The sequence below is a fragment of the Marmota monax genome, unplaced genomic scaffold, assembly GCF_021218885.2.
Source record: "Marmota monax isolate L192 unplaced genomic scaffold, Marmota_monax_Labrador192_F-V1.1 WCK01_AAM20220418_F8-fsc00123, whole genome shotgun sequence".
NCBI classification, from domain to species: Eukaryota; Metazoa; Chordata; class Mammalia; order Rodentia; family Sciuridae; genus Marmota; species Marmota monax.
Genome location: NW_026692159.1, coordinates 3936324 through 4008412, shown reverse-complemented (window position 1 = coordinate 4008412; position 72089 = coordinate 3936324).

Sequence of the window (72089 nt, the reverse complement as noted above, 5' to 3'; positions counted from 1 at the left end):
TAAATTTTCCAGTAGTACTATAGAAAGAGGTTCCAGGGGATTAGGCTCCACAGGTGTAGATTGGGCTATGCTGTCTTTAAATTTAGATTCTCGTCCCATGCTAAAACTAAATATTCAAGGACATGAATTTAATGGACTACTGGATACAGGTGCAGACCTTAGCATCATCTCTCGTCAAGAATGGCCAAAACATTGGCCGTTACAACAAGCCACTCAAACGCTTCGAGGCCTAGGAGTGGCAACTAATCCCCATAGAAGTGCAATGGTATTAGATTGGAAGGATCCTGAAGGATATGAAGGAACTATACAGCCATATGTATTGGATCATCTTCCTATAAATTTATGGGGACGAGATGTCCTAGATCAATTAGGTTTGACATTAACAAATAACATCAATCCAAATGCGCCCACTATTAGGGCTAAACAAGGTTTCAGGAAAGAAAAAAGATTAGGAGAACAAGGCATAGCAGCACCAATTCAAATAGATCAGGGAATAAATAGACATGGACTGGGTTTTCAGAAGGGGTCACTGAGGCAATAAAAATTACTTGGAAATCAGATAGACCAGTATGGGTTCCTCAGTGGCACCTGACTAAAGAAAAGATACAAGCAGCCCATGACCTGGTCAAACAACAATTAGCGGAGGGACATATACAACCTTCCGTATCTCCTTACAATACTCCCATTTTTGTCATTAAAAAGAAATCTGGTAAATGGAGATTATTGCAAGATTTAAGAGCCATTAATAATGAGATGGTTATTATGGGACCTGCTCAATCAGGGATTCCTCAATTGTCTGCTTTGCCAAAAACCTGGTACGTTTTAGCTATAGATATTAAAGATTGTTTTTTTTTCAATTCCAATTCATCCTGAGGATAGTCCACATTTTGCATTTACTATCCCTGCACTGAATCATGAAGGTCCTGATCAGAGATATGAATGGAAAGTACTCCCTCAAGGGATGGCTAACAGCCCAACTATGTGTCAAATTTATGTTAACAAAGCAATCCAGCCACTTAGAAATCAAAATCCTAAACTACAAATATTTCACTATATGGATGATGTATTGTTAGCACACAAAGATAAAAACACATTGCTAGAATGTTATGCCACACTTACAAATTTATTAAAAAATTATAATCTAGAGATAGCAATAGATAAAGTACAATTACATTTTCCAATTAATTATTTAGGAGTTCTATTATCCTCAACCATGGTCCGTCCACCAAAAATTCAAATACGAGTAGATCAACTCAAATCACTTAACGACTTTCAAAAGTTATTAGGAGACATAAATTGGATAAGGCCTTATCTAGGCATACCAACAGGAGAGTTGGGACCTTTATTTGATATCCTAAAAGGTCCATCAGATCCAAATTCAACCCGCATGTTAACGCCTGAAGCAAGAAAGGCATTAAAAATTATTGAAACATATATGGAAAATATGCATTTGGATAGAATTGATATAACTTTGCCTTTATTATTTATTGTAATACCAACAAAAAATATTCCTACAGGAGTATTTTGGCAAGAAGGTCCATTATTGTGGATACATTTATCTTATTCTCCTAACACTATTCTTACTAGGTATCCTGAGGCTGTAGGACAATTAATACTCAAAGGAATAAAAGCAGCAAAGGGAGTGTTTGGAATTTCTCCCAATAAAATTATTACTCTATATACTATGGATCAAATTGATGAGTTAGCTAATGAGTTAAATACTTGGGCAATAATCATGTGTAAATCTAATGTTTCATTTGATAATCACTTACCATCTAATCCTTTGTTGTCTTTTTGGTCTTCGCATCCTGTAGTTTTTCCAAAAATGACAAGAAAAACCCCTATCATGAATGCTCCAAATGTATTCACTGATGGGTCAAATAATGGTACAGCAGCAGTAGTTACCCTGATCAAACTTTTACATTTTTAGTACCCAAACAATCAGCTCAAAAGGTAGAGCTTAATGCAGTTTTACAAGGTTTTGTGATTCTGTATTTAATTTATTCTCTGATAGTCAGTATGTAGTTAATGCTATAATATCCCTTGAAGATGCTGGCAGGATTTCCCCTTCCTCTACTGTTTTCTCTTTGTTTTCTGCTATACAAAGTCTAATCTGGGACAGAAAAGATCCATTCTTTATAGGACATATCAGAGCACATACAGGATTGCCTGGAGCCCTTAGTTTGGGCAACGATTTAGCAGATAAAACTACACATGACATACATATTTTCTCTACACTAGAAGAAGCTACACATTTTCATAAAAGGTTCCATGTCAATGCTAATACTTTACAAAAGCGTTTTAAAATAACTAAGGAACAAGCTAGACAAATAATAAAACAATGTCAAAATTGTGTGACCTTTTTACCACAAGTTAATCTTGGAGTCAATCCTAGAGGACTGATACCTAACCATATTTGGCAGATGGACTTCACACACTTGCCACAATTTGGAAAATTAAAATATTTGCATGTTACAGTTGATACTTCTTCCGGATTTTTGATGGGCTCCCTTCATTCCGGAGAAAAAACTAAAGATGTTATAGCTCATTGCTTACAAAATTTTGCCACTGTGGGCGTTCCAAAAGAGTTAAAAACAGATAATGGTCCTGGTTATATTTCTACCTCTTTTAAACAATTTTGCTCATCATTTGGCATTACTCATATAACAGGAATTCCATACAATCCACAGGGACAAGGCATAGTTGAAAGAGCTCATCAAACTATTAAAATGTACTTACTAAAGCAAAAAGAGGGAATTGGAAAGGGGTATATGTCACCCAAAGATAAACTTAAAATAACCCTTTTTACTCTAAACTTTTTAAATTTGGATTCCTCAGGGCTTAGGGCTGCGGAAAGGCATATGTGTCCAAAAAATGTACATAAGCCTAAGGTACTTTGGAAGGATATTCTAACAGGACAATGGAAAGGTCCTGACCCAGTGATTGTCTGGAGTCGGGGTTCTGTTTGTGTTTTTCCACAGGGAGAACAGCAGCCGATTTGGATTCCAGAGAGATTAACTAAAACAATTTCTACAGGCCAAAAGGAAGATGATTTGACTCAAATCCATAACAGCTGATATCCAGAACTCCAGTTTGGCTATTCTTACATCTGCGACAGTGATTAACCAGGATGCTTTTTTCAATATTTATTTTATTATTTGCCTTTTCCCACATCATAAAGTTCTATTTTATTTTTGAGCTCATACAGACCTAGGTTAATGTTTTTCTGATCAGTTTTATTTTTTGACTGTGGAGTTTTTAAGCATTGCAATGGAGATTTCACCTAGGTAAAGCTACAAGGCCTTTACTATTGTCTTATGTGTTGTATCTTATGTGTGCACACTTCTGTTTTGTGTTGTATGTCTGTATCTGCGTATGTCCATATATCATATATGAGGAGCGCTCATGAATAAATGGATCCGAATTTTTTTATTCACGTGATTTTAATGGTTTAATTTAGATTGGGTAAACAGCTGTTGAAAATTGTTTTAATATGTGAACAAATAAGGAGGTTAACAGATCTGTTTGTTTACTTTCACCTTTCCTTCTCATTATATTTAATAATTCTGTTCAGGATAATGTAAATTGTTCAAAAAATTGTTTTCTTAGTGCCTGTTGGAATGTTACATAATTTTTTTCTTAGCATCATTGCCAGAATTCCTATCTTCATCCCAGTGCCGGTGAAGACAAAGATAAAACCAAACTACAGCTTCTTCGATAGTTATCACAACAAACTGTAAAAACTGATGCATCAATGAATAATAACTCAACAAGTAATGCTCAATTAAGGAGTTGATTTACTTTGGGAGGAAATGGACATATTGACAGATTCCTCTGCTTTGAATTGCTTGCAGACCTTGCCTGGACTATGTATCCCTTGTATGCATTGTGAACTATCTGTTGGTACAGCGAATTGTGGTACTGCTGGAGTATTTTTGCTGATGGTGTCACCGGTGGTACAATTTTTCAAAGGAGCCCTCAATTGGCTTAGTGTCATGGCATTTTGCATCCTCCTCCCTTCTACTAGTGATGGTCTAAAATTTGGGGGCCAACAGAGGTGACGCAAAGAACCTCACCCCCCCACTGGTGCAAAGGCCTATCCACAAGTATGGCTGTATGCTGGACCGGTAGTCACTGACGGGTATGATCCAATTGCAGTGGTACCAACCTAAGACAGGAGGCTGACGCCTAGAGGTCAGTTCATCTGATGACGGGTAAGGACCATATGTTGAATTGGACTGCCTAACAGGCACGGTCCCTAAGCCACATTGCTTGTTGTTTAATTAAACAAAAAGGGGGAGATGCTGAGAGCCACGGCCGAGTCTGTATGGCCCCTGGCATTTTGCCAACAGTATTGATTGACAGGCGAGGCATTACTATCCGCCTCTGCCGCAACTTTTGAGTTCTCGCACTATTTTGGAGTTCTCATGGGGATTTCCGGGGATTCCCCGAGAGTTCCCATTGGTTGGGGAAGTGCAGGAGGAGGGATTTCCGGGAGAGATATTTCCGGCTGGGGGTTCCTGGACAAGCCTCGTGGCGTTCGGGAGGTTTCCCCGGGAGCTGTGTGAAGTGTTTTCCTGCAGTTTAAAAATAAAGTTTGTTCCTGCTTCAGTGGCTCGTGATTTGTGCCCAGCCAGACTGCGGCAAAATACAGTTTCCAAAATGACTCTACCTACTAATGAACATTTAGGGTAAAGAAATAGAAGTACAGAAATCTATTTGTCACTTGGCTTAAAATTTGTATGCCTTATAATTCATGTAAGCAAAATAATCCACATATATAGTTCAAAGTAGCCATTGTGTGGCCAGGGTATTTGAATTAAAATAGATTTTATCAACAAAACATAATATTTTATATAGTTAGATTTCTCATTTTACTAGAAGCAGGGAGCATATTTTTGTTTAAGATCTCCCAATTACTTAGCACAGTTCAGCACAATACACTTTTATTCAATAGAACAATCTCTTTATTTTTAAGGATAATTTTCTTTTTTTGCTTTTAAAATTTAAAGGTCATCCTAATGAGAAAAAAAAATATATATATATATAATGGCATGGAAAAGACATTAAATTTCATATCTTCTTCTGATTATTTTGTTGAATTAATCTATTTATTAATCAAACACATATGAGTGGAAACTGTGTTATTATATGCCAGATATTATTGAAGAATTGGCTCAGATATGAATAAAACCCAGGAATTCTCAAAATACTGTCAGGTTAGTGGAGAAGGCACATCATTGAAGTATAGTCCATACAAATAACTAATGCATAATCAATACCACCTATTTCTCTGGGTATAAAATCAATCAAATCCTTTCTTCTAAGTATCTACTTTCCTATGGTACCAGAAATTCCATAATATCTCCTTTGATCTCCACTCATCCCCGAACCCCAATTTTAATACCCAAAAATCCAGTAGTAGTTGTTAATGCTAAAGAGATTATTTTTGCTTTCCAATATCAGAAAGAAGGAGAACTGAGAAACACCTTTTTAAATATACCAAGATTTTAGCTTTTGTTTTTGCCACATGATGTGAATTTACACAATGGATTTATACATGTTTACTTTCAAAGGTCCTAGGGTTTTGTTTTATTTTTAATTCTTAGATCTTGAGCTCCTACTACAGAAATGTTGTCTTGGAGATCCTTCCTATGCCCCATACTGTACCATTGATCTTGTGTGAGCTTGGTTATTAGCCTAGATGACTTCAAATCTTATGGTGAAGTACAATTTAGCAGTTTTTGCATTCTTCATTCCAGTGAATCTTCTTCCAGTAAATACTAGTGTAATAAATTAGAGCCCTTGTACTACGGAACCTCAAAAAGTAAGGAGTAATAAATAGTTCTATCTCTTTTTCCTTAAATGTAAATTGATTCCTAGGAAAATTAGTCAATCTTTTTATTAGATTATTTTTGTTTTTCAAAGGGTATTAGGATATTAAGAGGGGCCACAAATAGTATGCCTTTCTCCTAAAGCATCAAGTACCTATAAAAGTTTTATTTCTAAATATGGTTTTTCTTAAGATGGTGAAGGGGATATAGGAAGCAACTCACAACCAAATATAAATATCATTGCTATAGAATAAGACATTGAAATAAAAACTAAAGGAATACAAAAAATTTTCAATGAAATAGTGTCAATTTTTTCAAAACTCATGAATGAGGTGAGAATTTAAATATAGGGGGCAATAAGAAATGTGAGTAGACATGATCAAAAATGTGTCTCAAAGACACATTTAACAGGGCTGGGGTTGTGGTTCAGCAGTAGAGCGCTCGCCTAGCATGTGTTAGGCCCTGGGTTTGATCCTCAGCACCACATAAAATAAATAAACATTTAAAAAGACACATTTAACTAAAACATGTAATATAAAGAACAAAACTAGAATTTTAAAAGCCTCAAGAGAAAAACAGTAGGTCACATTTAGAGGTAATCACTCTATTCTGATTTCTCAGCTCAGATCCTAAAAGCCAGGAAAATAAGTTATACCCTACACTGAAAGATAATAGGTGCCAACAAAGATTTCTATATCCATCAAAATTATTCTTCATAATTAAAGATGAAATACAAATTCCATGATAAACTGAAAAACTGAAGGAAATCATAAACACTATGAAACATACTCCATGAAATATTTTATGTAGAATATATTAAAAAGAAAAAGAAAAACTAGCATAGGAATAAATCATAGAAGAAGAATAGTCAATTAAATAGAATCAAATGTGAATTAAACAATAGAAATAATCTAGAATGGCCAAAAATATAAGTCATCTTCCAATGATAACACTGAATACAAAAGGTATAAACTCTTCAATCAAAAGACATAGATTGGCAGATAGGATTAAAAAATAAATCCATGTATTGTTTACAAAAGACCTCTAGAGGCATCCACAGAGTAAAAGGAATGGATGGGAAAATATAAACCATGCAATAGAGACTGAAAGCAAGAAGAAGAGACTCTGATATCTGACAAAAGATATCTGATATCTACAAGAAGACATGATTGTAAATATTGATGCAACAAATATTAGTGCAGTTGTATACATAAAAAAAAACGCTTCTCAGTATAAGCAATCAAATAGACCCTGATACAATAACACTGAATAATTTCAACACACCTCTTTGCCAACAGATAGGTCATCAAGCCATAAACTAAGTAAATAATATTTAGAAACTAAAAAATACTATAATTGGACCTAAAATACATGTATAGACTATTTCATTCATCAACAACATTCATTTTTTTTCTCAGCAGCACATGGAAATTTCTCTAAAATAGATTATATTTTAGGAAATAAAGCAAGTCTTAGAAAATAAGAAAAAAAATAGCGATATTTCATTGCATTCTATCAGACTACAATGAAATGGAATTAGAATGTAAATATCAATAAAAATATAAGAAAGAAAACATTTTATCATTTGTAGATTGCATAATACACTTTAGCATGATAAATTGGTCACAGAAATCAGGAAAGAAATAAAAAAATTCTTAGAACCAAATTAAAACAGAGATAATACATCAAAATTTTGGGATACTATAAAGCAAGTTATAAGAGGGACGTTTACAGTAGTGAGTACTTACATTAAAAAAGAAAAACAGCCTGTAATCACAGCATCTTGGGAGGCTGAAGCAAGAAGATTGAAAGTTCAAAGTCAGTCTCAGCAATTTGGTGAGGCCCTAAGCAAATTAGTGAGCACTTGTCTCAAAGAATAAAACGGGCTAAGGATATGGCTCAGTGTTTAAACACTTCTGGGTTCCAGCCTTGGTAGAAAAAAAGAAAGTGTCCAAATAAATAATTTAATGTCATACCTCAAGGTCCTAGAAGAGCAAGAACAAACTAATTCCAAAATCAATAGAAGATGAGAAATAATTAAGATCAGAGATGAAATCAATGAAATCGAAAATAAATAACCACAAAATTAATACAGAAAAGTTTTGTTTCTTTGAAAAGATAAACAAGATTGTTAAGCTCTTAGCCAAACTAAAGAAAGAAAGAGAACACACAAATCAACAAGATTAAAGATGAAATAAGAAATATCACCATTGGCATTTCAGAAAACCACAGGATCATTAAGAACTATTTTGAAAATTGGTACTCAAAAGACTGAAAAATATAGAAGATATTGAAAAATTTCTGGATACATGTGACCTACCATAAATTGAACCAGGAAGATATAAGAAACCTAAACATATCACTATTAAGCAATGAAATAGATACAACATTTAAAAGTCTTCTGAAATACAAAGAGTTAATTACAGATGGATTCTCATCCAGGTTCCACCAGACCTTTAAATAAGAACTAAAGCCATTTTTCCTGAAATTATTTCATGAAATAGAATGGAGGCAACACTTTCAAACTCATCTTATGGAGCCAATATCTTTCTCATACCAAAATCAAAGAAATATTATGAAAAGACAGAAAAATCCTTAATACAACATTAGAAAATCACGTAGAAAAACACATTAAGAAGATTGTAAACAATGATCAAATGGGTTTAATCCCAAGGATTCAAGTTATTTCAAAATATGCAAATAAACAAATGCAATTCACCACATAAATAAAATTTAGGAGACAAATCATATGATTATCTTGATAGATGCAGAAAAGACCTTTGACAAAATCCACCCCCAATCATGTTTAAAACACTGGAGAAACTAAGGAGAGAAGACACTTACCTTAAGGCTATATATGAAAATCCCAAAGAAAATATCATTTTTGAACTGAGAAAAACTGAAAGCATTTTTTCTAAAATCAGGAACAAGCAAAGTATTCCCACTGTCACAACTCTTACTCAATATAGTTCTTGAAACTTTAATCAGAGCAGACAGGGAAGAGAAGGAAATTAAAGGGATGCAGACAGGAAAAAAGTCAAATTATCTGTGTGCTGACCACATTTACTGTATCTAGAAGATCCGAAAATGTCTACCAGAAGTCTTCTGGAACTGATAAATAAAATCCAGTAAAGTATAAGTGTATAAGATCAATTGCTTTCCTATATCCCAATAATAAATTTGCTGACAAAAAAATAGGAAAACTATACTGTTTTAGTGAGCTTTTCCACTGCTGTGACCAAAAGACAGGAACAATTTCAGAGGAGGAAAAGTTTATTTGAGCCTCATGGTTTCAAAGGTCTTGGTAGAGAGATGGCCAGCTGTATTCATTGGGGCCTGTGGCATGGTGGGGCATCAGAGCAGAAGTATACTAGGGAAGAAAGCAGCTGGGAACAAAGTACCAGGAAATAGAGAGAGCTGTCCTCACCACTACAAATGTGAACCCCAAAGGAATGCCCCTAATTATACACCTCTTCCAGCTACACACTACCTTTCAGTTACATCAGTTAATCCTTATCAGGGGATTAATTCACTAATTAGGTTTAGGATCTCATATCCCAATCTTTTCCCTACTAAACCTTGATAAATCATCTCACACATGAGTTTTTGAAGGATAGCACATATCTAAACCATGATTTTATCCACAATACCATTAAAAATAAAATATTTGGGAATAAATATAACAAAGGAAGTGTAAGGCAAGACCTCTACAGTGAAAATTATAGAACACTAATGAGAGAAATTGAAGAAAAACTTAGAAGATGGAAAGATCTCCCAAGTTCTTTGAAATGCAGAATTAATATTGTTAAAATGGCCATACCACTAAAAGTATTAAGTAGATTCAATGTAATTCTCATCAAAGTACCAATGATATTATTTCTATTCATAGAGGTAGAAATATATGTTGTGAAATTCATTTGAAAAAATATAAGATGCAGAATAGTAAAGAAATCTTGAGCAAAAAGAGTGATGCTGGAGGCATCACAATACTACATCAAAATTATACTACAGAGAAAGAAAAACAGGATTGTATTGGCATAAAAGCAAACATGAAGACCAATAAAATAGAATGGAAGACAGAGAAATATGCCCACCTGGATATAGTAATCTTATACCTTACAAAGTTGCCAAAAACATTCATTGGAGGAAAGATAGCCTTTTAAAAAATGATGCTGTAATAATGGGATATTCATATGTAGAAAATTAAAATATATCCCATTTTCTCATCCTGTACAAAAGTCAACTCACAGTGGATGAAAGACATATGATTTAGACAAGAAACTAGGCAACACTTACAAGAAAATATTGGTTCAACAGTCCAACATATTGGAACAAGCACCAACTTCCTTAACATGACTCTTAAAGCACAAAAAATAAAACCAAGGATCAACAAGTAGAATAGCATCAAATTATAAAATTTTTGCACTGCAAAAGAAACTAAGAGCATGACGAGAGAGTCTACAGAATGTGAGAAGATCTGTGTCACAGATTAGGTTAAGGCTCTCATATCACAATTTTTTTCCCTTCTAAACCTTGTTAAGCATTCTCGCCCCTAAAATAGGGGATTAATATCTAGAACATACAAAGAACTCAAAAAACTTAACACCAAAAAAATAATAACTCAATGAATAAACAGGCTAAAGAACTGAACACTTTACAGAAGAAAAAATACAATTGATCAACAAACATATGAAAAAATGTTCATCATCTCTAGTAATTAGAGAAATGCAAATAAAAACTACACTGAGATTTCATTTCACTCCATTCAGAATGGCAATTATGAAGAATTAATCAATTAACAAGCAATAATAAGTGTTGGTGAGGATGTGGAGATAAAGGTACATTCGTACATTGATGGTGGCACTGTAAATTGTTGCAACCATTATGGAAAGCTGTATGGAGATAACTCAGAAAGCTTGGAATGCATCCACCATTTGACTCAGCTATCCCACTCATTGGTTTATACCCAAAGGAATTAAAATCAGCATATTACAGTGGTGCAGCTACATCAATGATTTAAGAAGCTCAATTCACAATAGCTAAACTATGGAACTAACCTAGATGCCCTGCAACTGATGAATGGATAAAGATAATATGATACATACACACAATGGAATATTAGTCAGCCTTAAAGAAGAATGAAATTATGGCATTTTCAGGTAAACAGATGGAACCAGAGAATATCATGTTAGGTGAAATAAGCCAATCCCCCAAAACCTCAAGCCAAATGTTTTCTCTGATAAATGGATGCTGTATCCATCCATAGCGGGGCGGGGGAATAGGGAAGAATGAAGTAACTTTAGCTTGTGTAGAGGGGTAAAATAAATAAAATGTTATATATGTACACAATAGATTTTGCTCATTCAAAAACAAGAATGAAATTATTTCATTTGCCAGTAAATGAACAAAATTGGATAACATTATGCTAAGTGAAATCAGGCAGACTAGGAAATTCAAGGATCAAATGTTTTCTTTCATATGAAGAAGCTAGAGCAAAGTAAGGGAACATGTTTTAAGCAGCGTTTTTTTTCACTTCTGTGACTAAAGCACCCAACCAGAACAGCTGTAAAGGAGAAAAAGTTTATTTGGGGGCTCATGGTTTCAGAAGTCTCAGTCCATTGATAACTGGCTGCATTCCTTGGGGCTCAAGGTGAGGCTGAAAGTCATGGCAGAAAAATGTGGCAGAGGGATCTAGCTCACATGGTGTTAAGGAAGCATAGAGAATCTACTATCCAGGTACAAAATATAGACCCCATAGCCACGCCTCCAATGCCCATCTCTTTCAGCCACACCCTACCACTTCGGTTACTACCCATTTAATCCCATCAGGGACTAATTCACTGATTAGGTGAAGGTATGACATAATCATTTCTCCTCCAAACCTTCTTGCATTGTCTCACATGTGAATTTTCTGGGACACCACATTTAAACCATAACAGAACACAAGGGAGGGGAATCAGATATCATAAAGATATAGGGATGACCAGTGGAGCAGAAGAAGGAGACTTACAGGGATGGACGAGAGATGAGAAAAGGGGGGAAATCCACAATTAATTTGACAAAATTTTGCTATGTGCTTGTATAAATTTACCACAGTTAATTCCACATTAATGTATAGTTTTAAAGAACTGAATAAAGGAGCAATAAATAAATAGAAGGAAAACCAGTAGAGTAGGAGGAAGGAGTGGAGGAAAAGTTGAAGTACTAGGAATTGAAGTAGAGCAGATTATATTCAATGCATGTATGAATATATCAAATAAACACCACTGTTATGTATAACTACAATGCAATAATATAAACATAGCAAAACATTTATATCTATAAAAATAATTGGGGGCTCAAGGTCCCCTCGTCAACAAAATCTGCATATGGATAACTTGTCTTCACCCCTAAATACAAAATAGCCTCATTTATCCTTATCTCTTATTTTTATTCCTGCCACATAAAATCTTATTTTGTACGATTACAGGAGTCAATCTGGAGATATTGAGGACATCCTTTTGTTTTAACTAAGATGACCTTGGATAACACATTAGTTTACCCCCAAAATATGTATAGAGTGTCTACTGCTTTCCACTTTGGGGATAAGATGCTGAATGAGAGGTATCAGCTCTTGTGGATCACATAGTCTTGTGTACACATATATAACATTTAAAAAAAAAATAAATACATACCAAAAGGTAATAAGTGTTCTGAAAAAAATAATTAAGATATAGAAACAGAAACTGAGAGTGGAAGTTGGCTATTTTGCGTAGAATATTTTATTGTTATAAATATTGAGTATACATTTCAATGGGATTCAGTGTGATATTTCTATACATGCAAGAACATTTCTGCTTCTTCTTTATAATTGTTGTTAATATACTGAATTAATATCTTTGATGATAATTTTCTTGCAATATAATATTTTCTTAGGAATAAAGTTTAGAGAACATTTTCTATCTCCTACTTATAGGTCAGTGGGTATATTAATGATCGCCACTTGTAGAGAATTTCACAATTCACAAGGACTTCTTCCAAAATTGATCATCTGACTCTTTTTGGTTTACAGTAAGTGAAGATCAGAGGTAGGTTTCCAGAATGCAAGCTTTTTGATTCATGAATAATTAATTGCTCAGCTTTTCGATTATCAGATGGTAAAATTTCTATTGCTTTCTATTTTTAACACTTAAAAGGAACAGAACTGAATAAAATACATATATCAATTTATACACTTACTTCCCTTTTAAACATTTTAAAACAGGCCTTCTTTCATTGAAGAATGCACAGAAGCTCCTGCAGCTTACTCTACACAGGGTTTTCCTGTGTAAAGCAGAAGCAGCAGCCCAACTTGGCAAGGGCTCCCTCCAGATTCACTACTACTATCAGCAGGTTTGGTTTTCCCAGTGAATTGTATATTTATGTTCATGATTTTACCTCTGAATTCATATTTGTCCTATTTTCTGTCCTGTATGACAGACCTTTGAGAGTTCTTGTCCTTCTTTAGCAAAGGATGACATATGAAAAATCTGAGTGACTGCAACACTCAGCAGCTCATTATAAACCAAGCCCAAGTTTCCTTGCTAACAAAGTTTGGTGGAGATAATAAACAGTTCAGTTTTTGAGTCTGATTTGATGAGAGAACCACGGATATAAGAAAACTTCTTAAAAGGATAATACTTGAGTCAAGATTATCAGGTGCAGGGATGGAGTTGGCTCAGTGGTAGAGAAATTGCCTAGCATGTGTGAGGCATGGGGTTCCATTATCAGCACCATATATAAATAAGTAAAATAAAGTTCCATTGACAACTAAAAATATTTTAAAAAATTATCAGGTTCCAGGTTTTGTTGTCTCAAGGGTAGCAAAACACAAAAAGTAGTGCTGGGGCATCATGAAAATAATTTATCACTAAAGATATAGAGAGCTGGAAAGACAGGTCATATAGTGCTGAAGCACCCAATTTGTAGTTAAAAGCATGTCTGTAGGCATCAAGTAAATTAGAAAACCAGAAGAATATCTAAGCAGAGCCTAGATGTTTTGACAGAACAAATAAGTAAGCTTTCAATTGTCAAACAGTATCTAAGTGCTCACCTGTAAAAGTAATTTGAGGTTACTATCCCACAGTTAATTGATGTACTCCATGCCTAGGTCTCATTTGCTCTAGAGCTTGAACAAGTTTAAACATAGGAGACACAACCATTTTTTGTTGTTGTTGTTGTTGTTTTTGACAGATGCTTTTAAAACGGAACCACGTGATCATCTTAATTTACACTTATCTGTTGAGTACAGTTCCCAGATCTAGGATATACAATTAAACTTGAATTTCCGAAAAACAGCGATTTTTGTATGAATATGTCCTTGTAATGCCTGAGACATACTTTTCATTGAAAAAGTATTCATGATTTATTTGAGATTCAAATTTAATTGAGCATTATGTCTTTGTATTTGTTAAATTGGGCAACAATAATTATAAGTGACATTGAATATGTCTTTTTTTAATGTGTATTTGTATATATTTTCTAAGAACTGTCTATCCATGTCCTTTGATGATTTTTCAATCAGGTTATGTTTGCTTTAATACATATTACTAAGAAGATCATCCTCTGTCTCCATGAATTATAACTTTTTTTTCTAATTTTGACTTTGCATATGGAATTTTTGTCATAAAGTTTTAAATTTTTATTTATAAGACATATCAATATTTTCTTAAATGATTGTTTGATTGTTTGCTTGTTTTTTAATAGTGTTTAGGATTGAACACATTCCCCAGCACATGCTAGGCAAGCACTGTAATACTTAGCTACACCTAGGCCCCAGCTTGGTTTTTATAATGCTAAAAAAGGTCTTTCCAGTGTGTGTGTGTGTGTGTGTATGTGTGTGTATGCCTGCATGTGTGAAAGAGAGAGAAAGAGATGTAAATCCTTTCTTAAAGAGGTCCCTATGCAAATCCCCAGACCCTGTGGATGTTAGGATTCATGGAAAAAGGGAATTAAAGTTGCAGAGGCAATTAAATGTGCTAATCAGTTGATTGCTACAGTAGGCAGATTATCTTGCTTTATTATAGGGCTCCCAAAATTAAAGGATTTCATTGTACAAGTATAATAGGAAGAGTTTACATAAGGAGATCCAACTATACAAGAAGAATGGGACAGATGATGCAACATTGCTGACTTGTAACATTACTATTGAACAACTGAATGCTGGCAGACTCCAGATGCTAGACAAAACAAGGAAACACATTCTAATGTTTAAATACCTCTACTTGCTCCCACCTTATCTATATGTACCCACTTACTGTGCCCTCTACATAGAAAGTTCTTAGCACAGCAAACATCATGTTTTTCTCCTTACTTTATGTTTAGCCCCAAATGCCATCTTGCAGAGAGGTTTTTCCTGATCACTCTATTGGATATCATCATGAGGTGATGTTTTTTCTCTTTTATGGAGACATTATAATTATATACAACAGCAGATGGATTATGTCAAGTTTTTACATACACATAATTTGATCAATCTTATTCCCTTTACCTTCCTTTTCTCTCCCCTTCTCCTTTCTCCTCACCTCCTTCTGCTCTACTGCTCTATCATCATCATCATCATCATCATCATCATCATTTTAGTTAGTGCCTTATAATTATATACAGAAGTAGAATTCATCATGATATATTTATATACATGTAACACATTCTTAATGTTTGTCTCCATTAGTGATTTATCCTTCCCAGAACAATGGAAATATGTTTATTAGATAAAGGAAATCTGGTGCTTTTAAAAATGTACATCAATAAAATGCTGATGTTGAAATTAGCCTTATTTTTTAATATGCTACTATCATACTGCTATATTTCTATTACAATAAAATACTATGGAATATCTAGAAATGGCATCCTATTTTTTAACAGTCAGATAATTAGCATTGTTTACTTTTCAGGTTTTCTCTGATATTGTCCTATGTATTTGGGAAAAAACACAGAGATTAATTTAAAAAGTCACATACATGTTTTTGCTACCTGAATTTTTGGCAACATCAATATAGACTAAGAAATAAAAAACATCATATTGAACTCATATTGATTTCATTTCTCTTAGTGTCTAAAGATTCACTAAGAGCAATAAGATTTTTAAGAAAGTATTAACTATTTCAAGTCAAAGTAGAGTTTTCATGGGAACTGACAGATGCACTTAAACCCTGAGATGCCTGTATTAGACTGCTGTTTTGTTGTTTCTTCAGTAAATATTTAGAGTGCTTACTATGATGGCAGATATTGTTGCCAGCACTGGGAATAATGTGTATAAAAAGAAAAGACATGCTCCATGCTCACATAAAGCATACATCCTAGAATAAGAAACTGGAGATAAATAAGCCAATAAACAACAACAATAAAAAAAGATAATTTGAGGTAGTAATGTTTCAAATAAAACATACCTGAAGATGATCTAGTAATAGTGAGTAGGTGATAGCTTAAATGTGAATAAAAGCATAAAACCTGAAGACTTGCTAAAGTAATTTGGAAATGTATTCTTACAAAGAAGCATACTGATAGAATTAACATGCTAATATTCTACTTTGTTGGTAAATGAATTTTAAGATTTAAATTAGACTTTATTCTATATCTGTCTAACTAAAGATGAAATGTTCTTGGTATTGGAAAAAAATTAATGAAGCTGAAGTAATTTCAATGGTGGCAACATAAATTAATGTAAGTCTTCTGGATATCAAATTGTTATATAATTTGAGCCATAAATTGTGTGCTTATTGACCCAATAATTATATTACTAGAAATGTAAACCCAGAACAAAAATGAAATGTTTGCTTTGTGCTGTGGTACATACCTGTAATCCCAGTTACTCAGGAGGCTAAGGCAGGAGGATTGCAAGTTCAAGGAAAATCTCAGAAATTTAGCGAGGCCCTATGCAATTTATTGAGGTCCTGTCTCAAAAAAAAAATTAAAAAGGTTGGGAATGTGGCTCGGTGGTTATATGCCCCTGGGTTCAATTCCCAGTATCGAGAGAGAGAGAAAGAGAGAGATGTTTTTTGTTCATCTGTATTTATTTGCAATATTATTTGTAGAGTTAAGAAAGAAAAAAAAAGCATATGCAATTGAAATGTTCAACCTGAGGAAAATGGGTAAGAAAAATTTGAGGCATCTAAGGAACTAAGGCTGGGGGTACAGTTCAGTGGTAGATCTCTTGCCTAGCATGTATGAGGCCCTGGATTCAGTCTTCAGTACTGAAAAAAAAATACACCTATGTAGAATGTCATACCATTATTAAGTTACACTTAATTTAATTACAAATAATAGTTCAGAACTCTTATACAGTGCTATTTTAATGCCATTCAATAATTTCCACAATGCGACATACAAATTATATTCTCCCTCACCCCCATTTAGACAACATTATTGTTCCTCCATTCATTATAACTTCTAAAGGTACTATTGTTCTTTCAGTCATTGAAGCTAGAAACATGAGAATTATTTTCATCTTATATATTTTAATATTCAGTCAACTACACTTTCTGAAAGACATTTCTTCATTATGCCTACTTTCAATTGAAAGAAGCTGTAAATCTCCCCATTATTTGACCCAAATGCAAGGGGAATGTGAGTTCTGTCAGCTTTCACGAGCCTGTTATGAGCCCCTCTTTCCAATTACATGTTTAGTGACATATGTTAGTAGCTTGAAATTGGCCATGGTGAAAAAATTTATACCAAAGACAAATGGCAAAATATACAAATGAGTGCTTTCTCAGTATCTGGCTGTTCATTTACCAGCATAACATTGACCCAAACTATTTTCCTAAGTTGATCTCTCATTTTACTCTTCCAAAGAAATCTTCATTTATTCATTCCATTCTATTCATTAATGAAACATTCCATATTCTTGGCTCTGCTCATCTGTTCATTTAGTCAGACATTCTTTATGAAAATCTACTTTTCCTCCAGACCCAATTCAAATCTTCATCCTGTGAATATTAAAAGATAGCCCTCCTCAAACACCAAGCTAAAATTTATCTCTCCTATATTGGAATGAAAAAAGCATGACTCATAATGTTATCATCATGGAAATACTAAAAAATCTCCTAAATGACTAAATGACAAAGGGAAAACAAACAAACAAACAAAATCCTTCATTGAAATATATATTGATCATTTTCCAGCCTTGGACTTGAACCACATATTCCTCTATCATCCATGATATATGAGATAAAATATTTTCCATGAAATTACTAATCAATTCTTTATATCACAAAATATTTTTTCAGAGTCGGCATTCATCCAGGCTAATTAATTATTTTTTGCTTCATTCCATTTGACTTTTTGTTGAGATCTGCATGATATTCATAAAATTTAGACTTACCATTATTCATTCTATTCAATATCTTTGTCCATTCATCAATTAGTATGTCTTACTTTCATGGAAGTGACAGCTTTAGAACTATGAAAAAATTGATTTATAAATAACCTCCTGAGCTTTTGAACTTTGGCTTTAGCTGCTCTATTTACTTGGGAATATGGGCATGCAATATTTAAAGGAATATAATTTTAATTACATTTTTATAATTGCAAAATCAATGTATTCTCATTATCTAAAAGCACAAAATAAAGCTAAGCAAAAAGAAACAATGAAAATGAACTACCATGCCGTCTACCTAGAAGTAAATATAATTGTTGTGAATCCTTTCCTTTTTTTGATATATTTACTCATTCATTTAATCACTAATTTAATCAGATATCAACATTTATGTGCCAAGAACATTTCTAGGTCATAGAAATATTTGAAAAACAAAACACAAAGCAACTGTAATAATAATAGAATTTAAACTTTAGTGATGTATATCCATGATGAATAAATGATACATATATGTATATATACTAGATAGCTTACTAGAGATATGAAGAACACTAATGTAAGTAAAGGAATAGAAGGCAATGTGACAGGTGTTATATTAGGGTGGTCAAAGAATGCTTTGTCTGAGAAAATAACATCATAGGAGAGGTCTGAAAAAAGGGAGGATGACACGTGTATACCTGTGTGAAGGACAGTGCAAGATGAGAGAATAACATGTAAATTCACTAAGGTAGAAATGAACTCATTACATTTAAGGAACACTAAAAAGATCAAATGTGTTTTGAGTACAGTGGGTAAAGAGATAAGTCATAAGAAATCAAGTATGGATTAAAGTTTGGTCCCAAAAGATATAGTATCTTTTTATTTGTCAGAGTCCCCCAGAGAAACAGAACCAATAGTACATATAGTTGGATGGATGGATATACAGACACATAGAAATAACAATAGAAAAGTATATTTAGGATCAGGGTATAGCTCACTGATAGAATACATGCTTAGCATTCACAAAATCCTGGATTCAATATCCAGCAGCAAAATGCATACATACAGATTTACTAGAAGAAAATGTCTCAATTAGTTATGGATGCTAAGTCCCATGCCCTTCCATCTCCAAGTTGAAGAATGTTGGTGATGTAATTCAGTCTGAAACTGAAGGGTTGAGAATGGAGGAGCTATCAGATGAATCCTAGTCTGAGGACTAGGGAAAATGAGATGTCCAAAGAGTGAACCAAAAAGCTCATCACCCAATACCAACACCTCATAGATTAGTATTTCAGCATATGAATTTGGGCAGTGAGGTAGGGGACACAAAATCAAGACCATAGAAAATGGCAAAACAAAAAAAAAATTATGGAGAAAAATGAAAGGAGAAAGGGACATAGTGTGTGCTGGGGTGGAAGAAAGGTTGCAGATTTAATAGGAAGACATCTCTAGGAAGGTGAAATTTGAGCAGAGGTGTGAAAATGATATATGGGGGCAGAGTTTGTCTGCTGGAAACTGCAAATGTTATGATTCTGAGGAGGAAACAATGCCACTCATATTGCAGAGAGTGTAAGAAGACTAATGTTACTGGAACATAGCAACAGAGTTAGAGTCCTCCTAGATGTGGTCAGAGCCTTTTAGGCTTGCTTTTATCTTCATTAGATGTGGTTCATAGAAGCCTTTAGACTAGAGCCTCCCAAATAACAGGATACCATTTTGAGGATTCAACCCTATTACCCATGTATTATGAAATCTTTCTCCTCTGATTCATGCAATCATGACTTATTCATAGATCTGTGACAAACTTAGTAATTTTTTTTTACTTTTTTCTTGTTATCTTTTCGAGACCTTAGGTAATTTCCAGTTATGCATTCTTAGGTTAAAACTCAGACATAGAGCTGAGGGTCCCCCTTGGAAAATATCTAGTTATTTCACTGTCTTTGTGTGGCTCCCTGTTATGCGGTAATATTTTTGCAAAATTTTAACTGTTTCAAATTTAATTTCTAGTTTTCAATTTCTTAGCTCAGCAAGACTGTAGGCTGTGAATAGGTTCTTCCTCTCTGAGATATGGCTAAAAAACTGCCTATAGGAAAAAAGATGGTGAAAAAATAGTGCTTTCCTTGTTTGCTGCCGTTATATTCCTGTAATATCTGTTGTCAAATGCCTGAAAACCTTTGTTTTATATTTTTTCTAGTTTCTTCTTTCATAAAGCAGGAGGGTCAATCTGATTTTTGTTACTCTATCTTCATTTGTCAAGTTTTTTTTCAACATATCTCTTTTTTTAGAGAGAGAGAGAGAGAGAGAGAGAGAGAGAGAGAGAGAGAGAGAATTTTAATATTTATTTTTTTAGTTATTGGCAGACACAACATCTTTGTTTGTATGTGGTGCTGAGGATCGAACCCGGGCCACATGCATGTCAGACGAGCACGCTACCACTTGAGCGACATCCCCAGCCCCATTTGTCAAGTTTTGAAAAGATCTCTCTGGCTACTAAGTTGAGAATAGACTGAAATGGGACAAAATGTATAGTAAAGAGACCAATTAAGAAACTATTATGCAATATTCCAGGCAAGATATGGATGATGGCTTGGATTTGGGTGGCAGCAATGGAAATGGTCATATTTGAAAATAAGATGGGAGAATTTCCTTAAAAAGTGAGAGTGAGTTGTGAGTAACAAGAATCAATAAGGACTCAGTAACTCTTTAACATATATTTTGCATTTATTTCCATTTGTTTAATAGTTACTGGTATACATAGGTTTTATAGCTCTTTTTAATTTTGCTTACTTTCATTTTCCTACAAAGTTCTACATTCGATTGAGATTTTCAAATTAATTATTATTGATTTACACCTATTCTTTACTTCCTTAAATCTCCTTTTTCTGTCTAAAAATGTGTAGTTTTCCTCTTATGTTATGAATTGTAATTGCTAATGGCATCACTATTTTAACTCAATGTATCTCATGATGTAAAAATATTAACTGCAATATAATCAAGGATATATAACATGGTGTGTAAAATTCCATCTTAGTAATATAGTCAGTAAAATTAAGTCCAACAAATGTAAAGATTAATACTAGAATTTATACATAATTTTGGAAGAAAAAACAACAAAGTATACATAATTTTGGAAGTAAATGGAACAAATTCAACAATCTTAAATGTGTATTGTGCTTTATACCTTATGTAATGAATATTCTCATTATTTTTAGATTATTAGAATTATACAATGAAAACAAAATTTTCTTTGATTTTTTTCAACAGGTAGAAACTGAGGCTCAGAATGATAAAGTCCTTTGTTTAATATCATACCTAGAGAGTTGAAAAGTATATATACTGCACCCCTATAGTGTTCTCTTTTCTATATAAAGCAGCATGTCTATGCTGATACTCATGGGTCTATGCTGATACTTGTGGGTCTATGTTTGTGTACATATAGATGTTTATAGTTATTTGTAGTTTTTCTTGTGTTCTCACCTTATGGATTGGGGATATATTTATGTATCCAGAGTAAGGTTGAATATAAAATTCTCTGATGCTGTGTAAAGCAGTTTTTTAAATATTAAATTCTCCCAGAATTTCTATTGTTTTTATTTCCCCAGAACCTTACCTATTATCGAAAGAAATTTTAATGTGAAGTTCCTAATTAGGTATAATGAAGTTATTTGACATGAGACAGGATAATTTGAAACAATTATTTAAACCATTTTATAACTTTATGTATGAATATTTGCAAGAACCCTAATAGGATACTTGTGAGTGCCAAGCAAACCCCACAAATTATTTTGAAGCATATTGGAGAAAATATGATTCTAATGACAGAGAACTCAAAAGGAGAGAAAGAAAAACCTGTTTGATTTTTACCAGACTCCTATATACATTTCTTCTTACAGGGTATTGGAAAATAGCTATTGGAAAATAGACTCCTGACTGAGTCTAATACATCCACATACATGGTAATGAGTCAAAATGAAAATCACATTGTTTTTTTGAAAAGGTACCTTTTAAAATGATAGAACTCTTATTTCCTAGAGGCATAGCTTGTTTTCTATATTTTATTAGGTTATTGCAATTTAAAATTTCCACATATGGCTAATTCAATACTAATTTTAATTTATGAAAATGTGCTATATTCTAGACAGAAACTGTCCCTTCTTCAGCCATCTTATTTAAAATTTTTATGGTATCATAAGCCATCAAACGATAAAAATCATTTTCTTGCATTTGGGACTACACATATAACATACTTGAATCTGTGATTTGAAGAATACAGTTTTCAGAGAGCAAAGCATGTTACACAAATTCTCATTTATTCTCTTTGCCAACCTGAGGCTATTTTCAAAACGTAAAACTCAAAACCTTCATTTCACGTTGTGCTTGGTACATCTGACTTATGTTTAATTGCAAGAGGAGAGTAAAGTGATCTAAAATTCTCTGTATTCCATATGGAGATATCACTGAGGTACTTTTAATTGAAAAACTGTGCTTACTTTTGTTATGAATCTCTAGGATGGTAAACAAGACTTACTTAACGTATGTATTCTGTGACTCCAGGCCAATTCATTGTGTGAAACTGCAAGGGGAGGTTGGTTTACATAGTGATGGGCATCTTGCCACATTATCTATTTTAACTGAGATGACTACTTTGCTTTAGATCAATAATAAGGAGTAGCTTACCTCACTAGATCACTGCTGGTATGATGGTGATAATTGATAATTCACAGAAACATTATTAGGCTAATTTCCATTAGAAACAGATTCCTGGAAACACACATACACACATGCACACAACACACTACTTTTCTTTATTTTTAATTCACATTTGCTTAGTCCTGCCTGTGCTTTTTGCCAATAATTCTACCAGCTGGCCTGTGGGAAATGTTTGCAAAAATGTTTGCATTTCCCTTCTGTCCCCTCCAAACCTTTGTTTCACTATAATAATGAAGGGAACAAATGTTCACATTTTCTAAAGGTTTATCATTTGCAAGAAAAAAACAAAAGCTCAACTGAAATGAGTATTCACTTTCTGGGAGATAGCCAAGTACAAACAGATGTTTAGTTTTTGTGGAATGACTTTTTTTTTCTGAGCTTGATGATACTTAGAAGAACACATTTTGCTTTTAGAGATGGATTGATTGCTAGCACCAGCATTCTGCTTCATGAAAACAAGGTTTACCAGTCATACCCTGGCTTATCCCAGAGGTAGTGTACTTGATATTTGAGAATTTAAGAGCAATAATTTCATCTTCCCAAATGACTATAGTAAAAGCAGCTCTGGACAGGAAAACTGAATCCTTCCCCCTTGTCACTAACTCCTTCTGTGACTTTAGGGATCATATTCCCTCTCTACATCTTAATTTATTTTGTATATTTAAACAGATATTGTCTAAGATTATGTAACTCTAATTTCTTTCTTTGTACCTGAATACTCATGAGGAATATATTGACAGTTAAAAGTTCATTAGAGGAAAATTCTCTTTATCATTATAGGCAACAACTTAATTTATACACCTTGCAGAGAGTTTAAAAAAAAAAGTCCCAATTAAAGAGACAATACCTGTGGGAAAAGCAAGCAGTTGAATGTTATGAACAGAAAATTTGGGAAAATTCTCAGACATTTCTCTTTATTATCTGTGTGACCTTGGGGATGCTGCTTCAATTTCTCAGAAACCCAAGAAGCTTTGGTTTCCTCATCTGAAAAATGAACAGAATGATAACTTATACCACACAGAGTTGTTATGGGAATTAAATAAGTTAATATCTAGTACAAAGTACACATCCTCAGAAAAGATAGCTATAATTTCTGCATAATGGTACTTGATATGTGAAAAAATTATAAAGAAGAGAGATCTATGAGGTAAAGGTGGGCTCCATAAAATTGTAGTGACAATGAAGCACAAATATTTTCTCTCGTATGTGGAAACAACACAGAAGAAACAAGAAAAAGGCATTTCATGACTTGTCAATAAGATCTTCAAAAAGAAAATTATATAATTATGATGAAGTTCTCATGAAATTGTGAATAAATAGTGAAATAAATTTTGGTGTTGGATTGAGAAGTCTTATTATTTTAAGACTGTTTCTCTCCAAAATAGTTTATAAAATCAATGAAATACAAACCAATGACAGAACATTTTACACTTGACAGTTTAATTTAGGAGATTACCTGAGAAATAATTTGTAGAATATTTTAAAAAAATAGTGAAGGGGAATTAGCCCTTTAAGATAACAAAATACCCTGAGTGAAAATTGAATAGTGTTGCACTGCTATAAAAATCTAACATACAGCTGGGCATGGTGGCATAAACCTGTAATCCCAGCAGCATGGGAGACTGAAGAAGGAGGATCATGAGTTCAAAGCCAACCTCAGAAACTTACTGAGGTGCTAAGCAACTCAGTGAGACCCTGTCTCTAAATAATATACAAAATAGGGCTGGGGATGGGGATGTGGCTCAGTTGTCAAGTGCACCAGAGTTCAATCCCTGGTACCACACACACACACAAAAAAAAAAAAAAAAAAAAAACTAAAACACAGATCAAAGAGGAATAAGAGGAATAGTCTACAAACAAATTATTATATTCATGAAAATTTATTATGTAATATGTTACCTCAGTAAAGAAAGTTCTTGTTAACAAAATGTGTTTTAACAATTGGATATCCACTTAAAGTGAAACAAAGATCAATTTCTGCCTAATATCTCCTAAAATATTCTGGTATACTTAAAAACTAAAATCAATGGATGTATTTAAAAAATTAGAAGGAAACATATAATCTTGGGAAAAAAACTTTCTAAGAAAAAATAAAATCTAGAATCTGTAAAGATTAAAAGATGTGATTATATAATTTTTTAAAAATATGTGCAGGAAAATATACAGTAAACAATGATATATGTATTGAATCAGTATAAACATGTAATATATATAACATAATTAATATGACTATATAAGATGAATCATAACACTAAGCAAGACAAAGATTAACACCCCAATATTAAAAAAAGGAACAAAAGATAGGAATCAATACACACACACACACACACACACACACACTTACCCCACATATACACAAAAGAGGACAATAAACTTGAAAAATATGCTACTAATATATGAAAAAATGCTCAACATCTCTAGCATTTAGACAACTGCAAATCAAAACTAAAATTGATTTCATCTCACTCCAGTCAAAATACAAGAAACAATCAATGTTGGCAATGATGTGGGGAAAAAGGTAGTCTCATACATTGCTGGTGACACTGCAAATTGGTGCCACCTCCTGGAAAACAATATGGAGATTCCTCAGAAAACTTGGAATGGAATCACCATTTGACCCAGTTATCCCACTCCTTGGTATAAATGAGAGGACTTAAAATCAGCCACATCAATGTTTATAGCAGTTCAACTCATAATAGCTAAACTATGGAACCAACCTAGGTACCCTTCAACAGATGAATGGATAAAGAAATTTTGGTGTATATATACAACAAAATATTATTCAGCCTTAAAGAAGAATGAAATTATGGCATTTACAGGAGCTAGAGAATATTATGCTAAGCAAAATAAGCCAATCCCAAAGAACCAAAAGCCAAATGTTTTCTCTGAAATGAAGATGGTAATTAACAATGATGGGGGTAGGAAAGAATAAATTACTTTAGATTTGGTAGAGGGGAGTAAATTGAGGGAGGGGATATGTGGGTAGGAAGGATAATAGAATGAATCAGACATTATTACCCTATGTACATATATGATTACATGACTGGTGTTATTCTACATCATGTACAACCGGAAGAATGAGAAGTTATACTCCATTTATATATGATGAGTCAAAATGCATTCTACTGTCATGTATAACTAGTTAGAACAAAAAATTAAAAGAAAATATGCTGATTCAATAATAATAAAATAATGAAAAACAACCATGAGATTATTATTTTTCATTTTTTGTTTTAACAAATAGTAATACCCCAACTGACTGAAAACTGCAGAGTTAAATATTCTCATATGACATTTTAGTGAGAATGTAGACATATGCAGCTTTTTGAAATTAAATTTGGCATTAGATATTTTTTGGGGTTTTTTGTTCTGTTTTGTGATGAAGGAAATGGAACCTGGGGCTTCACACATGCTGGGCAAGTACTCTACCTCTGACCCATACTCCCAGCCCTGTTAATAGATTTCAAAACTAACGATGTTCATAACTTTTTAGTCAGTATTTCTACTTGTAGGCATCTGTTATGAAGACTTACTGTGCATAAAGTATAATGGAAAAGAACATTTATCATTCTTTAATAACATATAATAATAGGAAATAATGTAATGTCCATTAGTGGTAGACTGGGTAAAGAAATCATGGTTTGGGCTGGGGTTGTAGCTTAGTGGTAGAGCACTCACCTAGCATACATGAAGCATTGGATTCAATCCCCAGCACCACATAAAAATAAAACAAAGGCATTGTGTCCACTTACTACTGAAAATTATACATTAAAAAGAAGAAACCACAGTTTAACCACACAAAGGCAAACTATGTACCATTAACAAGAGTAAGGTAAAGCTAAATACACTGATATAAAAACTTGCATACTATATATGTGGTGTGTTTATGGGTGTGTGTGTCTGTGTGTGTGTATACACACACACTTATATATTAAAATAAGTAAAAAAGCATGCATACTATAATCATCTAAAATATGTTATTCATAATAGATCTTTGAATATGTATTAAAAGGGAAATTGAGATATATCCCCATACTATCAGTAGCACTTATTTTTCTGAGGTTGTAGGGAAGTCACTTCCATGATATGTATTTTTATAATATTTGCGATTTTATAATGTAGATATGTCTTATTCACCTTTCTATTTCTATAACAAAATACCATATAATGGGTAACTTATAATTTACTGAAATTTATTTGACTCAAAGTTCTTGAGGCTTTTGTGTCATGCCACCCCATGGTAGAAGGTAGAATGGCAAGGATGGTGAGAGGAAGGGAAAGCTGAAGTTTTATAGCAATGTCACTTTAGACATAACTTAACACTCCTGCAACAACATTAATTCATTCATGAGGGAAGAGCCTTCATGACCTAAACACTTCTTATTATGCCCCACATCCTAACACTGGTTTATTTTTTGTTAAGTTTACAACATATAAACTTTGGGGGACACATTAAAACCATAGAAAAATATAAACCTCAGATCAAAAACAACCCTGATTAAAATTTTTTTTGAAAACTCTGCAATGGTCGTTATTCCTACCTGAGCAAGGGATACTTCTCTTTGAGATATTTCAAGAGGATTGAATAAGAAGATTTACAAGATACATAGAAGTTTGTTGATAAAACTGCATAGGTCTTGCTCGTTTTTCTATATTCCCTTCATCTGACAATTCCCGTCTCATGTGTAGGGAAATAGAATTGATAGCTAACTTAAGGTGAAAGTGTATAGCTTCTGCCCAAATTGTTATTCAATAAGGAAAATAAGTACAGATTTGTTTTATCCCACTGACAAATAACTAGATTTGGACTTGGAATGGTTCTAACCAAACAGTTCTGTCTGGGATTCAGACAGTTATTCTTGTAGAAAACTTCCCACAGCAAAGTAAGATTCCCTACTTAGAGTCCTACTGTGGATTAAGTAGAACCTTTATCTGTTCTGTATGTCCTATCTCTGAAACTCTGTTCATAAGTGACCATTTGATGTATACTGCAAAAGATGAATACCTGGACAAATTACAGGCTTTTGTGTGTCTAAAAGAAGGGCATATTGATCTGTCATCATAGGTCATCAGTTCTGTCTTTTCTAACTCCTATGACTTGTGTGTTCAGAGACTCAACAGCCAACCTAAGACTAACTGGATTTTGCTTCTGTAGGAACTACAGACACATAAAAGAATGACAAAACATGAGAGGGCCTGAACTTTTGGGCTTAGGAAACACAACTCCTAAGATCTGCTCTTCCACCAGAGTCACTTTGATAAAGGTCATGAAATAGTCTTACTCTAGCCAGAGCAGAAGGAAAATGGCTTGGCTCATAGGTAATCAGATCGATTATCTGTGAAGTCTGTGGGGTAGGAAATGTAGTATTTAGCTAAGTGTGGAAACTAAACCTATAGGACATCAGAAGATATAACATGCATGAAAAGATCATCCTGAATAAGAGAGAGGAGGCAATTTTCAGTCCTTTGGAGTATTCTAAAATCTAAGAAGAACCCAAGTTACCAATAGAGAGAGAACTCAGTGGTGAGGAAGGTGGTATGAGCATTTTAGGATATTTAGGAGAAAAAGGTAGATGACAATGACCTGGCTTGTGACAAGTCTTTAATGCACCAACAATCACCATCTTTCATTGATTGGTTCGCAAAAGACCTTGTAGTAAAGCAATGCTTCTCAAACAGGAGTAATTGTTTTGCGACACTTCTAGACATTTGGTGATTTTTTTGGACATAATTTTAGTTGGTATAACTTGAGAGATGCATCTGGCAACTCATGAGTAGATTCCATGAATGCTTGTAAACACCATACAATGCACAAGATAACTTCCCTCTCCAAAAATAATTGTTTGATCATAAATATCAATGGGGTAAGATCCAGAAATTTTATGCTTAACATAACCTTTGGCTTAGTTCAAATACTCAAGGGATTCTTTTATAGGAGACTATATAGTTCAGCATGGTATGTTATAGGCTATGTTTATAATAGGCTATGTCTTCCTACCCAGGCCTTGAGTATTATGGGAGGTACTAGGCCCATCTGTTATATAGGGTAAGCTATATCAGTTCATCTCTGTTCTCTAGATTCAGAAGAACATGAGCTTTAGGTGAAGAGAAAGGATAAAAAAAGGTTTATTGCAACCATGATGTGTGTTTGTATTTCTTTTTGTAAGATTCAGAAACTCATGCTTTCTGAAGGAATTATATATGACTTTCCATTAACTTCTTTCTTAGCCCAGAATATGGACTCTATTGAGAGGTCAAGTAGGTTCCAAATCAGGGTTCTTAGTTTATATATTTGAGCCCAGATAATGATGGGTCCAGTCAGTAGGAATGAGTTTGCTATTTCTGTATAACAAAGTATGACAAATTTAATGACTGAAACAATACACATATATTATCTCACAATATGTATGGGTCAGAAACCCAGGCTGGAAAGAATTCAGCAGGATCCTCTGTTCAGCATCTTAAAAGGCTTAAATTAGCAAGTTGTATTCTCATCTGAACCTTGGAGTCATCATATAATCTGAAGTAGCATTTATAGAATCTAGTTCTTTATTGTGGGATTGAATAATTTATCTGCCATCCAGGGGCTGATGTCAGCTCCTAGTTATAACTATCTCATAGCTTTTTTCCATATTTTATTGGTTAGAGAAGAATTAAAGTTCTTTCCACAGAAAAGGTAGTATATTATATAATGGCATGTGACTTCTTGGGTACCATCCTAGAAAACTCTACCCACTACAAAATTGTCCTACAATTTGCTGTCCTTGAGATGGGTATTAGATTTTGGCTTGTTAATTTGCTAGTTTGGTTAGAGACTTCTAATCTGTCTTGGAAATAATTTAGGTTTCTTTTGGAGGTTTTAAAAGAGCTTATAAGAATAATTGGAGAAATCAAGCTTCTCACCTCTCCTTTGGGGGCACAGACTGTTATTATAACGGCTTCTTGACATTATCATAATGTTTTCTCTGCTTCAAAATTTTAGAAAGAGAAACAATAGGTAAAATAAGGATTTATCTGCAGCTTGTGCTGAATTGTTGGCAAGGGTGTACTTTCTCAAGGAAGGATGAAAGGCTGGTGGTTCTTGGGGACCAACTTCTTTTTTCCAGGTACCTAGAGAAGAGCTGTATGAGCTACTATTTGTAAATCTTGCTTACTTGTTGTTTTTGGTTTTTAATTACTTTGTAAGAAAGACAAAAATGAAAATTTATCCTGGCATTTTAATCATTTCTCTGTAACTGTTTTTTAAATTATTTTATAGATTTGCTGCCTTGTGTAATTAACCCTTTTTCTTCCTTTAACATTGAACATGCAGTGCATCATTGCCATGTATACTTCTTGTATCTGAGCTCTGATGTTCCAGACAGTATTTGAAATAAATCCTATAACTCTGGATGTCTTTTAGTAGGCAAAGAGTCACATGGTGTATCAGTATTTCTTTTTCTTTCACTGCATAGCACTAATGCAGTCTAAGCTCACTTTTCACATAATTGTTAATAGTCTGTATAGTTCATTCAGTACTATAAAAATAAATTAGCTATCAGGCTTCTCAGGGGAGAGATCCCTTCAGTTTTGACACAAAAATGATCCAGCAAATATAAATCTCAGTCCAAACATTCAAGTGTGCAAGAAAAATTGCTTTTTAAATTTCCCTTAAATTAAACTTAAAGCTGATATTGTGGTCACATGTTTCTTGGTTGGTATGAAATACCACTTCAGTCCTTACCTTGATGCTCTTCCCTGCTCAGAGTATTAGAAGAATCTGAATGGATTTAGTTTTCCCAGAAAAAATAATCATAACCACTACATATCAGTAGACTAATCTATTTGTTGGATTAATAATTTGAAAGGATATTGTACTGGGTGGTAACTGTTGGCAAATGTGGAAGATGATGGAGCAAGTAAGGGGAGTGCCTTTAGAATCTATATTTTTGTTCCTGGTGCCTCCATCTGTCTACTTTCTGACTCCCATGAACTGAGAAGCTTTCCATTGCCATGCCCTTCCACAATGATGTTGTGCTTCATATTGGGCCCAGAGCTGAGACCTCTGAAATCATGAACCAAAACAAACAAACAACAACAACAACAAAACCCTTTTTCTCTTCAAAGTTGTTCTTGTTATTAGTCACAGCAAGGGAAAGATGCTAACACAGTCACTTGACTCCATTGCTATTGGTTATATGGTAAAGTAAAACATCATAGATGGGAGTACATGGAATAGCAAAGTCACTCACCTCATAAGAGCCAGGAAACAAATAAAGAGAGAGATAATGGAAGGGGCCAATGGACAATCAAACTTCAAGTACTCTTGAACTTCAAGGGTACAATCCCAAAGAAGTATTTCCTCCAATGAGGCTCCATCTACTAAATTTCCACCACTTACAAATAGCCAATTAAATTATGAATCGAACAATAAACTCATTCATTAATGAGGTAGATATCTTCTTGTTCTAACCACTTTCCCAAAGGCCCCACCTCTAAACACTGCTGCCTTAGGGATCAAGCCTTTAATACATGAGCTTTCTGGGAACAATCCAGATCCAAACCATAACAAATACTGATTGAAAAAATAGCCAGAATGTTAGGTATGTCTTCCCAAAATCCTGTAATTTAATTTTATTATGTCTATTTTAGAGATTTTAACAGAAGAATAAAAAGAGCTGAAACAATTTGACTTGCCTAAAGTCTCCTTGAAACAAGGAAGTAGTCTAGTTTCTAACTAGTTACAGTGGGCTCTGTTAGAGACTGAGTTGCATCTTATAAAATTTCTATTAAAACGTGATCACAAACATCTTAGAATATGTCCATATATAGAGATGGAACCCTAATGAGGTAATTGGATTTATATGACGTCACTAGATTTGGCCCTAATCCAATCAGATTAGTTTCCTTAGAAGAGGAGAATAAGACACAGATACATACAGAAAGAAGACCATGGGTGGACACAAGGAGAAAATGGCAATCTACAAGCTAAGGAGAGAGACCTAAGAATGAACTAAGTTTGCTGACACCTTGATATAATTTTATAATCTCCAAAATTGTGAAAAAAAAATATATTTGTTTTTTAAGCCAGAGGAGTGCAAACAGGCTGCAAAGCCTATGCACCATTCATCTGCAACTCTTAATTGTGCTCCCATCCCATCTTTTTTTCCAAACAAAAACACCTTATAATTTATTTTAATGATGGTGGAAAAGAATAAAAAAATGTTTTAGCATTATTTTTAAAATAAAAAAAATTCATTATTTCGGAATAATTTTAGTTTTACATAAAAGTTGTAAAATTAGTTCAGAGTTCTATATGCCAAGCACTACAACTGTTAATAACTTATATTATCACAATATATTTATCACAACTAAGCAACTAAGATTACTATTAATAAACTTCTAGATTTTGTTTGGACTTCATTAATTTTTCAACTAAATCCCATTTTTCTGTTCCAGGATCCAAACTAGGCTAGCACATTGCATTTAATTATCATGTGCTCTTTGGGTTCTCCTGACTGTGACAGTCTTAATCTTCACTTGTTTTTCTGACTTTCAGTTCTTAAAAGGTCTGGTCAAGTATATGTATGATGTTTTCTGTTGATCTGATATCTTCCTCATGATTAGATAGGAGTTATTGGATTTTGGAGGAAGATAGCTCAAACAAAGTGTCTTTCCTATTACATCAGGTAATAGGAAAGACACTTAATCATTCATCACTGGGAATAATAACCTTCATTATTCAGTAAAGATTTTTGTCATGTTTCTCCACCATAATGCTACTAGTTCCCCCTTTCCATATTTTATTCCTGGGAAGAGGGACACTAAATTCACCCATATTCAGTGGGGTAAAAGATTAAACTCTACCTTCTGACAGGAAGAGGATCTATCTATCTATCTATATATATATATATATATATATATATATATATATATATATATATATATATATATATATCATTGGAATCAACACTCCTTTTTATACATGACTGCTGCTATATTTATTTCCAGAGCCCATTACTGTCTGTCTTCTTTTCCTTAATGGTCTATAGGCTTGGTATATACTTTACACCATTTGTTCATCAGAAATCACCTATATCAGCATTGTCTCTCTGTTTCATAAAAAAAAAAAAAAAATGCTCATATCCCTCTTTAGCTACCCTGGTCATTACATGTGAATTTTAGGAGACTTGACTTTAGGAAACCATTTCATAACAAAAATTAGAAACTATAGTAATACACATTCCAGTATTATTTACAGGAATAATAAATTAATCCCAGGTACTTAAACATTCATTTTTCTTTCTGTAATTTAGGAATCTTTGAAAACTTGAGTATTAGCATATGTTTTATCTAGTAAAAAATTATATAGTTAGACTTTTTCTGGAATAAAAATCATCATTATATATATATATATATATATATATATATATATATATATATATATATATATATATATATATAAAACTTTGCCTTTTTTCCTAAAAGGATAGGATTATTCTTTCTTTCCTTTTTGTGAATTTTCCTGTAAGCTTATAAAAATGTGGACAGCCTCAACAGGATAGTGGTGTACAAGCTATGCCATTCTTTTAATGATTTAGCCCTTAGTAGCTCTTGATTGAAAGTTTAATCTATAGATAAGGGTGATGATGTTCAGTTCATTGTATGTTCTGCTCAGCAAATTTTAAAAGATACCTTTAGGTATTGCTGATTGACAAATGAGATGTTATTCCTTTGAAAGAGAAAGCTGTATCAGGCTGCTGTTAATGTCAGAACAGTAATGGACTATTTTAATTACATATACAGATACCCAATAAAAAGGAATAGTAGGAGAAAATGGGATCGAACCATTTACAAGTATATATAAAGATATCTGAATGATTCAGACATGTTTTTAAAGACAAGTTTCTTCTTTCTTTGATTTTTGGGAACAAAACAAATCGGAAGGTTATGAATTAACTTTCTGATCTGTCAGTACTGTATTACAGAGAGATTTGGAAGGCTCAAAGCAATATTTCATTCTCTACTGAAAATCCACATAAAGGGCACATTCACGTTTCTCTTTCTTACATGGTTGTCTAGCAGTAGAATTTGGCATACTCTTTTTATGGTGGATTTTAAGTTGTTTTCTTTTAATGAAAAACAAGTTAGAATTTAGAAGTTAGAGATAAAAGTGTCCAGATATTCCTATAAAGAAACTCATAAACAGATAGGATGTAAATGACATGCTTTTATAAGCATGGTAAAACTATTCTATTGTCTTCTTAAATCAGTTTAAAGAAGGCAGCATTTTCTACTTTCAACATCTACAGCCAGAGTCCGTACCCTTGCCATATATATATATATATATATATATATATATATACACACACACACACACATATATATATATATATACATATATATATATATATGTATATATATATTGATTATTTGATTCATTTATTCATTCCACAAATATATATTGAATATCTATGATATTCCAGATATTGAGTTAAGTCTAGAAGATTCAGCAGTAAATGTGAGACAGAGGCTCAGCTTAGTGGGATTATAACTTAGTGGGAGAAACTGGTACTTACTAGTCATATTGATGAATATAAAATGATATTTCTTCCACTAATCCTGAATAATTGTCTGAGCCTAGGACTTAACATGGGCTTGGAATGGCCTGCAACATTAGGCTAAGATATAAAATATAAACAATAAAAGGAGGTATGCATGTAGGAGGATCACGAGTTTAAAGCAAGCCTCAGCAACAGCGAGGCACTAAGCAACTCAGTGAGACCCTGTCACTCAATAAAATACAAAATAGGGCTGGGGATGTAGCTCAGGGGTCAAGTGTCCCTGAGGTCAATCCCTGGTACCAAAAAAAAAAAAAAAGGAGTTGAATAGTCCCCATTATCAGGTACCAAACTTAAAATAACTTCCCATCTAGTGACCTGGCTCATCCTTCATGAATAACCTACTATGTGTCTGGATCATGAAACATTTGTGATAGTTTCATAGTGAGCTATGCATCCTATAAGAAATAAAACATGTTTTTCTACTCTGAAATATTTAAAACAAAATATACTGCTCCTTAATTAGTTGTTATGCCAATCAAATTTAGTAGAAATTCCTCTGAGAGTTGATGACACCAATTTTAAAAAATGAGACAATGTCTTACCATACTCCCCGGTTTCAGTAGAGTTTTTTTTTTTTTTTCTTTTTTTTTTCCCTCCTAAAAATACTACCTTATTATGAGTATTATGAGTTCACAGAGGAACTCTATTTTATCTGAGCTGAATTTTTGCCTGGGGGACAGTTTTAAGACCCATGATTGAAATTCAGACTGACAAAAAATTGAGCTTGGTCCAATATCAGAATTGAAACCATTACTGTAATTTATTTTTTTTTATTTTAGCTATTACAAATTATAATAACCATAGAGTTAAAATGTTACCTTTTCATAGTTTACATTTCCTCATGAAACCAGGGAACCATTTCCCTGATAGTCAATGTATGTCTAAATTGTACTGATAACTTTTAACTTTAGTAATTGATTATAGCATAGCTGTTGCTCCATACTATGGGTGAAAACATGGCCAGCCATGAAAGAAGGAAAAAAGAACTTGGCCTACTTCATATCATATGCAAAATTTAACTCAAGATAGATTAATGAGCTAAATATAATATCTAAAATTACATTCTTAGAAGAAAATTTAGGCATAAATTTTCATGACCTTGGATTTAGTAATGGATTCTTCAATATCAGACTTCCAGCATAAGTAACAACAAAAAAGTATATTAATTGTACTTCATCTAATTTTTTTAAAGTTTTTATTAAAAGGCATTGTCAAAAGGTGAAAAAACTATTGAATGTGAGAAAATATTTGGAAGCCATAAATTTGATGTGATTGATATATAGAAAATATTTTTTAAAATCCTCCAATTCAATGAATGTTAAATAACCCAATTAAAAGTGGGTAAAGAAATTGAATAGATATTTCACCAAATAAGATGCACATTTTGTCAATAAGCATATGAAAAGATGTTTGACATCATTAGCCATTAGGAAAATGTAAATCAAAACATCAGTGAGATACTACTTCACAGCTACTAAGATATATAGATAGAGATAGAGACAGAGATAGAAATATGAAGAAGAAAAAATAAAGTAAGTTTTGGCAGGGTCTTGGAGAAATTGAAACCTTTGTCCATTGTTTTTGGAAATGCAAAATGAAAAGAATTTGACAGTTCCTCAGACAGCTATGCATAGAATAACCCTACAGACCAGCAATTGTACTCCTAGGTATATACCCAAAGGATTTGCAAATAGGTATTCAAACTGACTTTTTGTATGGAAATATTGACTCCAGTGTTATAATGTTTCTCACAATAGCCAAAAGGTGGAAACAACTCAAATTTCCATCATCAGATAAATAAATTAACAAAATGTTGTATAGATTAATATACAACAGAATGTTGTTCAAGTATAAAAATGACTGAAGTTCTGATTCATGCTACAATCTAAGTGAACACTGAAATATGTAAATTCTTGGAGTCATAAGGTTATAGAGAGTTTAACAGAGGTAGGTGTAAGAAAACTTAAGGGGTCACTGTTTAATGGTTACAGAGTTTCTATCTGAGATTATACAAAAGTTTTGTAAATAGTATTATGGTTGCCCAACACTATGAATGTAGTTAATATCACAAAATTGTACACTTAAAATTATTAAAAGGACAAATGATATATACATATTATATACATCCACACAAAATAATAATGAACATTCCCAAACCATTGAATTATACATTTTAAATGATTGACTTGCATGATATGTGAATAATATATCAATAAGACTGTTTGTAAAAAATATAGGAATATTCAGAATAGATTGAGAAACAAAATTCAATTACATTACTGCTGATAAAAACATTTGAAAGCAAGAACCACCAAGTATCCCCTCACACAGAGAGGAATACCATGCCTGCATGGAGAGGAAAACTGCACAATTCCCTATCCACCACCATGTGACTGCACCCAAACAAACTCCATCTTGGGACACTGCAGCCACTGCCATATCACTTTCCACGTGGCAATCTCTACTGTGGGACAATGGACAGGGCCAGGAGGTATCTGGTCACTGAAGTACCACATGCCACAACGTGCCATCACTGAACAGGCTGTCCAACACCATTGCACAGACTACCCTTTCTGCCTCTCTTCTGAAAGCAGTTTCCTCCATCTTGAGACACCTTCACTGCCATCTTGGGTTACCTCTGCTGCCACTTCCATCACCTTTAGTTGGGTCAGATTCCATCTTGGGACACCAACTGAGGCCTGGAAGCTCAACAGCAAGGTACCTATAGGTTTGACACTACTTCCACCAACAACTGGGGATATAGCTGCCTCCATCTAGGGACATAAACGAAGACATGGAAGACCACCACCAATGTCACTGTGGGCCCCATTGCACCAGAATTATTCCTACTAGGTACACTAACAGTCACTATCCTGTTGCAGAGGCAACAGGGAGCCTTGCATGGTGTTGCCTCTTTCTTTATTTTCCTCTGGCTAACAGCAAAGTTATTTTGATTACCCTTTCACTAGTCCTATATTCTAATACCTCTATATTCTCACATCCTACCTGATAGACATCATATCTTACCACCCTTCTCTCTCTGTCCACCACAAGAAACTGTAAACCCTTAAGCAAACCTACTGCCTATATGATACAAGATAATCATACTCATCATATCTGTGGCAAATAAATAGAAGCTAATTAATTTATGGCTGAATATTAGTTGCATTGGGTGCTGTAAATATTGATATCCTCTTTAGAACCAAAGTATTCCTAACCTGCAGGGACACTACAAGATTATAGGATAGAAACTGCAATACCGCAGATCTGCACTGGAAGAGAGGAAGACACATAGACAGCATGAAAAAACAAGGGAGAAAAGTGCCCCAAACAAACCAGGATACTACAAAAATAGAATCCATTGACAGCATAGTCAATGAAATGACTGAGAAAGAGTTCAGAATGTACATAATTAAAATGATTTGTGAATTTAAAAAGGTTGTAAATGAGCAAATACAGGCAAATTTGATCACTCCAACAGAGATAAGAGAATAAATACAGGCAATTATTAATCACTCCAATAAAGAGATAAGAGAGCAAATACAGGTAGCAAAAGATTACTTTCTGAAAGAGAGATTTTTGAAGAAAAACCTAACAGAAATCCTTGAAATGAAGGAAAAATAAACCAAGTAAAAATCTCAATAGAAAGCATTACCAACAGACTAGACCACTTAGAAGACAAAACCTCAGACAACAAAGAAAATATATAATCGGGAAAATAAAGTAGACAACATAGTGTAAATGATAAGAAACCATGAATAGAGTATCTAAGAATTATGGGGTAATATCAAAAGACCAAATCTAAGATTTATCAGGATAGAAGAAGACAGAGTTTCAAACCAAAGTAATGCACAAAGGAGCCAAATGTACAAAATCACAACAGATCTACACCAAGGCACATTATAATGAAAATGACTAACATACAGAATAAGGATAGAATTTTAAAGGCTGCATGAGAGAAGAATCAGATCACACATTGGGGGTAACTAACCTGGATCTCAGCATATTTTTTGGCCAAGACCCTTGAGGCCAGGAGATCCTGGAACAACATATACCAAGCTCTGAAAGAAAATGGATGCCAACCAAGAATCTTGTATCCAGCAAAACTAAGCTTTATATTTGATGATGAAATAAAAACCTTCTGTGATAAACAAATGTTAAAAGAATTTGCAGGGGCTGGGGTTGAGGCTCAGTGGTGGAGTATTTGTCTAGCAGGTGTGAGACACTGGATTTGATCCTCAGCACCACATAAAAATAAACAAATAAACCAACAAATAAATAAAGGTATTGTGTCCATCTACAACTAAACAATACTTTAAAAAAAGAATTTGCAAGAAGAAATCCTGCAACACAGAACATTCTTGACAAAATATTCATGAGGAGAAAATGAAAAACAACAATGAAACAAATAACCCAATCAACAAATGGGCCAAAGACCTGAACAGACACTTCTCAGAGGAGGACATACAATCAATCAACAAGTACATGAAAAAATGCTCACCATCTCTAGCAGTCAGAGAAATGCAAATCAAAACCACCCTAAGATACCATCTCACTCCAGTAAGATTGGCAGCCATTATGAAGTCAAACAACAACAAGTGCTGGAGAGGATGTGGGGAAAAGGGTACTCTTGTACATTGCTGGTGGGACTGCAAACTGGTGCGGCCAATCTGGAAAGCAGTATGGAGATTCCTGGGAAAGCTGGGAATGCAACCACCATTTGACCCAGCTATTGCCCTTCTTGGACTATTCCCTGAAGACCTTAAAAGAGCGTACTACAGGGATACTGCTACATCGATGTTCATAGCAGCACAATTCACAATTGCTAGACTGTGGAACCAACCCAGATGCCCTTCAATAGATGAATGGATAAAAAAATGTGGCATTTATACACCATGGAGTATTACGCAGCACTAAAAAATGACAAAATCATAGAATTTGCAGGGAAATGGATGGCACTAGAGCAGATTATGCTTAGTGAAGATAGCCAATCCCTAAAAAACAAATACCAAATGTCTTCTTTGATATAATTAGAGCAACTAAGAACAGAGCAGGGAGGAAGAGCAGGAAGAAAAGATTAACATTAAACAGATACATGAGGTGGGATGGAAAGGGAGAGAAAAGGGAAATTGCACGGTAATGGAGGGAGACCCTCATTGTTATACAAAATTACATATAAGAGGTTGTGAGGGGAATGGGAAAATATACAAGGAGAGAAATGAATTACAGTGGATGGGGTAGAGAGAGAAGATGGGAGGGGAGGGAGGGGGGATAGTAGAGGATAGGAAAGGTAGCAGAATACAACAGTTACTAATAGGGCATTATGTAAAAATGTGGATGTGTAACCGATGTGATTCTGCAATCTGTATTTGGGGTAAAATTGGGAGTTCATAACCAACTTGAATCTAATGTATGAAATATGATATGTCAAGAGCTTTATAATGTTTTGAACAACCAATAAAAAAATAAATTAAAACAATCTGTATATGGGGTAAAAATGGGAGTTCATAACCCACTTGAATCAAATTGTGAAATATGATATATCAAGAACTATGTAATGTTTTGAACAGCCAACAATAAAAAATTAAAAAAAAAAATTGAAAGGGGAGAAACTACACTAAAGAAAAGGCCAATCAAGAGAAACCAAGTAAAGTTAACAACCAAAAATAAACCAAAATGACTGGGAATACAAAACACCTTTCAATAATAACCCTGAATGTGAATGGCCAAACTCATCAATTAAAAGACATAGACTGCCCGATTGGATTTAAAAATACCCAACAATATGCTGCCATCAAGCGACTCATCTCATAGGAAAAGACATTCACAGACTGAAGTTGAAAGGGTAGGAAAAAATGTACCACTCACATAGACCAAGTAAACAAGCAGGGGTTTCCATCCTCATATCAGATAAAGTGGATTTCAAACCAAAGATAGGGAAAAGAGATAAAGAATGGCATTTCATTCTGCTTAAGGGAGCCATGCATCAAGAAGACATAACAATCATAAACATCTATTCCCCAAACAATGGGGCATTTATGTATATCAAACAAACCCTTTCAACTTCAAGAATCAAATATAACACAACACAATAATACTGGATGACTTTAACACACCTCTCTCATCACTGGATAGATCTTCAAAACAAAACTAAACAAAGAAACTGTAGAAGTCAATCATACAATCAATAATTTAGACTTAACTGACATATATAGACTATACCTTCCATCAACAAGCAAAGACACATTCTTCTCAGCAGCACAAGGAGCCTTCTCCAAAATAGACCATATGTTATACTATAAAGCAACTCTTAGCAAATACAAAAAAAAAATACTACCCTACATTGTATCTGACAATAATGGAATGAAATTAGATATCAATGATAAAATTAAAAGAATAGAAGCTACTCCAACACCTGTAGACTAAATAATATGCTACTGAATGACACATGGATAACCAAGACATCAGGGAGGAGATAAAAAAATTCTTAGAGGTAAATGAGAACATTGATATAACATATCAAAATCTTTGGGATACCATGAAGGCTGTGCTAAAAGGAAAGTTTATTGCATTGAGCTCATTCATTAAAAGAAGAAAAAGTCAACAAATAAACAATCTGACATTACAGCTCAAAGTCCTACAAAAAAAAATAAAACAACATCAAAAGTGAAGAACACAGGAAAATTAAAATCAATGAAATTGAAACAAAATTAAAAAATCAAATATTGACAAAACAAAAAGCTGTTTCTTTGAATGAATAAATAAAATTGACAAATCCTTAGTCAAATTTGAGTTTTGACTCTCCACTCTCCACCCTAACAAAAAGGAGAGTCAAAACTCAAATTAATAAAATTCATGATGAAAAAGAAAATATCACAACAGACACTATTGAAATACAGAAGACAATTAGAAACTATTTTGAAAATATATACTCCAATAAAATAGAAAACTTCGAGGACACCAACAAATTTCTAGAAGCATATGATCTACCCAAACTGAACCAGGAGGATATATACGATTTAAACAGAACAATTTCAAGCAAGGAAGTAGAAGATGCCATAAAAGCCTACCAACCAAGAAAAGCCCAGGTCCAGATAGATTCTCATCCAGGTTCTACAAGACCTACAAAGAAGAATTAACAGGGCTGGGGTAGTGGCTTGGTGATAAAGCAGTCGCCTCGTATGTGCAAGACCCTGGGTTCGATCCTCAGCACCACATAAAAATATAAGAGTAAAATAAAGGTATTGTGTCCAACTACAACTAAAAAATAAAAATATTTTTTAAAAAAGAAGAAGAATTAACATCAGTACTCCTCAAATTAGTCCGTGAAATAGAAAAGGAGAAAATCTTTCCACACTTATTCTATGAGGCTAGTATTATCCTGATACCAAAACCAGACAGAGCCAGACAGAGACACACCAAGGAAAAAAAATCAGACCAATATCCCTAATGAATATAGATGCAAAAATTATCAATAAAATTCTGGCAAATTGCATACAGAAACATATTAAATATTGTTTATCATGATCAATTCCAGGGATGAAAGTTTGGCTCAACATAAAGAAATCAGTAAACTAATTCCTCATATCAACAGACTTAAAGATGAGAATCATATGATTATATCAATTGATGCAGAGAAAGCATTTGACAAAATACAGCACCCTTTTTTGTTCAAAGCACTAGAAAATCCAGGGATAGTAGGAGCATACCTCAACATTGTAAAAGCTGTCTATACTAAACCCAAGGCCAACATCTTTCTCAATTGAGAAAAATTGGAAGAATACCCACTAAAAACTGGAACAAGATAGGAGTGCCCTCTTTCACCACTTCTATTCAACATAGTCCTTGAAACTATGGTCAGTGAAATTAGACAGACAAAATAAATTAAAGGGATGTGAATAGGAAAAGAAGAACTCATACTATCACTATTTGCCAATTACATGATTCTAAGAGGATCCAAAAAATTCCACCAGAAAACTTGTAGAATTAATACATGAATTTAGCAAAATATCAGGATATAAAATCAATATACAAAACCAAATGCATTTTATACATCAGTAATGAATCTTCTGAAAAAGAAATTAGGAAAACTATCCCATTCTCAATAGGCTCTGCCCCCCCCCAAAAAAAAAAAACCTTTGGAATCAACTTTAAAAAAGAGGTGAAAGAGGTACACAATGAAAACTACAGAACACTAAAGAAAGAAACTGAAGAAGACCTTAGAAGATGGAAATATCTCCCATGTTCTTGGATAGGCAAAATTAATATTGTCAAAATGGTAATACTACCCAAAACCCTATACAGATTTAATGCAATTCTATTTAAAATTCCAATGTCATTCCTTATAGATATAGAAAAAGCAATCATGAAATTCATTTGAAAAATAAGAGACCCAGAATACAGAAAGCAATCCTTAATAAGAAGATAGAAGCAGGGGGCATAACAATACCAGAACTTAAACTATACTACAATGCTATAGTAACAAAAACAGCATGGTATCAGCATGAAAATAGACATGTAGAAGAATGGTACAGAATAGAAGACACAGAAACAAACCCACATAAATTCAGTTATCTCATACCAGCCTGTAATCCCAGTGACTTCAGACGGTGAGGGAGGATGATTATAAATTCAAGATCAGCCTCATAAACTTGGCAAGATCCTGCTGGAAATAAAAATTAAAAATTCTAGGGGATTGGGATTGTGGCTCAGCAATAAAGTGCTCATCTAGCCCATGCAAGGCCCTGGGCTCAATCCTCAGCACCACATTAAAATAAATAAATAAAATAAATAAGGTATTGTGACCAACTACAACTAAAAAATAAAAGTGCTGGGGATGTAGCTCGGTGGTAAATACAGTTATCTCATACTAGACAAAGACACCAAAACCGCAGTAGAGAAAAGATAGCCTCTATAACAAATGGTGCTTGGAAAACTGGAAATCAATATGCAGCAAAAGGAAACTAAACCCATATCTCTCACTGTGCACAAAAATCAACTCAAAGTGGATCAAGGCCATAGGAATTAGACCAGAGACCCTGCACCTAAGAGAGGATAAAGTACATTCAAATCTTCTTCATGTCAGATTAGGTCCCAATTTCCTTAATAAGACTCCTAAAGCACAAGAAATAAAAGCAAGAATCCATAAATGGGAAGGATTCAAACTAATAAATCTTCTCAGAAAAAGAAACAATCAGTAATATGAAGAGAGAGCCTACATTTTGAGAGCAAATTTTTGCCACATGCACATCAGATAGAGCACTAATCTCCAGGATATATAAAGAACTTAAAAAATTTAATACCAGAAAATCAATAAATGGGCTAAGGAGACGAAAATAGACTTTCTAGAAGATGATATACATTAAATCAACAAATAAATGAAAAAATGTTCATCAACTCTAGTACTTAGAGAAATGCAAATCAAAACTACTCTAAGATTTCATTTCATGCCAGTCAGAATAGCAGTTATCAAGAATACAGACAAAAGTAAGTGCTGATGGGGACATGGGGGAAAAGGTATACTGTACATTGCTGGTGGGACTGAAAATTGATGCAGCCAATCTGGAAAGCAATATGGAGATTCCTTAAAAATATTGGAATGGAACAACCATTTGGTGGCACTATCCCACTTCTCGGTATATACCCAAAGGGCTTAAAAACAGCATACTACAGTGATGCAGTTACATCAATGTTCATAGCAGCACAATTCACAATAGCCAAATTCTGGAACCAACCAAGATGCTCTTCAGTAGATGAATGGATAAAGAAACTGTGGTATATATACACAATGGAATATTACTCAGTAATAAAAGAAAATAAAATCATGGCATTTGCAAGTAAATGGATAGTTAGAGATTATCATGCTTAGCAAAGTAAGCCAATCCCAAAAAAATAAAGGTCAAATGTTTTTTTTTGATAAGTGTGTGCTAATCCATAATGGTGGTGGGTGATGAGTGGATGGACTTTATATAGGGCAAAGGGGAGGAGAGGAGGGGACATGAGAGTAGAAATGATGCTTGAATATGATGGACATCATTACCCTAGATACATGTATGATTGCATGAATGGTGTGACCCTACTTTCAGTACGACCAGAGAAGTCAAAAATTGTGCTCCATTTGTGTATACATTCTGCTATCATGTATACTGATTAGAACAAATAAATAAATTAAAAACAAAAGAAAACAGGGTTTTGTTGACAGTAGAATATATGAAAAAAGGCATGTTATGCAGGCAATAAGTATAAATGTTTGCAACATTAAGAATAAGGTCAAATGGAGTTCAAGACAAAGAATATTACCAGAGAAAAGGACAACATTTCATAATATAAAGAAGACAATTCATCTTGAATACATTTCAATGAAAAATAAGTATAAAACTTAATAGTTTTTTAAATATATGATGTAGAAAGTAACAGAACTAAAGAGATAATTGGAAAATTCTGTAAATACAAGTGATGTTTACACTTCTCTCTCAGCAATTAATGATAGCAGATAGAAGATCCATAAATACATAGAACATCTGAATAATAATATTAACCACTTTGACCTAATGTCAACTACAATAGAACATGCCTTCCCCTCAACTGCATATTTTGTGTTTGTGAAGACAGAACACAGGGCCATAAAATGAATTTCCACAGATTTAAAGGGATAGAAATCATCCCCAGACATTCATATTCATTTAACAATATTCAAATCAGACATTCATATTCATTTAACAATATTCAAATACCAAGAAATTTAAAAATACAGTTTTCTATAATTCAATGGTTAAAGATTAAATTATTATGGAAGTTTAAAACAAATATGTTTTTTAACAAAATGGTAATGAAAACAGCATACCGAAAGTTGTGAAACAAATAAAAGGGGGACTTAGAAGAAAAATGATAGCTGTAACTGATTATACTTAAAAAATTAATTCAATTATCTGTGTTTCCACCTTAAAATGATTAGAATAATATGAACAAAGTAAAATCAAAATAAAGGCATGGAAGAAAATTGTAATAAGAACTGAAAACACACGATAATATAAAATATTTTAAAAATAGAAAAAATTAACACATCCTAAAGGTGGTTATTTGAAAGAGTTAACAAAATTGACAAACTCTTAAGTAGACTGATGAAAAAATTGAGAAAATGCAAATCACCAATATCCAGAATGGAAAAAGTGTTCATTACCATAGAGACCTTATAAATATTAAAAGATAATATGAGAATAACCTGACTTTTTGTCAAAAATTCGGTATCCTTGGAAAAATAACCAAAAAACTTTTAAAAATAACAAATATTAACATCTTTATAAACAAATATGAGTAGCCTTATATTAATTAAAGAAACTTAATTCATCAAACCTCTTCCTTAAGAAATCCTGCTGGTGAATTCTATCTAACATTTAGAGAAAAATATTGCCAGTTTTATATTTTTTTTCAGAAAATAGATGGATTGCTTCTCATTTTTTCATGAGTTAATATATCCTTAATACCAAGACTTACAAAAATTTTAAAAAGTTTAAACCACTATCCCTCATGAATACAGATAAAATATTCTTATAAGATGTCAAATAAATAACAATATATAAAGGGTTAATGAATACTGACCAAGAAGGGTTTAATCACAAGAATTCATTGTTTAACATCTAAAAATGAATATACCAGGCATGGTGGCATATGCCTATAATTTGTAAAACAATATAAAAGGGGGACTTAGAGCCTGAGCTAGTATGATTTTAAATTTGAGGTTAGCCTCAGCAATTCCACAAGACCCTGCTAGAAATAAAAATAAAAAGTGCTGCAGATATAGCTCAGTGGCAAAGCTTCCCTGAGTTTGGTCCCCAGTATCAAAAACAATTACATAAGATAAAAAAGAAAAAAAATACTGGATCACTGTAATTTGCCGTGTTAAAAAAATAAAATGAAAAAAATCTCACAGAGAAAATATTTGTCAAACTTCAGAATCCATTAATGTTAAAGTCTTTTACCAAAATATGCGTAGTAGGGACCTTCAAACTGATAAATGACCTCTGTGAAAAATAGCTAATAACTTTGTATTAGTGAAAATCAGTGTTTCTAGTGGTAATATAAATACTGTCTATATTAAACATATACATATACATAAACAATATCTGCCATATGGGATTATTACACAGAAGGCCACAAAAATACTAATATTCTTTCATTAAGAGGAGATTGAACACTTTAAGTCAATTATAAACTGTCAAGTCCTTCTTCTCTGTGATATATAAATTACTTCCACTTTTTAATGTATATATATATGTATATATATATACATACATTAATGTATATATATATATATATATATATATATATATATGTGAGTATATAGATGACAATAGTTAGATGGCAAAATTATTTGAAAATTCTCATCTTTAGCATCAAAATATAGTTAATGTTCTAAGTATAAGGCAACATGTAAGTCACAGTGAATTTTCCATCTTAATTAGAGCTTTACAAAACAGAGGTATAAATAAGTAAAGGCCTTACATGATCTCCTGTACTTTCTCTATTTCTATAAATTTTAGTACATTTAAAATGTTTCTGGTTTACTGACATTTTCTTATCACTGAAGTCAATATAATATTACTTTTAACCCTTACAGTCATTTGATAAACTTGGCAATTATATTTGAGTTGACATACTAGAGCAACACAAACATCATTGATATTAAAAATTTGTCCAGGAGATGACACTTACAAATTTAAATGAACAGTGAAAGTAGAAATTGTTTAAAGTTCGTAAGAAATGATCATTGATTTAAAAACACCGTAATTATAATTCAATATATTATGCAAACAATGTTCAATTATCTGCCATAAAATGTAAAAAAAAAAAAAAAAAAAAAAACTTTTGAAATACTTCAAAAGTTCAAATTAATCAGGCTTTCCATATGAAAGACAAACCCAAGTCTTACAAAAAAAATAAGTATTAGTTTCTGAGCAAATGCTTAATTGCCCTTCCCATATCACTTTGTTCTATATTGGAGTTCACTGCATGTACATAGTTTTTGTGCATGTAGACAGCTTTTTCTATCTCTTTGCCTGAGGTCATATTCTAGCCACTGGAACATATTCAGCCTGTCTGTGGGGTCAGCCAGGTGTTCTGGGGTGTCAATACCTCAGGGCTATACTCAATCCAAAGTAAAAGGAGTTAGTGTATACATAGCCCTGTTCTTTGGCTCTCAGAGTGACAATGGGATTGAGTACATATCCCCTACTCTCTCACAATGCTTCCTGAAATCATCTTTAAAATTAAGATTTTGCAGGAAGTATCTCTCATTGAGATTTGCTTTTAGGGAGATCCACACTGTCACAGCTTGTATTAACTTCTATGGTGTAATGAATCACAGAGGAAGCATGTTAAGTGTTCATAAACTGAAATGATCAAACAATTTTCTTATGTCCAAGCATTTACCTTGATTAGTAATAATCTGATCACATATTTATCATGTGGGCCCAAATATAATTATGCATTTACTTACTAATGAATTAAATGATTCAAATAAATTTTTATAGTACAATTTTGTGATGACTGATTATTAGCTTTCTACCAATTTACTTTTCCATTCTGTGATCATAAATCTGTCTTTGAGTTCTATTTTCTTATATCACAGACAAATGACAGACTCACACACTCAGTAGGCATGAATGCCTCTCAAGAAGCTATTCACAGATACATTGGGCTATAAACACAAGCAGATCATTGGAAATAGTCAATCATTTTCTCTCTGGAGATAAAGACTTTGTTAGTTTATAGGATGATGGACACAATATAAATATAAATGTCAACACAACTATGTACATAGGAACAACTTCTACAAAGACAGATATTTCTTATTCTCAAAATAAATAATTGAAGAAATGAAAGAAAAATAAGATTTTCTACAAATAAATAGAACCCTTAGACTGCAGAATTGCTCAACCTAAGTCATTTAAAGCAAGAATACTAGCTAGGTGCTGTGGCACATGTCAGTTATCTCAGAGACTTGGGGCTAAGAGAGGAGGATTGCAAGTTCAACACCAGCCTCAGCAACTTAGCACGACCCTGTCTCAAAAAATTAAGAAAAGGTCTGGGGATATAGCTCATTGGTAAGGAACCCCTGGGTTCAATTCCCAGTACCCCCACAAAGAGAATACAGGGGTTCACCATTCTTGAAACATTAGTGATTCAGACCACTTGTTGAGACTAATTTCTCTGAAACTTGACAGCCAGCAGTTAACAGCTTTTCTGAAATAAACACTCCCAGACATCTGCAAGCTCACTCCTTTTTCTCATCTTTGTCATTTTCCAGACTTTCAGGCATAAACAGTGGTACCCTTGTCAAGACAACATTTTCAAACCTTTAGAATGAAAGTGACTACAGAACTGTAGACTCAATGTATAAACAACCTGCTACGGTTTGGGTTTTATAAAGCTTCATCCTTAGCATGTGATACTATTAATAGGTGGTGTAGACTTTAGGAGATAGGGCCTAATAAAAGGAAATGAGGAGATTGAGGATTCCCTTTTCTTTTTGCTTCTTGGTTGCCAAAGGATGAATAGCTTGGCTTCACTATATGCTCTGGCCATGACATTCTGTCTCTGTATAGGCTCATAATCCAATAGATCCAACCATGAGCCAAAAGCTAAGGTGTGAAACAATGCAAGAATGTTCAGAGGTGAAATGATTAGATTATAAGAGTTGTAACTTAATCAGTGGAATAATCCACTGATGGGGATTAACTAGGTGGTAACTTTAGGCAAGTAGAGTGTGGATGGAGGAAGTAGGTCACTGGGGGTGTGCATTTGGTGTTTATATTTTGTCCCTGGTGAGGACAGCTCTCTCTGCTTCCTGAATGACATGTCATGAGCTGCCTTTTTTCCTCCACTCCTTTCTGCCATGATGTTCTGCTTCATGTCTGACCCAGAGGTATTAGAGTTTGTTATCTATGGACTAAGGCCTCTGAAACCATGGGCCATATTAAATATTTCTCCTCTAATTGTCAGGTCTTTTGTTCTGATTAAAACACTCCTTTGAAGTCTATTTATTTCAAGTATTTGTTACAGTAATAGAAAACTGACTACCACTACCTCTAGCACCTAAAACTGATTTTTGAAAGATAAAGGTCCTATCAATTTCCAACTGGCAGACAGTATGACATAAAAAAAGTAATTTTTGATATTTTAAACTTTTAAAAAATATTTTTAATTGTTGATAGACCTTTATGTTTTTATTTATTCACATGTGGTGCTGGGAATAAAACCCAGTGCCTCACACATGCCAGGCAAGAGTGCTACCGCTGAGCCCCAGCCCCAGCCCCTGTTTGATTTTTAAAATACAAAAATGCTTAAGATATACTTTATCAGGTATAATCTCTAAAGTCATGTCCAGTGTGTGCTTAACTTTGTTTTCAAGTTTTGGATTTTTTTTTTTACCTGAAATCCCAGAAAAAAACAATTTCTGTAGAATGGTATTGGAAGAAATACTGGTAAATGTAGTTTAGTATATCTGAAACCTAAAATGTTTAATTGTGAGGCCTATTGAAGTTTTTATTATTAATATTTGAAATTATTTGCAGATGTACCTTTAATTAGATCACACTCATCTGTATTGTAGTATGCATTCCTACATGGAAGAAGATACCTAAACCAGAATCTCAGGGGAAAATACCCGCATGAACAATTTTCAAAAGTCTCCCAAGTATGTCCACTGTTCAACCAAGATTATGAACTTCTCTGTAATAAAACACTATTCATTCTGGTATAATTGTTTTATCTGACCCTAGTCAATATAAAGCAAGACAGGGAATTCACTGTATCAGCCTAGGTGGCAAATCTCATACTTATCCATTATTTCATTTTGAAATGTGAATGTGCAATCAAGGTTAACCAGGTATTTGAGGAAGCCCTGCAACAGGACTTTTAGGGAAAGACTAAATAAATCAAAAGGAAGAAAATGACCCCATACACCTGAAAAATTTCAACAGTTTTAAAACAATTTTAATAGGACATATCAGTGTACTGGGCACAAAATTAGGAGATGAAAAACCACTATTGGAGACTGAATGTCCTGTATCCCACCATTTGAAGATGTTTTTTCCTTATGTAAAACTAGAAAAGATTAGAAAATGTATAGATTTTTTTCCTAAGCTGAACATGCCCAAGAAAAACATATCACTCTGCTGATGAGCATTTTAAATAAATGATAATCAAATTAATTAGATCCTTAATAAGGCTGAGAATCATGCTTTCTTTCTCACTCCATTATCATGTTCTCTTCTCGTCCCTAGTTCCTCTTTCCTCATCACAACACTTGATATAATGTCCTTACTATGTTTTTCACTGGGAAAATTGAAATAATAAGAACTCTGTTTTCTCAAGAACTCACCATCATACCTTCAAAACTACCAGCATGTTTAACCATGTGCTCTGTTTTCATCATGCACTAATCCCATCTCCATTTACCAACTCAAGATAATCTCTAACTATTCTCCCCTTTTCTTTTCCATTCATCTTCATTATCCAGGGAGCATTCCTGTCAGTGAGTATGCTTTTGTTTCTCTCATTGTTAAATACATACATGTTCATACAAATACACGTTGTCCCCATCCTTCTTAAGCTACTCCAATTCATGCAAAATTCTTGAAAGAGATGTCAGCTCTTCCTTCTCCAGAGACATCTATTATCATAACTCCATTAAAACAGTGTCTGTCAAGGTCACTAGTGTGTGCCATATTTGCATATTAATCAGTCCATTCTCAATTTTCATTTCACTTGACTTATTAATGACATTGTACACAATTACAATTTTAGTGAATCAATTTGTTCACTTGACTTCAGGACTACATCCTCCTTCCTCATCTATTGTTCCTTACTGGTTTCTTCTCATTATTTCCTTGATTTTTTTCTACCAGGATATTTAATACAAATTTCAAATTTACCTGATCATTTAACCTTTTACCTTTAACCTACTGGAACTTAAGTTTGGCAGTCACTATGATGGCAACTCTATCTCTTAGAGGTTACTTAGACCAAAAACCTTATAATCATTTGGTAGAAAAAAAATTCCTCTACAGTTCCCCAGTTGGGAGTCTTCAAATTAAACTGACAATAGATTAAGAGAAAAGTTAAAGTTTATTCATATGCATATGAGAAACACACACACACACACACACACACACAGAGCTCACTAATTAATTAGAGATAAGAGACTGGAGGAAGAAAAGGCTTCCAAGAGGACAACAAATGTTTTTGTTATGTTTTGTTTTTAGGGATAGATGAACAGGATTTTAGAGGAACAAAGAAGAGATAAGAGACATGCTGATAGTTTATGTAGTCACTAGTGGACTTCCTGGCTGGAAAAATCTAGCTAAGGGATTTCTGGCAGGTAGAAATATGTGAAGTTGCCCAGAAAGAGAGGATACATGGCATTCTTTTCTCCCTTTAGTCAGAAAGGGCAAGATCTTAAAAGGCTTCTTTTTGTCTTTATTGAATCTCATCTCTGCTTTAAAATAATCCCCATAACAATTCTGGAGTTTTGAATGTCTATGCCTTGCATAACTTCATTCTCTTACATTCCATATCTAAACTGGCAGCAAATTATGTTTGAATTATCTTCAAAGTATATCCATAATTTAACAAGTGTCACTAGCACAATTCTGCTTCATACCAAAATCATCTTTCTTCCTAAGTACCCCCCCCCCATTCTGCCTTTGTTCTATTGTCCTCCCCTAAGTCTATATTCCACCAATCAGCTGGAACAAAGATCATGTTTTTTGTTTTCTTTTAATCTTCCAATGGTTTCTGTCTTTCTCAGAGTTGAATTCACACCCCTTGTACAGGTCTATAGGGCCCAGTATGATCTTTTGACAGACTATCTCTGTGGCTTCATATTCCACCATTCTTCTTTCTGGATTTGAATTACACTAATTTCCTTAATCCCCCTGAAACCTGAGTTTTGAGATGAACCTAGATTCCCTGTTTCTGCTGGCAGATAGGTTTTGTATAAGCTGCAGGCCTTGCCAATTTCCTTCTGGGTTTTGGCTCACAAATTTGAAGAATAAAATTAATGGACAATAAGGAAGGGAAGAGTGAATGGAGTATGAATTGTTTAAGTGAGAAGAGAGTATTCCTGTGATGTGGGAAGGCATCTGATAGTGTTACAGAAGTCTATGGGAAACTGAGGCAGTGTGAAGGATCTCCCCCTTTACAAACCTTGTTTCTTGCAATCAACTCAGAAAAATTTCAGACATGTCACTCAGAATAACTGGCATGAGTTTATTAAGGGATAGGAAAATGAGGGATATTCTCAAGAGAGAGAGCAGGTTCTCTTAGAGGGGAGAGGAAAGGTGTGCCTCTTCTGAACTCCAGGTTTATTAGTGATAACAAAGAAGTTTACAGAGAGTCCCACCCAGGTCCACCTCTTGACTTTGGACTGAGAGCAAGATGACATCAGTCTTTCAAGTGCTCACTGCCATGGCAACTCTAGGTCACTTTGGTCCATGCTGATTGATTCTAATTAAAATCTTTATCATATATTTTTACAGGTTAGAAGGAATCATCTTTATCTCCCTGAGTTTCAGAATCTAGTCTGTGAAAGGGTCACAAAAGTCTCCCCGTTTTAGGGTAACTTGGGTTAATTTGTTCTGCCTTGTTTCTGGTCTGCATTTCTCCTGCATATAACAGGTAGAGTTCTATGAATGTGACATATCCTATTCATTTAAGCCAGGCAGGGCTACAGATAAATTGCTTCTTGGAAAAGAAATCATGTTGGGGTTAGCACAGTAGGCCCATTTTATAGAATCATTCCCTTAACCTCAAATTCCCACCATGCATATCTCTCTGTACCTTATCACACTGAATAAATAAGTAGACACCCATATAATTACATGGAAATATATTTATGACATATTGATAGCTAACAAAACCAGTGGCCAAAAATGTGAATCATGAAATTATCTTAATATGGTATAAGTTGTTGTTGAGTGTATCATGTTGCTCTGAGTTTTTCTTTTCTATAATAGTGTGAAGAAGCAGGTATTTTTTGATTGGTGCAATACTAGGATTAGATTGTTTTTTATATGATCATTAATTAGTTGTTAAGTTTACCATTTAGCGAGGAGGAAAAAATTATTATTTTATTAACTTGGAATTTATATTTCACATACTTCCCAAAGAAATTGTGAGAACTTAAAATCAAAACACTTTAGACAGCTAAATACTTTAAAATGAACAAATTAAGGAGGAAAGGTCAGAAAAATATAGAGGTGAGGAATAAGAAGTTCCTCTTATTTTCATAATTGATAATTCGATTTAATTTAGACCTTCTGAATGTCAAGGCAAAAATAGGTACATTTTAAAATGGAAGAAAAAATTTATAGAATTTGTTCACCAAAGCAAAATTCAGAGCTTTAATTTTAATAAAGGAATTAAAATTTCTTTACACAATTTAAAATACCATATAAACATAAGGGATTGTTTTGAGTTAGTTATAAAATTCTTCATTAATTTTTCTTCTTTGGAAACATCTAAACATGCCTCCCTTTGTCCATGAATTACACTGAATAAAACTAATACAGTAGAGAAAATCTTTCTAAAATCTTTTGGGCTTTTTCTTATAGTTATATAGCATTGGACATTTGCAAAAGTGTTTTCAATCAGTAGTTCTGTTATAGCCAATTACATCAGTGAATATTAAATAAAAAGTCACATATTAAATAAAAAGTTCTTTAAGAAGATATCAGTGATTTACATAGTCATTTAAATAAATCTAATTTATGATGGAAGTTATCAAGCTTAAAAATTAGTGACTATCCTCAAACCATGGTTCTTGAGACTTAAAATACTTATAACATATATTTAATATCATGGTATTTGTGACTTCATTTCTGGTTGGTACACTTAGATATATTGGCATCACTTGAGACTATTGATTATCGAATTCAATCATAAGAAGGGGCAACCCAGGAAGATATTGTCTTGATTATTAGTTATTTTCTTCTTTGAACATGAGGCTATGAAGAGATATTCTACAGTTTTGAAAGGTTTATATTAACTGATAATTGAAGTGGTTAAGAGCTTTTCCTTAAGCTGTGTACAAACTCATTATAAAGTTTGCCTGAATAACATAGCTTTTAGAGATAAACAGTTTAGAATCCCTTCTCTCCCATTATCAGCTGTGCATGATCTTGAGCAAAGGCTTTAATAATTATGTGACTCAGTTTACTTCTATATAATATTGAGATAGCAATGAAACCCACTTTAAAGGTTTTTGTGACAATTAAGTGAGTCAATACTAATAGGCTTACATTGGTGCCTCCTAGCTGGTACTATTCAATAAAAATAGCCAGTAGTAATAGCTGTATCACATAAGTCAGAATAATATATATTTTGTTGCAGAAACTTTTTCCTTCTCAAGCCAGATGAGTGAAATGCTACTTTACCCACTTGTTGTAGAACAATTTCTCCAAAGGAAGCTTGACAAAGAAACTGATACCTTTAGTTATTTTGCATAATACTACTGTCCAAAGAATAAATGAGAATATGAGAAGAGTCAGAGGGATTTCTCAGAGATAACAGAGATGAAATAAAAAATAGTGATTCAGTCTACAGGACAGGCATCATACTTAAAATTAGAGGAAAACCCAGGCAGAGGTAGAATGAAATAGGGTCAAAAGTGGGAATTATGGGATACCTTCATCATTAAAAGTACTCAACTCTCCTTTATTATCATTAATATACTCATATGAGACCCAAGCCTGTGTAGTTTAGGTGGCTTAAAAATTTCGGGCCAGGTCTATTTCTTTTGATGGATGTCTTCCACATTTTTGTATAATATAAAAGTAGAAGAATAATTCAGAATGTTAGAAAAGTTAAGGCAAGGATCACTTATTTAAGGATCAGAAAATCTTAGCATGCTTTTAGGAAAAAAGAATAAAACAAAAAATAAACAACAACAACAACAAAAAAAAAAAAACAAAACTGAAGTTATTTACCAAAGATTGAAAATGCTATAAAGAAGGATAAGTATTAGAGTGAGTTCCTAGAGGAAGTAAGAATGAACACATTCCCAGTTAAAGATGAATATATTAGTCTTGGAATTGTAAAGGAACTGCTTTTTTTTTTGAATATTTAAGAACAGTTTTAAATGAGTGAACATGGGGCTAGAGATGTAGCTAAGTGGTAGAGTGCTGGCAGCTGGAAGTTTGCTGGGGCCCCTTTGGGCTATTGCTTATCTATTGCTATCTAGAGATAGCAATAGATAAAGTACAATTAAATTTTCCAATTAATTATTTAGGAGTTCTATTATCCTCAACCATGGTCCGTCCACCAAAAATTCAAATACGAGTAGATCAACTCAAATCACTTAATGACTTTCAAAAGTTATTAGGAGACATAAATTGGATAAGGCCTTATTTAGGTATACCAACAGGAGAGTTGGGACCTTTATTTGATATCCTAAAAGGTCCATCAGATCCAAATTCACCCCGAATGTTAACGCCTGAAGCAAGAAAGGCATTAAAAATCATTGAAACATATATGGAAAATATGCATTTGGATAGAATTGATATAAGTTTGCCTTTATTATTTATTGTACTACCAACAAAAAATATTCCTACAGGAGTATTTTGGCAAGAAGGTCCATTATTATGGATACATTTATCTTATTCTCCTAACACTATTCTTACTAGGTATCCTGAGGCTGTAGGACAATTAATACTCAAAGGAATAAAAGCAGCAAAGGGAGTGTTTGGAATTTCTCCCAATAAAATTATTACTCCATATACTATGGATCAAATTGATGAGTTAGCTAATGAGTTAAATACTTGGGCAATAATCATGTGCAAATCTAATGTTTCATTTGATAACCACTTACCATCTAATCCTTTATTGTCTTTTTGGTCATTGCATCCTGTAATTTTTCCAAAAATGACAAGAAAAACACCTATCATGAATGCTCCAAATATATTCACTGATGGGTCAAATAATGGTACAGCAGCAGTAGTTACCCCTGATCAAACTTTTACATTTTTAGTACCCAAACAATCAGCTCAAAAGGTAGAGCTTAATGCAGTTTTACAAGCTTTTGTGATGTTTAAAGATTCTGTATTTAATTTATTTTCTGATAGTCAGTATGTAGTTAATGCTATAGTATCTCTTGAAGATGCTGGTAGGATTTCCCCTTCTTCTACTGTTTTCTCTTTGCTTTCCACTATACAAAGTCTAATCTGGGACAGAAAAGATCCATTCTTTATAGGACATATCAGGGCACATACAGGATTGCCTGGAGCCCTTAGTTTGGGCAATGATTTAGCAGATAAAACTACACATGACATACATATTTTCTCTACACTAGAAGAAGCTATAAATTTTCATAAAAAGTTCCATGTCAATGCTAATACTTTACAAAAGCGTTTTAAAATAACTAAGGAACAAGCTAGACAAATAATAAAACAATGTCAAAATTGTGTGACCTTTTTACCACAAGTTAATCTTGGAGTCAATCCTAGAGGATTGATACCTAACCATATTTGACAGATGGACGTCACACACTTGCCAGAATTTGGAAAATTAAAATATTTGCATGTTACAGTTGATACTTCTTCTGGATTTTTGATGGGCTCCCTTCATGCCGGAGAAAAAACTAAAGATGTTATAGCTCATTGCTTACAAAATTTTGCCACTGTGGGTGTTCCAAAACAGTTAAAAACAGATAATGCCCCTGGTTATACTTCTACCTCTTTTAAACAATTTTGCTCAACATTTGGCATTACTCATATAACAGGAATCCCATACAATCCACAGGGACAAGCCATAGTTGAAAGAGCTCATCAAACTATTAAAATGTACTTATTAAAGCAAAAAGAAGGAATTGGGAAGGGGTATATATTCCCCAAAGATAAACTTAAAATAACCCTTTTTACTCTAAACTTTTTAAATTTGGATTCATCAGGACTTAGTGCTGCGGAAAGGCATATGTGTCCAAAAAATGTGCATAAGCCCAAGGTACTTTGGAAGGATATTCTAACAGGACAATGGAAAGGTCCTGACCCAGTAATTGTCTGGAGTCGGGGGTCTGTTTGTGTGTTTCCACAGGGAGAACAGCAGCCGATTTGGATTCCAGAGAGATTAACCAAGGTCCTGACCCAGTGATTGTCTGGAGTCGGGGGTCTGTTTATGTGTTTCCACAGGGAGAACAGCAGCCGATTTGGATTCCAGAAAGATTAACTAAAGCGATTTCTACAGACCAAAAAGAAGATGATTTGGCTCAAATCCATAACAACTGATATCCAAAACTCCAGTTTGGCTATTCTTACATCTGCAACAGAACCAGGATGCTTTTTTCAATATCTATTTTATTATTGCCCTTTGCCATATCATGAAGTTCTATTTTGTGTTTTGAGCTCATACAGACCTAGGTTAATGTTTTGCTGATCAGTTCTATTTTTTGACTATAGAGTTTTTAAACATTGCAATGGAGATTTCACCTGTAAAAAGTTATAAGGCCTTTACTATAATGTTATGTGTTGTATGTATTATATTATGTGTGCACACTTGTGTTTTGTGTTATATGTTTGAATGTATGTATGTCCATATATCATATAAGATGAGCGCTCATGATAAAATGGATCCAAATATTTTTTTTCACGTGATTTATATGGTTTAATTTAAATTGGGTAAACAACTGTTGAGGATTGTTTTAATATGTAAACAAAAAAGAAGGTTAACAGATCTGTTTGTTTACTTTCACCTTTCCTTTTCATTATATTTAATAATTCTCTTAAAGATAATGTAAATTGTTAAGAAAATTGTTTTCTTTTAGTGCCTTCTGTAGTGTTACATAATTTTTTCTTTAGCCATTATTGCCAGAATTCCTATCTTCATCCCAGTGCCGGTGAAGACAATGTAAATTGTTAAGAAAATTGTTTTCTTTTAGTGCCTTCTGGAATGTTACATAATTTTTTCTTTAGCCATTATTGCCAGAATTCCTATCTTCATCCCAGTGCTGGTGAAGTCAAAGATAAAACCAATCTACAGCTTCTACAATAGCCATCACTGAACTGCTTGCAGAACTTGCCTGGACACATTGTGAGCTCACCTGTATGCATTGTGAACTATCTGTTGGTGCAGCGACTTGTGGTAGTGTTGGGGTATTTTTGCTGATGATGTCACCGGAGGTACAATTTTTCAAAGGAGCCCTCAATTGGCTTAATGTCATGGCATTTTGCATCCTCCTCTACTAGTGATGGTCTAAAATTTGGGAGCCAACAGAGGTGAGGCAAAGAACCTCACCCCCCCCACAGGTGCAAAGGCCTATCCACAAGTATGGCTGTATGCTGGACCGGTAGTCAGTGACGGGTATGATCCAATTGCAGTGGTACCAACCTAAGACAGGAGGCTGACGCCTAGAGGTCAGTTCATCCGATGACGGGTAAGGACCATATGTTGAATTGGACTGCCTAACAGGCACGGTCCCTAAGCCACATGCTTGTTGTTTAAACAGAGAGGGGGAGATGTTGAGAGCCACAGCCAAAGGGGCCCCAGCAAACTTCCAGCTGCCAGCAAACTTCCAGCTGCTGGCTGATGATTGGCTCACAGCGGCCCCAGCAACATCTAGCTGATTGGCTCCTCGGCCCCAGCAACATCTAGCTGATTGGCTCCTCTGCGGTGATGCTCATTGGACTGTTTTCCTGCCCTTTCAGACCACGGAGCTGCTCATTGGGGGACTTTTTTGGCTCCGCCCACGTGACCCAGCCAATCGGCCTCAAGAGCAGGAGGATTGTGGGAGGTGGAGAGAAGCTTGTGGGGGAGAGAGAGGCTTGTGGAAAGCCGGTGGTGGCAGTTGAGGCTCTGAGGGTTTTTCCTGAGAGGCTATTTTGTTTGGCGTGTGTGGTTCTAAAAATAAAGTTAGTTTCTTTTGACAAGTGGCTCCTGATTGTGCCCAGCCAGACTGCGGCAGTAGAGCACTTGCCTAGCATGCACTGGCCATCTCTAGCACTGCAAAAAGAAAGAAAAATGGGTGAACATATATAGAAGTTGTGAATTAGCATGAAGAGATTGAAGGAGCTTACTCTGCATAGCTTCCATTTAAGTAAAGTAAGCTGTGGGAAGCCATTCTGGCACGTGATTGGGCACATCCCTGATTGGGTGTGAGGCATTCTGGCCAAACTGTGTCAGAGCTAATCCCCACCCTCTCCAGGTTCGAGAGCCTGTCCATGTGGGGGTGTGACTGACCATTGACCCTGAGGCCAATCACTGACCCTGACCTTGGAATGCTGCCCCCCTCGACCTTCATTGGATGGAATTTTCCCCTGAATTCCTTGTTCCCCAATAAAAGCCCACTCCCTGGCGTGTTCTCTCTCTCTCTCTCTCTCTCTCTCTCTCTCTCTCTCTCTCTCTCTCCTGTTAGTCCCAAGTAAACCTAACTGCTCCACCAGGTGGCTTGAGGCAGGAGCCAGAGGGGAGAGCCATCTTGGACCTGGTCATAGAAAAAGGTAATTGAGTCTGTGTGTTTATTTCGATCTTACTAGTTAACTTCTATGCTATGAACCTCTTAAATGAAACCAGCGTGCTGGTCACGTGGTGGAGTAAGCAGCTATGTCAGCTCCTTCAAGGAGCCTGGGAGAAGGGATGAGGAGATTTGGACAAAAGTTGATAGGAAGTCAACATGAGATAAGGAAAATGATGAAAAATTTTGAGCATCAGGAAAGAAATAGTTTAAATTAAACAGCTTGAATCTAGTGTGGGTGCAGTCAATTTTCCAATGGTATTAATGTTTTCTCCAACTCAATATTTCACAGTGGTTTGCACATAGTTGCAGTTTTTCATCTGGCTTATGCAGAAATAACAGTTGATTAAACCACTGTAAGAGCTTGAAATCCCAAGGCAAGGATAAAGAAAAGTTGAGAGTAAAACTGAGAGGACATGGGGGCAAATGTTTGTGAGTAAAAGGTAAAAGAGTAATTAAAAAAAATATTAATGACGGTTTTTTGGTTTTCACTAATTATTTTATATTGGGCTACTTTGGAAACTTAATCAGAACATTTAAAAATAAGTATTGTGAAAAGAATTCTCATAGTTTATATGCTATAGATTGTATAACATTTTCTTTAAAAAAATGAATGACCAAGATAGGCCATATAGTTAAACTAACTTTTTAAATCAGTTGTATTAAGGATTAGTAAGTAGATTAATTGAAGCAGCCCTTGCAACAAATAGAGAATGACATATAATAATGAGTAAATATTTGGGAACAGAATTGGTAAAACAAAATTATTTAACTTTAAATAAGCATTTTGAAAGAACTTTAAAACAGCATACTACAGAAACACAGCCACATCAATGTTTATAGCAGCACAATTCACAATAGCTAAACTGTGAAACCAACCTAGATGCCCCTCATCAATGAATGGATTAAATAATGTGGCATATATAAACAGTGGAATATTACTCAGCAATTAAATATAATAAAACCATGGCATTTGCAGGTAAACTGATGATGTTGGAGAAGATAATGCTAAGTGAAGTTAGCCAATCCCCCAAACACACAAATGAGGAATATTTTCTCTGATATAAGGAGGCTGATTCATAGTGGGGTAGGGAGGAGAGCATAGGAGGAATAGATGAACTCTAGATAGGGTAGAGGGGTTGGAGGGGAAGGGAGGGGACATGGAGTTAGAAACAATGGTGGAATGTTATGGTCATTATTATCCAAAGTACATGTATGAAGACACAAATTGGTGTGAATGTACTTTGTATACAACCAGAGTTATAAAAAAATGTGCTCTATATGTGTAATAAGAATTGGAATGTATTCCACTGTCATATATAAATAAAAATAATAATAAATAGGTACTTTGGAAATATATCAAATAATTTTTAATGAACCCTTTCAATATTACATGTAAGTACAACAGACTTTTCTAAAGGTTTTATTGATTTTTCCCAGCTCTAGTCTAATGCCTGTACAAAGATCTTTTAAAACTCAGACCCTGTGTAGTAAGTTCACAGTGTAACTGGGAAGATAAAAATCAATGTGTATGAAATAGATCATGATATGTGACTTTTGTTACGAACAATAAGTGCAGTAGATATTAAAAGGATGCCTTAGATGTTCATAGTACTTAAGAGTTGGCAAACCCCTTTCATGAAATGATTTCATTTATAATTCATGACAATCCTTAGAGAGAGTAATCCAGCAAGGATTGATTGCTGAGCAATAAACTACCTCACATTTCCTAACATAAAATAGTGAATTTATTATGCTCAAGTTTTCTGAAGGTTGGGAATTTGGACAGGCTTAAATGGGCATTATTCATGCTACCTGATGTTTTGTATATAGTTGCAATCACAGTTTACATGGTCTGTATATGAGACAATGTTTCAGCTATATATGAGAGATTCACTTGTTCCAAAGACTCACCAAACATTTCATAAATGTCTTTGTCTTTTAAAAATTTTAGACATTCTAACAGCAGTATAGCTAGCACAATGTGCTTTTGTTTCATTTGTCCCTAATGACTAATGATATTGAATATCTTTTAATGTGATTATTTTTCTTTCTTTTTTTTTGGGGGGGGTATGTAGGATTGAACTCAGGGTGGTTAACAAATGAACCATGTACCCTGGTCTTTCTAAGTTGGTTAGGGTAGGGCCTTCCTAAGTTGCTGAGGCTGGCTTGAACTCTCAAACTTCCTGTGTCAGCCTCTCAAGCCACTGGTATTAAAGGCATGCACCACTGTGCCTGGCTCATATGCTTATTTGGTATATGTATGTTTTCTTTATTAAGCTACTGATATGATATGTTTATTTGTGGTTAAAAATTTGTTTATTCAAATGTTTTCCCACTATAATTGGGTTATTTATTTATATTTTTTGGTAAATATTTTTCCCCAGAGTTTGGCTCCCCTTTGAATTTTCAAACCAATATATTTTGAAAAAATATTTTTTATGTTGATGAATCCAGCGAATTGATTTTTGTAAAGGTTTTATAATATAATTTTTAAATTTATTTATTTAGTAGAAAAAAATGTGGTTTGTATTGTATTTTAAAAATCTTTAGCAAACTCAAAGTTGCTATCTTTTTTTGCTTCTATCTCTTATATAAAAAAGGTAGGAATCATTTTTAATCTGTCTGAGAGAAAATAAAAAAATATTGACTTTTTTGAAGAAATTATATCATAAAATTATGGTAGCTGGCTAGTACAAATTCTACATGGAAGGCCAGTTGACTAAAAATTCTGACAGGAGTTTATTTTGCAGCTTGAGTATTATTCGATTAGTTACAAAGTTTTAGGTCTTATATTTAGGCATTTGATTTATTTAGAGTTGATTTTTGTGTATGGTGAAAGATGAGGGCAAAATATTGTTCTTCTACTTGAAAGTATCAAGTTTCCCTTATAGTAACAAAAATGGCATGGTATTGGCAAAAAAGCAGAAAGGAAGAACAATGGAATAGAATAGAAGACACAGAGCCAAACCCACATAAAATGGAGTTATCTCATAATAAGCAAAGGTGTCATAAACATACATTGGAGAAAAGATAGGCTTTTCAACAAATGGTGCTGGGAAACAGGAAATCCACATGTAGTAGAATGAAATTGAACTCCTGTCTCTAACCCTGCATAAAACTCAAAGTGGATCAAGAACCAGAGACTCTGTGCTTACTAGAAGAATAAGTAGGCCCAACTTTTCATCATGTTGGCTTAGGAACCAACTTCCTCAATAAGACCTCTAAAACCCAAAATGTAAAATCAAGAATGAATTAGTGGAATGGTATCAAACCAAAAAATTTTCTCACTACAATGGAAAAAAATTTTAAAAAATGTGAACATAGAGCCTACAGAATGGGAGAAAATCTTTACCAACTTCACCTCAGAAAGACCACTAATCTCCAGTTTATACCAAAAAAAACCTCAAAAAACTCAGCACCATAAAAAATAACCTAATAAATAAATGGGCAAAGGAACTGAACAGACACTTCACAGAAGAAGAAATATGAATGGTCGAAAAATATTTTTTAAATGTTCAGCATCTTTAGTAATTAGAGAAATGCAAATTAAAACTACCCTAAGATTCCATCTCACTCAAGTCAGAATGACAATTTTTAAGAATACAATGAATAATCAATGTTTTTGAGGATTTGGAGAGATAGTTATTCCTATACATTGCTGCTGAGACTGTAAATTGGTGCAACCACTCCGGAAAACACTAAGAAAATTTCTTAGAATATTTGGAAGGGAACCATCATATCATCCAGTTTTCCCACTCCTTGGTCTATACCCAAAGTACTTAAAATCAGCATACTACAGTGACATAGCCACATCAATATTTACAATAACAACTCAACTCATAATAGCCAAGCTATGAAACCAACCAAGGTGCCCTTCAACAGATGAATGGCTAAGAAAATGTGATACACACACACACACACACACACACACACACAAAGGCTGAATGTACTCTCTAATATATGAATGCTAACCCAAAATAAGAGAGGATAGGAAAGGGAAGAATAGAAGTTCATTGGTTTAGACATAGGGGAATGAAGGGAAGAGATGGGATGGGGAATAGGATGGACATAACTTTCCAACCCTGTATTTGAATACATGACCAAGTTAACTCTGCATCATGTGAAACAACAAAAATAGAATCCTAATTAGAATAAGTTATTATCCATGTATATATAACATACCAAAATATATTCTACTGTTGTGTATATCCAAAAAGAACACATAAACAAAATAAAATATTTTAAAAATCTAATGTACCCAGCACCATGATTTGAAGAGACTCTGTTCTCTTTAATGTACATTTTTGGCACATTCATCAAGAATTGCCTGGCTGTAACGATATAAAATCAACACCCATAAATCAAAGGCATTTCTGTATATCAGTGACAAATCCTCTGAATGGGAAATGAGGAAAACTACCCCATTTACAATAGCCTCCATAAAAAATAAAATAAAATACTTGGGAATCAACTTAACGAAAGAGGTGAAAGATCTATATAATGAAAACTACAGAACCCTAAAAAAGAAGTCAAAGAAATCCATAGAAGATGAAAAGATCTACCTTGCTCTTGGATAGGCAGAATTAATATTATCAAAATGACAATACTACCAAAAGCACTATACAGATTTAATGCAATTCTGATTAAAATACCAATGGCATTCCTCATAGAAATAGAAAAAAATAACATTCATGAAATTAATCTGGAAAAATAAGAGACCCAGAATAGCTAAAGTAATCCTTAGCAGGAAGAGTGAAGCAGGTGGCATCACTATACCAGACCTTAAACTATACTACAAAGCAACAGTAACAAAACAGCATGGTATTGGCACCAAAACAGGCTGGTAGACCAATGGTACAGAATAGAGTACACACTGACTAACCCACAAATTTACAATTATCTTATATTAGACACAGGTGTCAAAAACATTAATTGGAGAAATGATAGCCTCTTCAACAAATGGTGCTGGTAAAACTGGAAATCCATATGCAACAAAATAAAATTAACCCCCTATCTCTCACCATGCACAAAACTCAACTCAAAGTAGATGAAAGACATAGGAATTAAACCAGAGACTCTCCGTCTATTAGAAGTAAAAGTAGGCCCTAATCTTCATCATGTGGAATTAGGCCCCAACTTCCTTAATAAGAATCCTATAGCACAAGAATTAAAACAAAAAATCAATAAATGGGATGGAATCAAACTAAAAAGTTTCTTCTCAGCAAAAGAAATAATTTGTAAAGTGAATAGAGAGTGTACATCTTGGGAACAAATTTTTATCCCTCACACATCAGATGTGAGATCAGATAGAGCACTAATCTCTAGGGTATATAAAGAATTCAAAAAGCTAAGCACCAAAACCACAAATAACCCAATCATTATAAATGGGCCAAGGACATGAACTGACACTTTTCAGTAGAGGATATACAATCAATCAACAAATATATGAAAAAGTGTTCATCATCTCTAGCAATTAGAGAAATGCAAATCCAAACTATTCTAAGATATCATCCCACTTCAGTCAGAATGGCAGTTATTATGAAGACAAACAACAATAAGTGTTGGTGGGGATGAGGGGAAAAAGGTACACTCATACATTGCTGGTGGGACTGCAAATTGGTGCAGCCAATATGGAAAGCAGTGTGTAGATTCCTTGGAAAATTGGGAAAGGAACCACCATTTGACCCAGCTATTCCTCTCCTTGGTCTTAAAAGGACTTAAAAACAGCATACTACAGGAACACAGTCACATCAATGTTTATGGCAGCACAATTCACAATAGCTAATCTGTGGAACCAACCTAGATGCCCTTCAGTAAATGAATGGATTAAAAATGTGGCATATTACTCAATGGAATATTACTCAGCAATAAAAGAGAATAAAATCATGGCATTTGCAAGTAAATGGATGGAGTTAGAGAAGATAATGCTAAGTTAGCCAATCCCCCAAAAAACAAATGCCGAATGTTTTCTCTGATATAAGGTGAATGACTCATATTGGGATAGGGAAGGGGAGCATGGGAAGAATGGAGAAACTCTAGATAGGGCAGAGGGGTGAGAGGGGAAGGCAGGGGACAGGGGGTTAGCAAGGATGGTGGAATGTGATGGACATCATTATCCAAAGTACATGTATGAAGACATGAATTGGTGTTAACCTACTTTATATACAAACAGAGATATGAAAAATTGTGCTCTTTATGTGCAATAAAAATCGTAATGCATTCTACTGTCATGAATTTAAAAAATAAAATCAGTTAAAAAAGAATTGGCTGGCTGTGAATACATGAATTCATTTCTATATTAACTATTTTTCTACTGTTTTATACATTAAATTTTATGACACTTCATGCTGTCAGGTAAATTTGGCCCTTTAGTATGTCTTGAGGTCAGAAATAATGAAGCCTCTAGCCTTGTTCAATTTGCTCAAGATTTGTTTTGGCTACTTGGAGTCTTTTGTGTGTCTGTGTGAATTTTAGGATTGTTTCTTCTTTTCCTATAAAGAATATTATTGGTACATTCATGGTGATTTCACTTATTTATAAATTGCCTTGGGTAATATAAACATTTTAACAATATCAATTCTTCCAATTCATGAACATGAGAATCTTCTCGTTTTTTGTTTGTGTGTGTATCTGCTTTAATATATTTATCCTTATTTTATAATTATCATTATTAAGGGTCATTACTTTCATGGTTAAATTATTCCTAGGTATGGAAATTTGTTGAGAGCCACAGCCGAAGGGGCCCCAGCAAACTTCCAGCTGCCAGCAAACTTCCAGCTGCCAGCTGATGATTGGCTCACAGAGGCCCCAGCAAACTTCTAGCTGCCAACTGATTGGCTCCTCTGCTGTGATGCTCATTGGGCTGTTTCCCCGCCCTTTCAGACCACGGAGCTGCTCATTGGGGGACTTTTTTTGGCTCTGCCCACGTGACCCAGCCAATCAGCCTCAAGAGCAGGAGGAGTGGTGGAGGTTGAGAGGCTTGTGGGAAGCCGGTGGTGGCAGTTGGGCTCTGAAGGTTTTCCTGAAGAGCTGTGTGGTTTGGCGTGTGTGTTCTAAAAATAAAGTTCATTTCTTTTGACAAGTGGCTCCTGAATTGTGCCCAGCCAGACTGTGGCAGAAATTTGTTCATATTGTGAATAGGCTGAATTCCATGATTTCTTTCTTAGCATGTTTGGTATTACATCAGTGCTACCAATTTTATGGTGATTTTGTATCCTATAACTTTACTGAATTCAATTATCTGTTTTAAGAGAATTTTTAGTGTATTCTTTAGGTTTTTATATATGCAAATTTATGTCATCTATAAATAGAGATAATTTTATTTTATCCCTTACTATTCATATGCATTTTATTTAGTTCTCTTTCCTATTTTTTTCTGGCTTAGTTCTATAGTACTGTGTTGAATAAGAGTGATAAAATGGACATATTTATGTTGTTCCAGGTCTTAGAGAAAGGAGTTTCAACTTTTTCCCATTCAGTGTAATATTAGCTGTGTCAAATATAACCTTCATTTTATTGAGATAATTCCTTTGATACCAGTCTATTTTGAGTTTTTATCATGAAGGAATATTGAAGTTTATGCAATGCTTTTTCTGCATCTATTGAGATGATTATTGAGTTTTTGCCTTTTAACCTGCCAATATGCTTCATTTGTGTTTACTGATTTGTGTATTTGAAATCATGCTAGCTTCTCTGGGATAAAGCCTCCATGATTCTGATGAATTATATTTTTGCTACTGTTGTACTTTATTTACTAAGATTCTGTTGAGGATATTTGCATCTATGTTTGTCAGAAGTATTGATAACATTATTTTTTCTGTGTTCTTGTCTGGTTTTTCTACCAGCATAATAATGGCCTCATGGAATGAGTTTGGAAGAATTTTCCCCCTTTCATTTCTGAATAGTTTAGAAGATTAATTGGTGTTAATTCTTCTTTAAGTATTTGATTAAAGGGAGTAGTGAAGCCGTCCAGGTGTGAGATTTTTTTATGTTGGTAAACTTTATTATTATTCAATCTTAATATTTATTATTGGCTTGTTCAGGTTTTTTGTCTTTGTGATCAATATAAGTTATCAATGTTGAAATAGGAAACTACACATAAGCAAATGGAGAAGACAAGAGTCCATATGGTGAAAAATCAGAGTTGTTACCAGTAAAAAGGATAAAAAGTATCAGAGTAGAGGAATAAGTTTTAGTAATCTATGCATTACATGGTTGTTACAGGTAATAATGTGTTGTGTATTTAAAATTTTTGTAAAGAATACATTCTCACCAGTTACAGATAAAAGGTACATTGTGGGCTAGCGTTGTCGCTCAGTGGGTAGAGTGCTGGACTAGCACATTTGAGGCACTGTGTTCAATCCTCAGCATGACATTAAATTAAAATAAAGATATTGTGTCCACTTACAACTAAAAAATAAATATCTAAAATAAAGATATGTTGATATAGTGATAAGTGTTAATTATTGTGATTAAATATTTTCATAACATATACATAAATCAAAACACCACATTGTGCCCTGTAAATATATACAATTATTGATCATTTAAAATAAATTTTAAAAATTATGAAAAAATAATTTTATATGAAAAAGCATGCCTCAGTGGGATTTTACAATGATATAGTTGGTATGTAACTACCATAATACCCAATAATCCCATTTCTGTGCATATATTGAAATCTTTAAAACAATTTCTCAAAGAAATATTTGCACATCTTTGTTCATTGCAGCATCATTTTCAGTAGCCTACAGGTGGAAGCAACCTAAATCTTCATTGATGAATGAATGGATAAAGAAAACATCATATATACATATAGTGGAATATTATTCTACCTTACAAAAAGATGTAAACCCTGCTATATGCAATGACATGAATGATATTGGTGGATATTATGCTAAATGAAATAAGCCAGTCACATAAGGACAAATACCACATGATTCTACTTATGTGATGTACTAAAATAGTCAAATAATAGAAATAGAGTGTTGAATGATGGTTATGGGCACTAAAAGAGAGATGGTGTAAATGGAGAGTTCTATTAAGACAAATTTTCAGAAATATTAGTTATTTTGTAGAAATTAGTTTTACAAAAATGTGCATATAGTTTATAATAATGTAGTATTATATTATGTACACTCCACTTAAAGTGGAGTATAAATTTATTATCTGCTTTTATCAAAATAATAAAATGTGGTCTAATTATTTTAATCTAAGAAGTAAATAATGCACTACCATTTTGGGGAGGATAGTGATGGTATTATATTTTTAAATTAAATAAAGTATTCTTTATAATAAACTGAATTCAATTATTTAATATTTTAGTTATTCATATAAGTCAAATACTAGATTAGATTCTAGGGGTAAGTGATAAAGGCCCAGTATCTACTCCAAAAGAGCATATAGGCTAATGGGTAAGACAGATAAAGGGAAAAATATAGTGCAAGGTGATAATAAGCATTATGATAGAACGATGCAAGATGCACCAAGAGTGAATGCAAAGGGATCATGACACAGACATAGGAAGAAAAAAGAAAGAAATGTTGCCCATAAAAGGTGGTACTTGAGTATTAAATGGTGAAAATTACTCAAATGGAAAGTGAGAGAATGGAATGCCAGCTAGTAGAGATAGTATGTGTAAAGGTGTAATAAGTCATATAAATCAGATGACCCCTGTGTTCATTACTTTTGTATCAATGTGACCAAAATAACTGAGAACAACTTAGAAGAGGAAAAGTTTATTTTTACTCCTGGGTTTCAAGGTCTGAGTCCATGGTTGGCAAACTCCACTGCTCTGGGTCTGAGGTGAGGAAGGACATTATGAATGAAGGGCATGGTAGAGGAAATCTGCTCCACTCATGGTAGTTTGGAAGCAAAGAGAAGTATAGAAAGTAGCCAGAGAGAAGATAAATCTTTTAGGACATGCCTCCAGTGAGCTACTTCCTCCAACTTGTTCCCACAACCTAGTAGATGATTCAGCCATTAATGGATTAGTCTAGTAATGAGTTCAGAGACCTCTTGATCAAATAAATCCCCAAAGTCCTACTTCTGATCACATGAGGCTTTGAGGGACATTCTAGGTACAAACCATAACAACAACTGAAACACATTTCAGGTGAAAGTGTAGAGATCCAGAGAAGTTCAGGGAAAGGGTTGATTGCAGAAAACTGGAAAAAGGAGTATTTTTCCATAACTATGACTTCTGAGTATAATAGCTATTAATTAAGATGGCCTAGTTTGAGAAGCACTGATGGAAATATATTATCATGCATGCCACATTAAAGAAATCATAGTTATGCATCGCAGTAACCATGCAAATAGAATTAGTGTGCTACCAAGAGTGAGGTCGTAATAAAGATGTTTAATTTTACCTCTGTGCCTTGTGAATGAAGCTTAAAATGTTCATTGAATATGAATGGGATGAATAAATGAACACAGAAGCACAAGGGAGAAATTTTATAAGAGAAATGGACGTGTATTGGATGGCAAAATGCCAGAGGTTATTTGTGTTACTTACCAGTGAGTACTTTGGAAAGGAAGCACAGTTAAAAAATAAATAAATAAAGTGAAATTGAACTAAGAAAACAATCAGAGATGGAGACAGAATGATTACAATAAAAATAAAGATGGAAAATGGTTTTAAGATACTTTAGGCTAAGTCAAAGGAAGCTAAAATAGGGATTCTAAGATCTGAGAAATAATAATAGAATGTAAAATGAACACCACAGGTGCATATATTATTTCTTTATGCAGAAATATGTATTTCACATAGTAAGAGACCTTCCAGTTATCATAAAAATGTATATTTACAAAGAGGAGAAGAACTATGCAAAGAAACCAATACTATAACAGAAAAGATAACCAGGAATGTAAAACCACAACACTTAAAATTGTTTTTATGATAAAAGCAAAACTTAGTTCCTTCATTAAGGTGTTGAGTTGAAATAGTATTAGAATAATCAGATATTTTGAGCTTGGTTAATACAATCTGTCATGGGGTAACAGAATATGTTTCAATGTGTTTGAGTTTAGAAAAAAGAGCATTTATTGAAGGTAAAGAGCAATTTCTCTTATCCAAAAATAGTTTAGTTGTTCAATATTGGTCATAAAATAGATGCAAAAGATAATTATTGAAATTTACTTTAAATCATGAAAAAACTAGATTTAATTATTATTGTAAAAAATGTTTTGTTTTACTTAGTTTTCTGAAAATCAGTTTTTGCCTTAAATTTAAAGAAAAACAGTGAAATCATGCTTGTACAATTATATAATAATTTTGATTATATATCCAACATTTTAATGGAATAAGAGTGAAGTTTGGAGTTTATCTGTTTCTGCACCATGGCCTATATTAATCTGATCAATGGACACTGTATTGGACTCAGGAGTGCATCTCTTAATGCTTAACAACAATTACTATGTTGGAAAACATAATTATTGAACTTAGGTTAATGTTGAACTATAGTAATACTGTTTCACAATTTTTTGTTTTTTTGCTATAAACATTTTCTTCACTCTCTCAAAAAAATTAATTTAGAAACACAAATTTGCCTGTTTATAATATGCATCATTTTCCTCCTTTTAAATGACTAACATTCAATGAAAATAATTATGCCTCACAACTGTGTCCATATTTTCCATAAATTATATTAACTAAGTATTTAAAGTATCAATTTTTGAAGTACTTATATAGAGCTGTAAATGCTGAATTGGTCCAATACAGTGTCCATTAATCAGATTAGTATAGGCCATGGTGCAGAAACAGATAAACCCCAAACTCAGTAGCTCAACAGAAGAGTTTATTTCTTGTTTACATTAAATTCTGTTTCTGATTAGCATCCCTTCTTCTTCACTGTGTAACCCGGCTTCTACAGTTATATTGATATGAAAAGAGAAATCTGGTTTTAGATTAATTATTTTATTCTAGAAATGAGACATTTTTAACATTATCTTAATTGACTTTTAAATTGTATATATTTGTGGTGTCCCATGTGGATTTTTTTTGATGAGCACAATATCTTTATTTTATTAATTCATCTTTATGTGGTGCTGAGGATCGAACCTAGTGCCTCATGTGTGCAAGGCAAGCACGCTACCACTGAGCCCCAGCCCCAGGCCCCCATGTG